Raw genomic sequence first — 71,771 nt, forward strand, 5'->3', positions numbered from 1 at the left:
GCTCCCGCACCAAAGCGTGCACTTGATGCTGACACAAGGAAGAGTGCGAAGAATATATTTAAATTAATACAGACAGTACACCATAAAAGTGTGATTGAGGAAGCACGCGACACGGGCTTATACCCCAGGGGTATGATAAAACAGGTGTCCAGGCTCTCTAGTTTTATAAAACCGGCTGCGCCCACAGAACAAGTTAGGAGGCAACTTGATCAAAACACAGACTCTTGGATGTCCAAAAATCTAGATATTCTTCATGATCATTATGCCACTGTTATTGAATCTTTAAAAGGAACTAGAAAGACTGAGGTGTCATTTCAGGTGGCAAAGACGTGGGCTTTTAAAAGATACGGGGCTCGCTTACGAGTTTCTACAATGTCAACAGTTGAAACTCTGCTTAAATCGTCAGGGGAAGAGGGTGGAGGGAGGGCCCGCTCGGAGGCCGGCCACACACGGGAACAGAACACAGTACAGAGGGGGGGAAGATCGGGGATAATGCCGATTGATTTGAGAGATGATAATGAATTTCCGCCCTTACCTACAGTGGTGAAAAACCAGACTGCTAGTAGCAGTAATACACAAAATGTTTCCCATCAGAAAAACCTATCGTTGGGGAAAAGGAAAACTATTGTAGAGGAGCTGAATGAGCTTCAGACTGTTAATGCCCGTGCGCCGGCCACCTCGGGAGCCCTCCCGAGGGTAATTGTAGAGAAGGGGAGAAATGTAGATGGGGGGAAGACGGGAGAGGGTGGGAGTAGGGTGGAGGCAACAGCCAGAATCAGATCAAACGTGGTGGTTGATTTAGATGAAACTGATGACATTCTGCCTGCCTCTTTGTGCTCCCCCCCTGTGTGTCCTAGAAATACTGTGCGCTGTGACCTGCCCTTAACGGCCGCGAACAGGTTGCCATCTGAGCCTGCCACCCTTTCAGTTTCTTGCTCCACGTCTCGCGCAGGAGACCGGATGAATGGTCCGGACCCTATAATGAAACAACAAAAGCGAGTAAAAATCCAAACCTCTGCTGAAACAGGTGACAAGGTAGTGGGTGAAATGACGATTGAGGCCCTGCAACAGCAGGAGCCAGCGGGAAACCTGAGCAGTGACTCATTGGACCGCGCTGATCCCCACTATTTTAATATTGAGAGTAATTTTCACCTGAGCGAGGAGGATAATGAGAGCGATGGCTCGGTGGCAGAGTTTAAAACCGTGCGGCAAATAAAGCAGAGGGAGTCTCACAGTGGACGCGGGATTACGGGAAAGGGAGATCCGGTTGAGGCGGGGGGGGGAGACGAGGGATGCAGAGAGGGGATACCATACGCCTACTTACCATCGGGCGAGGCCCAGTAGGAAACTGCAGGATTGGAGAATTAAAGTTGACAAACCTGTAGTTTTCTTGGGCGACTCCAATTTAAATAGAATACCCCCCTTCGAGAATGATCAGATTCAGGTAGAGAGCTACCCGGGTGCGAATTTTTATCACTTTTTTAACCTGTTGGAAATGACACCGGTGTGTGAAAATACGGCAATGGTGATTTTGTCTGTAGGCCTTAACAATAAGGATCAGGATCCCCAGAAGACCTCAATTAAACAACTACGCAAGGTGGTGAATGGGGCGAAAGCCGTTTTTCCGAATGCGGACATTTTTGTAGCCCACATCCACTTTTCCAAATCACTGTCCAAACTTCAACAGACAAATCTCACTATGATCAATAACTTCATCAGTACACATTATAATTATTTACCGTGCATATCACAACAACACTTCCATACCATAGCTGATGGCATTCATTGGACGAGTGAGACTGCTAAAAAAATCTTTGACAGCTGGTGTGAAGGCCTGCGACTTAACGTGGGTTTAGAGGAGTGACAGAGCCGCGCACGGAGCAGCGGATTGAGGAAAAGACTCCTGTTCCCCTGCTAGATTTAGATTGGTCCTCTCCCTCTAATGTGTTGAACCTTTCTAGGCTTTTTGTTCCATCACCAGCACAATTAGGTTTATTGGAGAAGGGCCTCACTTTCAGCCCAAAACCGTTCAGCTTCTCCCGAGAGCTACTCCGACGTGACTTACATAATTACCATAGACGCTTAAAATTGAGAGACTATTTCAATAATGATGACTTTTGTAGAGAGCCCTTTATTCAGCCGTCTGTTTGGGAACCAGAGTGGGGCGCTTTGAGTGACTCGCTTAGAGATCTGATAAGGAGGGATATTCGGTCATTTCATTCCTTCTGGCCGCAAGTGGGTGGGGTAGGTGGGCTCTCGAGGGAGGAACAACAGGCTCTGAAGGACCTGAAAAAGAATGAGAACATTGTAATAAAACCGGCAGATAAAGGGTCCAAAATAGTCATCATGGATAAACAGCAGTACAGACTGGAGGCCCAAAGACAACTTGACAATACAAAATATTATAAATGTATTCCATATTCGATTCAACCCGAAGTGCAACGGAACATCAGAAAGATCGTTTATTCATTGTATCATAATAAACATATTTCTGCTAAACAACGGGACTATTTATTGGGCCCTGATGATCCTCGCCCGCGCTTATTCTATCTTTTGCCCAAAATCCATAAGAGCCCTGACACCTGGACCGTCAAATTTGAAGTCCCACCTGGGAGGCCGATCGTTTCGGACTGTAGTAGCGCTACATACAATGTGTCGCAGTATATTGATTCATTTCTCGGACCGCTGTCTAATAAACACCCGAGCTACCTTAAGGATACGTACCACTTTTTGGATATTATTCGCTCTATGTCAGTGCCCGCCAATGCATTTTTATTTACCATAGATATTGATAGTTTATATACAAACATCAATACGGAAATGGGTCTGAGGGCAGTCAGCAATATCTTCCGCCGTTATCCAGAGGCTGTGCGTCCGGACGCGGAGATTTTAAAGCTGCTAGAAATATGCCTGGTAAATAATGACTTTCAGTTTGAGGATAAAATCTATTTGCAGATGGAGGGCACGGCGATGGGCCAAAGGTATGCCCCTTCTTATGCGAACATTTACATGAGCGAATGGGAGAGAGAGGCTCTGGCCAAATGCCCGTTACAGCCGGTATTTTATTTGCGGTTTCTAGATGACATTGTGGGCGCGTGGACGCACGGGGAGGATGCTTTCCAGCAGTTTGTACAGATATTAAATACACACCACCCATCAATAAAGTTAAAATATGAATACAGCCATGTTGAGATCAACTTTTTAGACACGACGGTCTTTTTCGGGGAGGTGGGGGAGGAAGGGAGGGGGCTACATACGAGGGTTTACTTCAAGCCCACCGATACGCACGCGCTTTTACATAAATCAAGTTACCATCCACCTCATACGTTCCGAGGAATTGTAAAGTCACAGATATTGAGGTTTTATAGGATATGTAGTAGGAGGGAGGATTTCAATAATGCTACCCGCATTTTGTTTAAGAGTCTGAAAGGGAGGGGCTACTCACGGTCCATGTTGAGAAGAGTATACAAGAATACCCTCTCGAACCTCTGCTCTCAGAGAGCACGCAGGGAGGATGATGAAGGCACTCCCTTCGAGCTAAACACCATCGGGGATGAAGCTGAAGGGGAGAACATCTTGCCTTTTGTCAGCACGTTCCACGTGAGCTCCAAATCCTTTCTTGACGGTATACAACAGAACCTTTATGACATGAAAGCTCGGGGCCGTACGTTCGAGGTCCGTTTTATTAAGGCCTTTAGGAAGAATCCCAGCCTGGGTGACCTTTTGGTTAGGGCCAAACTGGGGGGGAGAGAAAAAGAACCACCTGATACACTCAAAGGCTACTTAACATATAGCCATATGATTAGCAATTCACACAGTGGGGCCACTTGGGCGACCACAGGCAGATTTTCTCTTGAGGTGAAAAATGTGATTTATGTGATACGGTGTAGGCGTTGTGGATTAATGTATGTGGGGGAAACTGGGGCCTGTTTGAGAGCACGCTTGCAGCAACACCTGTATGCCATACGGGCGGACCAACCGCGCTCCACAGTGGCAGTTCACTTCAGGGAACATACAGAGGAGGCCCTGAGCATCATGGGCCTACAGGCCAATCCGGGCTGGTCGGTCGGTCAGCGGAGGAGAATGGAGAGGATATGGATTGGCAGGTTGAAAACTTACAGGCCAACAGGCCTGAATGTGCCTGCCTGAGAAACAACTACACAGACTCTCCGGTTTATGGTCATTTTGAATAATTTGTTTTGGGTGTAGAATTTTTAATTACCTTTGGTATTTCTTTGATGTTGTCAATATTAAGTATATGCAGTATATGGTTTGATATAATCAATTAAGACTCCAATGTCTGAGGGAGGGAGAATCCTTAGAATTATAGGTCAGGCTTTGAAAGTATGGTGAGAAATAAAGAAAGTTCAAAAAGAAAAAATGGTCTGGAAACCTGTTGTTTGTTTTATAACATAGAAGTTCTGTGAACAGATCATATTTGTATTTCTAAGCAAAATGTCACAAAATATATATATATATATATATATATATATATATATATATATATATATACACAAAGACTACTTGTCAATATTGAGTATGTTTCCCTGATTGCCATAAGTCCCCATGACAGAACTGCATGGAGGTTGTTTTGAACAGAGTGTAACACTAACAGTGTGAGGATTCATTATAATTACTAACTGCATGGAGTGTGATTATTGTTGAAAATGAATAAGAAAATCAAAAACGATAAAAATCCTTTCTCTTGGAGGTCATATCCCCTCCAGGGAGTTATGGGAGAAATATGGCTTTGGGACCTTTTTTAGTATTGGTGACAGTGCTGGAACTTTCAATGAGTCTGCCTTATGGCCTGGGGGGAATAAAGACATTGGGGGACGGTTTTATGATTGACAACATATGGAAGAAGGTACAAGACGCACCCAAGAAGAAGAGGAGTATGCTGGGGAGAAGGAGAAGAGCGGAGTAAGTGGAGATGGGATGTTTCAGTAATTCCTAGGACCGTGCACCAAAGTTTGAATTAAAAAACATCTAAGCTATAGTTTCCTAACACCTAACCCTTTGCCCCCCTCCCCCCTCCCCTTCTAGCCCTAACCCTAATGGAGCCCTAAAAACCTAAACTAAGAGAAAAAAAGACAAGAAAGGTCAGAAAAAAAGACAGAGTACATAAAGGAAAGGATTTACAGGAAGGGGGTGCCATAAAAGAAAAATACAGAACATAGGACGGGATGTCTAAAGAGTAGGGGGTGCCATTTAAAGAAATATGTGAAAGAATAAAGAAAAGAACAACAGAAAAACAAAGAGAAAGAATAAAGAACAACAGAAAGAATAAAGAAGAACAGAAAGAATAAAGAACAACAGAAAGAACAAAGAACAACAGAAAAAGATAGAAAAAGGGAGAGCTAAAGCAGAAAAAACTGAGAACAAGAAAAAAACTAAGAAACAGAAAAAGTTAAGAAAAACAGAAATGAAAAAGAAGAGTATAAAAGGCCCAGAGTGGCAAAACTGAACACAAGAGCGGGTGGGCCAGCCTGAAGAAGGCTAAATTGAGCCGAAACGTCGCGATTGGCCCACCACAGTGCACTACACCCGCTTAGGGTAATTTTTTGAACAGGGGGCACCAACACCAGTCCCAGTGATGGCCCGTGCACTCAGGTTCCGGCATAGCCGGGCCTGCTCTTTACCCAAATCCTAAAAGGTAAAAACACTAATTTGGCTTTCTAAAACTAAATTCGAACTGAAAAAAAGTGGGAGGGTATAAATGGAAGGGGAAGGCACTCTGCTCATTCCACTCCAAACCATCGGACAGAGCAGACCTCTGAGAGCAAGCCTGTTTTTCATTTTTTCTGTGTGTGCCTAGGCCTGAAGAAGACCTTCACAGGTCGAAACGTCGCCACATAGGCACACAAATTCGTATTCATTTGGCCTATTATAATTTAATTTGATTTCTTTTTTCTTTAATAACTAAAAGGTTTTTTTCAAAACCAATTCATTTTTTTATTTTATTTCTTTAAAAATGTTGGAGGAGGGGCCCAAACACTCATCCTAATCAGCCCGATCGAACACTCCTATCTGCCACTTTGACCTTTTTATTCCGTCAAATTTTGACCCATTTACACAAAGTCCAGAACCGTTGGTGCTATCGACATGGGGTCTTCACCAGGGTGTCCAGAGGACCCCAACCCCCCCCCTGTAGATACCACTTTCATCCCTCTACGACACTTACTTTCCCAGTTATTCCATTTTATTCCGTCAACTACTGGCTATTACCCCCTAACCCTATACGTTAACCCTCATCATACCTGCAGTGGGCCACTGGAGGGAGACAAATCACCAAGCTCTGAGATTCAAATTTTGCACTACAGACCTCACAGTGTCTGTCTGTGTGATTTGGTGTGTGTGTGTGTGTGTGTGTGTGTGTGTGTGTGTGTGTGTGTGTGTGTGTGACAGAGAGAAAGACAGACAGAGAGAGAGAGAGAGAGAGAGATACAAAGCTCTGAGATTCAAATTTTGCACTACAGACCTCACAGTGTCTGTCTGTGTGCTTTGGTGTGTGTGTGTGTGTGTGTGTGTGTAAGGTCAGAACTGCTTGTTCAACTTCTTACTATCGCTGTGGAAAGATTCAGATACAAATATCAGAACACGTTTCATAAAGAACAATCAGTTCTGAGCAATGAAAAGAACAATCAGTTCTAAACAAGGAAAAGGTCATCATGCAGTATTCTATCATCAATAAACTTATATCACTAAAAGCTTATACTGACTACTCAGTACAGTTTTCCATTGACACTCTCCTAGCACCTTGAGGAGCTGTTGTTGTGATTTGTATAAATGAAACTGAATTGAACTGGTCAGTTCAAACACTGACAGAGTAGGTGTGATGCAGCTAAGTGGGAAACATGCTGCTAAATAAAATAAATGAGCTTGTAAAAATATGAAGTAATAATAGTAATATTTACAGCAGTACTATCAGTAAAAAAAAACAAACGCAAATCAATACATGTGTAAGTGCTGAACATAATATTTACAGCAGTGTGTGGTTTGCTGCATCCTGCAGTTCAGAGTTCAGTTTATCTTCTATAAAAAAGCAAACAGACTCTTTGGACCAGCTGTGCTCAGTCTGCAGTCTTCATGAGACGCCTCTCTCCGAGTTTACCTCAGAGCTTCTTCCCTCCAGATCTCACAAACACAGCAGGCCCTCCTGATCCAGGATGCAGCTTTTGTTCAGAGTTTTTCTGCTGGCTCTGATTCTGCAGAGCTGCAGTGCTGAAGCTGCCGCAAAGGAATGTGACCTCCCACCGAAGTTGCGACAGGAGGTACTGCACAAGGTGGGAACTCACAGAAACATCTGCCAAGTCACTACTTGTTGACTGATACCTCTTTACAGTGAAAGGAGGCTACAAAAATATATTTGGTAATTTTTCGGTCTGCTGTGCAAAAATCTGCTCAATTAAGGCTAATTTAAAAATAGAGTTTTAAGTACTATGAACATTCAATGCATTCTGGAAAAAAAGCATACAGTCAAGGCAATTACAGCGTAAGAAGGTTAAATGTTTTTCCTTTCTTTAAAATGTCTTCAAGGTATTCATTACATTAAAAAGTATTTGCAGTATTATTTGTATCTCCTATGCAGTTTAAGGGCAGATGCTACCACACGGTTCTACTTTACCTACATTTCAAGTAATATTAGGAAACTGTAATAAATCCAGAAAACAAATGCTTGTGGGTTTACCCTAGTTCCTCCTCACAGGTGTTTGAGTCACGATGGGTTCTGGTGGAAGCGTTCTCAGATTATCCAGCAGGTCTGAGGTTGGTGAAGCATGCCAACAGCTCCCTGATGGAGATGAAGGAGGCATTCAACAATGAAACCTTTCTGTTCATCGAGAGAAACATAGTGTAAGTTTGTCAAACTGAGGACAAACAGCAGTTCAGTACCTGCTTACTTTCTGCAAAAGTTTTTTTTACTTTATTTATTTTGTTTACAGCTCTGGAAAATGTCTTGTGTTTCAAGTCAACATGTCCATTCCTGATCCCGAGACTTCCAACCACAGCATGGTTCTGGACAGCCCTGGTAAGTCCAAAACAGGCCCAGACTAGACCTTTTATTAAGACATTTGGATGTGAAAGCAGCCAGAGAAATGTAATTAAAAGATTTTTCAAAGTATAAAAACAACTTTCCTAATGTTGTTTGATTTTGGTTGGAAGTGAGAGGTTTGTTCTGATGATTCACAGCAATAAAAAGAAAAAACAAACACTAACACTGCTACCATGATGTCTGACCTACTGAGATAACACCACAGAGCACAGCAATGTTCTCAGTATGGCCACAAGGTAGCTAACATACCAGTGGCCAAGAGAGTTAGACCAGAACCTTGTGAAAAGGATTTTTTTTTTAAACTTCCACTTTTTATTTATCAAGTGTTAGGTAATTAAAGTTGTCAGTTAGGTTTTTAGAGATCAGAATGTTGACATATTGGTAAAACCTCAACCACAGGAAAATTTTCTTTTAAAATTCCCTTTTGTATATTACAAAATTTGTACTTAAAAAAGGCAGAAATTGGAGTTTCTGATCTCCAAACTAAACTACAGAACTTTTTTTTAGGGGGACGCCTGTCTGTCTGTAGCATCTGATAGGTTTGTAGCTTGAACCTATCTGCTGGAACGTTGAAGACAATATAATTACACAGCAAAGCAAGACACAAGTAGGCAAGCTTCTTCATGTTTCTCGTGCACGGGAGAGAAAACCGGACAGGCGCCGTTCCTTCGCTTGACCCCAGTTGCTCTCGTCCGTTCTCCCGTACCACTGTTCTTTTATTGAGGTTACATGAATCTGCATAGGTTCATTAACATATGACGTCTACATACACACAAAGAGTACCTTGCCTGTGTGTGTGTGTGTGTGTGTGTGTGTGTGTGTGTGTGTGTGTGTGTGTAGGGTCAAGATGTGACCCTGTGAAGACTCTGGTGCTAGCTGGTGCCAGGCGTCTAGCAGATCTATCTGAACAAAGAGCTCTTATACTTAAAGAGATATACGTGTGTTTGGTAACCCATATATCAGCAAGCTAGGAGGTGTGATCTATGCCAGAACACTCTTTAGAGGAGTGAACGCACTCCCCTCATGAGACATTCTTTCAATCTACAAATGATTATATACTTCTAAGCATATATGAGTAAATGTTTCTAAGCATAAATGACAATCAACAATACAAAACCTAACAGCATCAGTCATGGGGAACTGTCATGGTCCTGGGTCGTGCGACCCGGTGTTTTGTGTTTAGTCTATTTTGATGTTTATTGATTGTTTAGGTTCATTAAGGCAGTCCAGCCATTTGTATATATCACCCTTGCATTACGTCTCCCTTGCCCTTCGTGTGTTTATGTCTGTGCGTCTTGTACTGTCAAGTTCATGCTGTCAGTATTGTCACCTCCCCCTGTACTACGTCTCCCCGGTTCATGTCTCATGTTTCCTGTTTTACTTTGAAGGCCTGCATTCACTGTCAGTGTATTCAGTTTCACTCCTCCTGTCCTGTCGTTAAGTTCATGTGTGTCAGCTGCGTTCCCATGTGTGGCCACTTTCCCTGATCATCCCTCATGTGTATTTAGTCTCTGTGTTTCTTACAGTCTGCGTTGCGTCGTCTGTGTTCCCACCCTCCGTATTTCCATGCCTGGTCTGTTGTCTTCCAAGCCATAGCCTCACCATCGTTTGTTCCCAGTTTAGGTTTCTGTTTAGCCACGTTATCCCTGCTGTATTTGTACACCTTGTTTTCAGCCATATTAAAGGCTCGCCTTCTGTTAAAGCTCACTCCCGTCTGCTCACTCGTGTACGCACCTGGGTCCATTACACGCATTCTCCACTCGGTCCGTCACAGCGGACCGTGACAGGGAACTACTTAAAGAGGAAAACAAAATCTTCCAACGAGGTCTCAACTGTTAGTCATTATTGTGGTGAGATGTTAATGATTTTTTTAAATGTGTTCCCATTAGGAGTTATGGAGTTTGGCGGGTTGGTGTCTCCATACAATGATCAGGGCCGAGCAGATGTTTACCAGGGCTGTGCAGACTGTCTGACCGTTGTCTACAGCGGCGTCTTTCAGGGAATTCCAGGAAGGCTGTTGCTCATCTACAGTAAGAATGAAACACCCTAACTTTACAGAGTCATCAGTGAGAAACTGAACAGAAAACTCATGCAAACAGGAGGCAGAAGTGTCCACTGTGCACTCAGCATCACATCATACCAAGTGAAACACAGACAGTGCCCTGAAAGAAATTCTCACTGAAAAAAGGAACATCTGAAAGAATTTGACTGTTTTTAAATGAGCAAATCCTAATAATAATGAAAGTTTCAGAAACTTTAGAGCTGAGAGTTCAACAGGATCATATCGACCAAGGGGACAATCTTCTGAAATGGAAAACACAAAGCAGAACTCAACACACTGAATTTAGCAGGTGCCCCACAGAGTGTTCTCATGAAGCTACAGTATTGTGAAAAGCCTTGAATGTTTCTGAAAAAGCCATGAAAAGGAACTAGACCACAAAACTAACTCCAAATGCAAGAGCACCGTGAATAACAAACCTTCCCCTTTGCTCTTGTTGCTATCTTTCTGTCACAAGTCACTCCTGACGCTCAACTCCACCCAGCCCACCCTGACTGCACTCTCCGTGGATGGTGGACCCCAAGTTTTTTGTTTTTTTTTTTCAGTGCTTTGAATTGTTTTTCTCTGCCTTTCAGGAAAAGAAGGGAAGCATACGGACACTGATGAGCTGAAGGCGGGTGAGAGCATCCACAGGAAGCTGGCAGAGTGCCTCAAGTTCAATGTTGAGACAACCTTCATATATGATGGCAAGGCAGGTGAGAGAGAAAATCTGGAAATTAGCTAGCATTTACACTACCTGTTGAAAGGGTTAGTGGTGTTAGTGTGAATAATGCCATTTTCTGCAGTTTCTTTGAAACTGCCTTGCACGGGGTTTGAGTTACATTTTCTCATTTTGTGGGTGTGATCCAGTCAGCCGGCACACGCACATAAACACCACTCCAAAAGTTTCCTGAACAGAAGACAAAACAAAATGATTAACTTCTTACTTTTCAGAGTTGTACGAGCCGGGGTTCACTGACTGATGCTACACAACAATCCAGCATCAAATAAGGTTCAGCCACCCTGTTAAATAGGGCACAGATAATGGGCTCATCAGCAGCAGGTGATTGTTGGCAGGTGTAGCTGGCGAGAACAAGAGTTCTCTCACACACACACACACACACACACACACACACACACACACACACACACACACAAAGAGAAACGGTCAAAGGAAAAAGAGAGAGATAGGGAGGCAACAACAGCAGGACCCTGTCAGAACAGGCAACATTTGGTTTGGGGGTTACCACCACGACAGCCACCAACCACCTTTCAGCCGCAGCTCAGTGCAGCAGCTTCGGCAATGGAGGTGCGGAACATGGTCCATTCGGACTCAATGTCCGCAGTCTCCCTCAGAATGCTGCTGAAGCTCTGCCGGAGGTGTACGATAAAGATCTCGGAGACCGGGGCACACCCTCACTATACGTTTAGGCGCACCATCTCTGTCCATCGTCCTCCCCCTCCACCTGATTCAACTCACCACCAGGTGGTGATCTGTTGACAGCTCAGCCCCTCTCTTTACATATCCAGAATATGACTAGACACTCGAGTCTGGTGATACGATTACAAAATCGATCATTGACCTGCGGCCCAGAGCGTCCTGGTGCCATGTGCACTTATGGACACTCTTATGTTCGAACATGGTGTTCATTATGGCCAAACCAATTTGTCACATAAAATGACCTCTTCATCTTCTTTCTGCTGCAGCAATGACCGTACTGTTGATGAACTGCCTCTGTGTGAGTACATTGTAACTAGAGATGGCACGATACCACTTTTTTATGTCCGATACCGATATCATAAATTTGGATATCTGCCGATACCGATATGAATCCGATATAGTGTGTTTTTTTTAATCAATAAAACGTTTTTTTAATATCTTGCTGCATTTTGTATATGTTTATACTCAAGTTTAAATAAATAACAACACTAAAGCTATTCTGTTATACCTGTATGTAAAAAATACACTGCGCCCAAAATATTTCATAGTTCAGCAATACTGATCAATCTAATAAACTTAAACCTACTCCATCCTCCCTATTCTGGTATTTTAAAGAGTACTTAGCAGAAATATTAAGCAACCTAACTAATAGGGTTGCAAGTTCCCAGCAAAAAAAAATAGGGAACCACCCCCCACCCTCCACCTCATGATGCTTAATCGATGTAATCAAATTTAATTTGATGCAGGGGGAAAAAAAATGCACAGAAATAAATTATTTTTTCAAGAATAATTAAATAGATTCAACGTCTTTCTTCAACAGAATTGCAAAATTCACAGATGGTACTTTCCCAAAGGAAAAAGTACTATAGCTTACTAGGGTATATTAGACTTAACAGTTACTATATACAGTAATGGACTTCTATATATTTTACATCAGATTAAAACTTTGGGTGTAAGAGTCAGATAATTATTTATTAAAAGCTAGAAATTTTAAATGAGAATAAGAAAGAAAATTATGTCTTTGTGCCCCCTTTTCCCTGTTCATGCCCTATCGCCCACCTGGCTAAACTTTGCTAGATCTGCCCCTGCATAGTTACCAGCCGTCAGCTGTAGAAAAAGATCCTGGTGTAGAAAGTAATATTAAATAAATTCTAACAACAGCTTATCAAGCTTAAAAGTGCTGCTGTTGTTCAGCCGCTGGTTTCCTCTTTCTGGTGAGAAGTGGGCCAAAAACAAAGAAGACAGACGGAGTCGCGACACAAAAGCCGATCAGCTGATCATTAAGCAGTTTCACGATTGAAGTAGCATCAGGAGAGAGAGAGGCAGTCGCTCCATATATCTGTTAAGCTTAACACTGGAATGCTTTACAAACTGCAGGGGAATCACACTCCTCAGCCTCCCTGGGAAAGTCTATGCCAGGGTGCTGGAAAGGAGAGTCTGTCCGTTAGTTGAACCTCGGATACAGGAGGAACAAAGCGGTTTTCGTCCTGGTCGTGGAACACAGGATCAGCTCTTTACCCTCTCAAGGATAAAGTGTGCATGGGAGTTTGATGTCCTTTGATGTAGTCTCTCTCTTCACTTGCATACCCACCACGGAGGCCGTGGAGACTGTCAGAAAACGACTACAAGAAGACAGCTCCTTGGAGGACAGGACCAACTTCACACCCGATCAGATCTGCACACTGTTAGACCTCTGCCTCACCACTACATATTTCAAGTACAACGAAGGCTTTTACAGACAAAAACATGGCTGTGCCATGGGCTCCCCCGTGTAACCTATTGTAGCCAACCTTTACATGGAGGAAGTGGAAAGGAAGGCTCTTGGCTCTTTCAAAGGAAGAGTACCCAGCCACTGGTACAGATATGTGGACGACACCTGGGTCAAAATCAAGACACAAGAAGTGGAATCCTTCACTGCGCACATTAACGCTGTGGATAAAAATATCAAGTTCACCAGGGAAGACACAAAGGACAACTGTTTGCCTTTCCTGGACTGCGCTGTGCACATTGAAGAGAACGGCAAACTCAACATCGAAGTTTACCGGAAGCCCACACACACGGACCAGTACCTCCTTTTTGACTCCCATCACCCTCTGGAGCACAAACTTGGAGTAATTAGGACCCTACACCACCGGGCAGAACATGTTCCCTCTAAGCCCGAAGGAAAAAAGAAGGAACACACACATGTAAAGGAAGCACTCAAAACGTGTGGCTATCCTAAATGGGCGTTCTTAAAGTCAGCAAAGAGGCACAGAAAAGAAGACCAGACACCAGCGAGGGAGGATAAGAAGGACAAACGCAACAACATTGTCATCCCCTATGTAGCCGGTGTATCAGAAAAACTCAGGAGAGTTTTCTCCAAGCATGACATCCCAGTGTATTTCAGACCCAGCAACACGCTCAGACAGAAACTGGTTCACCCAAAAGAAAAAACGCCAAAACACAAACTTAACAATGTGGTGTATGCTGTACAGTGCAGCGAGGAATGCTCAGACCTCTACATTGGAGAGACCAAACAGCCACTTCACAAGCGCATGGCACAACACAGAAGAGCCACCTCCACAGGACAAGACTCAGCAGTCCATCTGCATCTTAAGGATAAAGGACACTCTTTCGAGGATGCCAATGTTCACATTTTGGACAGAGAGGACAGATGGTTTGAAAGAGGAGTGAAAGAAGCCATCTATGTCCACTGTGAGCGACCATCTTTGAACAGAGGCGGGGTTTACGACACCAAGTCTCTGCCATCTATAATCCAGTTTTGAGATCCTTCCCAGACGCCTTAACGCCCACTCACATCCTGGGCCATCTGACCTCAGGAATTCGCATGATAGGGTGGGGCCAGGTTTCACAATGAGCTCACCCGAAACTCTGGCTGATTGGGTCCCACACCCAATTTCACACCTTGGCTCAGGCGATTAGAGGATCATCAGGGGGTCCTTTTGTCCCTCTGTGGGGGGAAACTCCCACTAGGTTTATATCTGGGACTCTCCACCATTTGACCTTAGAACTGAAGAAGCTTCTCGGATGAGAGGTGAAACGTCTTCAAGCAACTTAAAGAAGTCCAGACGCTTTTCTTTGCAAGCTCCTTTGACTACGATGACCTGGATGACTGAGAACCTTCACAGACATGGGAGTTTGCCCAACCAGTCTACATGTGTTTTGTGTACTTGGAGAAGGCATTCGACCGTGTCCCTCTGGGTGTCCTGTGGTAGGTGCTGCGGGAGTATGGGGTGTCTGGCCCATTGCTACGGGCCATTAGATCCCATACAACCCTCACTACCCTCACCTATGGTCACAAGCTGTGGGTAGTGACCGAAAGAACGAGATCACAAATACAAGCGGTGGAAATGAGCTTCCTCCAAAGGGTGGCTGGCCTCTCACCTTAGAGATAGGGTGAGAAGTTCAGCCATCAGGGAGGAGCTCAGAGAAGAGCTGCTGCTCCTTCACATCGAAAGGAGCCAGTTGAGGTGGTTTGGGCATCTGACCAGAATGCCTCCTGGGTGAGGTGTTCCGGGCATATCCCACTGGGAGGAGGCCCCAGGGCAGACCCAGGACAACCTGGAGAGTTTATATCTCTCAGCTGGACTGAGAACGCCTGGGTGTTCCCCCGGACAAGCTGGAGGAGGTGGCTGGGGAGAGGAAGGCCTGGGCTTCTCTGCTTAGGCTGCTGCACCCGCGACCCGGCCACCATGAATCATCATGAATCGTGAATGATGTGATATGGCATACCCCTAATTAGTAATACTAAGATAGTTATTTTTACAGGTGCTCTGATGAAATTTGCAAAAATGGTTGAAAATCAGCTGAACCATTTCCTCAGAATATTTTTCAGTGTGATAGATTTTCTATGTACAACTTGTTCCTGAAAGCAGTGAATGAAGCCCAGCTGTAAAGCTCTAGCAGCTCAGACTGAATATGCATATCTTCGTGTGCTGATGCAGAAAATGTCTAAATGTTCTTCTGCTTGATTCTGATCTGCTGCTGAGTCTCTCATTAATCAACATTAAACATTCATCTCTGTGCTACATGAACTTCACTGTGATTTTATTTCATAGCTCACCATTTTATTATCAAAATCTGATGACGTCTCTGAGTGAAGGAAGTGGCACTGGCAGGGATCGTTTTGTTTTGAACAGTAACATGACATGTGTAATGCACGTTTTTATCTGAGTGTGTTTAAGAACCTGAAGTTGAGAGTCTGGTTTAGAGAGAGTTGACTGTCAGTATTGAGACTAACAATAAAGCCATGACCCAAAAACACAGAATCAGAGCAGAAGCCTTCCTATGAAAATCATAAAAGCAAAAATCAATGACTCAGTAGTGTTGCAATGAATCAATTTCATTAGACTGAGCTTCTTTATTGTTCTAACAAATACGAATCAAATAAAATCGAAACAAAAACTTCAGAAACACCATCCTGTCAGATGATGTGGTTTGGTCCCTCATCTGTGGAGACCAGGGCTGTGTAGAGATGTTTAAAGGAGCGGGTGCTCAAAGTTAAAAAAGGGGGCACATAGAACCAGGCTGAATAACAACAACACACATTCCATCTAGAATCTAATATGGAATCTTATCATACTATATCACTGTCATCAGGTGGGGACAAAGCAAACGTAGGCCATGTTTTACCTGATGGGTACAATGTTGCTCCTGCTGATGATAGTGCTGGAGGGCAGGGCTCCACTGATCTGAGACTGTAGACGTTAAAGAGTCCACAGGAGAGATGGGAGCTGATCAAGTGTTATGAGATAATAATATAATTCAAAGATTGGTGACAGTGCTTGGAACTATAAGGCAACAAACTGTGAGAAAAAACTAGACTCTGCCTGTGACTCACTCTTTGCCTCTCTTCCTTCATCTCATCATCTCATCTATTACTCTCCACTTGCTGTCCATCTGAGAACAAGGCACAATTTGCTGTTGTATTAATCTGTTCTTTAATTATCCACACTCAAAAACTCCTGCACCCAATCCATAATAAAGTAATAATAGAAACCGTTATAGAACCAAAACATTGTGTTTATTATTGTTTTTATACTTGAATATCTCTGCAATGCAACAACTGGTACAGGTGTTATTGTTACCTGTGCTCTTTGTAATCCAGCTGCTGAGGGATCCACAGCCTCACACAGCTCCTTATGTAGTTGTTGCTGTTCTGAGAGTCTATGGTGCATGTGGTGTGATATGCCCATGTAGAAAGGACGGCACTGAGACGCTGGACTTCCGGTATGATGGCGCCTGTGTTTGGCTTTGCCGCTGCCGGCCGTGGTTTCTCTGTGCTGTTTTTTTCGGCCTTTTTGCTTTCGCTTTTTGTCACTAATGTGTTGGCTGCCCTTGTCTATGATCGCCTGACGCTATTATCCATCCGATCCTCTATGATAAGTCAAGATGCCTTATCCTCCTGCGGTATTTTCCATCCTCCGCTGCCGACACCGGTGTCTGGATCTTCGTTAGGTGTCATCAGTGGCGCCTTTCTGTGTCCGCGCAAGTCACGGAGAAGGAGAGGGAAAAGAGCAGGTGTCCAGGTAAAACTCAGACTGTTCTGGAAGCGGGGACTAACTGTGCCTGGATCTATGAGACGGCGCTACCTCAGGAGTGTTCATCCAGACTCTCCTGTTGTTTGGCCTTCCATCCCCGCGGTGAGTGGAATTTATGAACGTCGCGGATCAAACTCTCTGTTTCTTCGTCCCCTAAATCGGGCCGCTTCTGTTAATAATATGTCTTCTACTTCGCTGAGAGTGGCGCTTTTCAACGCTCGATCAATGACTAATAAAACGTTCCTGCTGAACGATTTTATTCTTTCCAAGAAACTGGACTTCTTATTTCTAACCGAAACCTGGCAGCGCGATGGTGACTTTTCATCCTTCATTGAACTCTGTCCGAGTGGGTACTCATTCATCAGCCAGCCTCGGACGTCGGGTCGAGGAGGAGGTGTCGCTGCGGTGTTTGGAAGCCGGTTTTACTGTCGCGCAGTGTTGGTCGGACATTTTTCATCCTTTGAACTACAGCTGGTTAGAATTGGAAATAAAGATCCATTTTACTGCGCTGTAGTGTATCGTCCACCTGGCCTAAACACTATGTTTTTAAAGGAGTTCAGTGACTTTTTATCCTCGACTTTGAAGCTGTCCAGACTGGTTATAGTCGGGGATTTTAATATACACGTTGATGATGACTCTGACCTCTTTGCCAGAGGTTTCCTTAGCGTCATGGATTCTTTTCATTTTACTCAGCATGTGTCTGGTCCCACACACACCAAAGGACACACACTGGACCTTGTTTTTACTTTAGGTTTAAACATTGATTTTATTTGTACTGAGGACATTTTTATTTCGGATCATCATTGTATTCTTTTTAATCTGTCTTTTCATTTGTCCTTCTCTCCTATTCGACACGTGGTTAGCTCTCGCATCTTAACTTCCTCTAGTGCTGTTAAATTTTCCGATGCTTTTAATTTAGTTTTATCTCCCTATAATGATGTTCATTTTTTAACAAATCCTTTTAATAATCATTGTCTTTGTATTTTAGACAATGTTTGTCCTGTCAAAGTTAGACTAGCTCCGGTTTCAAAGTCGTCTCCCAGGATAAATGACAGCATTCGCTTCTTAAAGCGTTGCTGCCGTAAGGTTGAGCGTTTATGGAGGAAAACGCGTTTGCATGTCCATCTCCTTTATCTAAAGGACCTTTTAGTCTCTTTTAACACTTCAGTTCGAGATGCGAGGGCGGCCTATTTCTCAGACTTAGTGTCTAAGAGCAGAGGTAACCCTAAGGTACTATTCGACACCATTAGTGATATTGTTGCTCCTGCTCCACCTGCTGTCCCAATTTCATCAAATGAAGATTGTGAAAAATTTCTTTCTTTCTTTGTTGAAAAAGTCAGTAACGTGAGGAACAGTATCTCTCCTTCTGTGTCTCTCTTGTCTGCTCCAACTCAAGCTAGGCCTGTAATTTTAGAAAGATTTTTACCTGTGTCCTTACCTGAGCTGGTCAAGTTGGTTAATTCAATGAAAGCATCCTTCTGCTCTCTTGATATTTTACCTGGATCTTTGTTTAAAAATGTCTTTCAGTCTATTGGTCCCTGTGTGCTCACAATTATTAATACCTCACTGGTTTCTGGTCAGGTCCCTGTTTATTGTAAGAATGCTGTTATTCACCCACTGTTAAAAAAACCTAAGCTTGATGCTTCTCTTCTCAGTAGCTACAGACCGATTTCAAAATTATCATTCATTTCTAAGATTTTAGAAAAGGTTGTGGCTAAGCAGCTTATAGCTGTTCTAGATGAATACAGCATTCTGGATAAATTCCAATCTGGCTTTCGTAGAGCTCACTCTACTGAAACTACACTTCTTAGAGTCTCCAACGACATTTTAATGAGATGTGATGCAGGAGAATGCTCCGTTCTGTTGATGTTGGACCTGACCTCCGCCTTTGATACTGTGGACCATCATATTCTGCTAGATAGGCTGAGAGACTGGGTGGGTATATCAGGGGCTGCTTTGGACTGGTTTGAATCCTATTTGCATGAACGATCCTTTTCTGTGGCTACCTCTAAGTACAGTTCCTCTTCTACTTTTCTTGCCTATGGTGTGCCACAAGGTTCAGTTTTGGGGCCTTTATTGTTCTTACTGTATTTACTTCCTCTTCAACACTTATTGAGCACTTTTAAGGACATTTCGTATCACTGCTATGCAGATGATATTCAGGTATATATCTCCTTTAAGCCCCATGATGTTTCCAAGCTACAAATTTTGCACAAGTGCATAGACTCCATTAGATGTTGGATGGCTGGAAACTTTCTTCAACTAAATGAGGAGAAGACTGAAGTTCTTGTTTGTGCTCCTAAAACTTTTGTACCTAGTGTTATGGAAAACTTGGGTCCACTTGCTACATTTGCAAAACCGTCTATCAGGAGCCTTGGTGTTAGTATTGACTCAGCTCTGACTTTGGATGCCCATGTAAAATCTTTGGTTCGCTCCTGTTTTTATCATTTGAGAAACATTGCTAAGCTGAGTCCCATTGTATCGCGCTCCGAATTAGAAATTGTCATTCATGCATTTGTTTCATCTCGTCTGGATTATTGTAATTCTTTGTTTACTTGTTTATGTAAAGCCTCTTTGGATCGTCTGCAAGTTGTTCAGAATGCTGCTGCAAAGCTTCTGACCAAGTCCTCCAAGTTTTCCCATGTCACACCCCTGCTGATTCAGCTGCACTGGCTCCCCGTTAAATTCAGGATCCAGTTTAAGGTTTTGACCTTGACTTTCAGGGCCCTGCATGGACAAGCACCAACATATATAAGTGAACTTTTGCATCCATACATTCCCAGCAGGTCCCTGAGGTCATGTGACCAGGGATTGCTTGCTGTCCAGCACACGAGGCTGAAAACAAAAGGCGACAAAGCTTTTGGAACTGTGGCCCCCAGATTGTGGAACTCTCTCCCATGAGCCTGAGATCTGTGGACTCAGTGGTCACTTTTAAAAAACAGCTAAAAACCCATCTTTTTAAACTTGCTTTTAGTTGATTTTTATTTTTAGGTTTTAGCTTCTGTGAAGCACTTTGTGATTTTTATCTTGAAAGGTGCTATATAAATAAAGTTTTACTTACTTACTTACTTACTTGCCTTTACGCTGGGCTCCTTTTTTATTCTATTATTTTCCTTTTTTTTCTCAAAACATAACACTTAACAAAAGACTAATATATATTTCTACAATACAACATCATCAAAGTCTTTCTTTAAAAGTTCTAGCTGAAACCAAATCTGTTATCATGTAGTGGCAATATTGAGATCCCGTTTCTCTTTATTCTTTCGTCTACCTTGTGTTCCTGTTTCTCTTTATTATGTGAATGCCTTACTACATTCACACAATAAAGAGATCCTACACCCGTTTTAAGCACAAAGTTCAGCTTCTTCACCTCTTTTCAGCAGAAAATGAAGCTTCTACATCTGTTTTAAGCTGAAAGTCCAGCTTCTTCACCTCTTTTCAGCAAAAAGTTCAGCTCCTTCAGCTCTTTTTAGCAGAAACTTCAGCTTCTTTACCTCTTTTCAGCAGATAGTTCTGCTTCTTCAGCTGTTTTCAGCAGATTCCACTACACGGCATTCACACTACATTTTTGCAGGAAATGCAACTTTTTCTAGTTCTAGTTGCTCCGTTTCTTTGGTGGTTAACTACTCCCTCAGTTTTCATCCAATTTCTACCATTAAAACTTTAAACTGTTCCGCTCCTTCTGCTAATTCCTGCTATATCTTTGGGTTCTTATAACTTTTGTACTTTTTGAATTATTAAGCTTTTTATGCCATTTTTTGGCCCATTTCGATGAATAGGACCACATTACGAGTGTGCTCACTGATGTTGCTCGCCGGGGTGAGCTGTGTTTTAGCTCAGTGAGATGAGCAGCTGTTTTGAGACTGGGAGGTCTGGGTTTGAATCTCGGCCATGGCAACTTTTTCATGTCTTTTCAACACAAATTTCAGTTTCTTCAACCCTTTTCAGCAGAATTTTCAGGTTCTTCACCTCTTTTCAGCAGAAAGTTTAACTTCATCTTTTTTAAGCACAAATTTTAGTTTCTTCACCTCTATTCAGCAGAAAGTTCTGCTTTTTCAGCTGTTTTCAGCAGATTGTACTACATGGCTTTCACACTGGATTTTCGCAGGAAATGCAACTTATTCTAGTTTATTTATTTTTCTCCTTATGGTAACTGAGAGATGAGAGCCATTATATCTCCCTTTTCCCTAACCAAGAACAACAATAACATATAAAAACAGCTTTTTATACAACAGTATCAACTAAAGCTTGTACTTAACAGAGCCTACCTAATACAAAGAAAACAGCACACAGTTGTCATCAACAGCGTGAATAGCAACTGCAACATTCAGTGCTGTTAGCAAGGATTAGAACAATTACAATCTCATAGAGAAACAATAGAATAGAATAGAATAGAATAGAATAGAATTCAACTTTATTGTCATTGCACATGCACAGGTACAGGGCAACGAAATGCAGTTTGCATCCATCCAGAAGTGCTTTAGTGATATAGATATATTACAATATATATTAGCAATAATATAGATATGTGAGTATATTACAGAAATGGGTCTATTATGGTATGTTATAATGTACACGGTATGAGGTATGTTGTGAATATTCTATAACTATAAGTATGTACAGGCTGTAGTGAGTACAAGCTATGTACAGGATATGAACAGGATATAAATATGAAAAACTATACAGAATATCAAATAATTAACTTTACAGAATCTGAGATATACAGCTATACAGAAATGTGAACTATGCAAGTTGTAAACAGTTGTAGGATTAAAACTTATCAAATGTACAGAATGATTATTTACACAGAGCTATACAGTAGTGCAGTTAAGATAAGTGAGGGTGTAGATAGTTTCTACAGAGGCTATATAAAGTGCTAGTGGTTGTGAGTGGTGGTTCAGTCCATGTTATTATTGTGTGTTTGAGGGTACAGTTGTCCATTGTGGGTGTGTGTATGTTCAGTCCATGTGTTAACATGGGTCAGATGTCAGGAGGCAGAGTTCAGGAGTCTGACAGCTGTGGGGAAGAAGCTGTTCCGGTACCTGGTGGTCTTAGTCCGGAGGCTCCTGTAGCGCCTCCCAGAGGGCAGGAGGGTGAAAAGTCCATGTGATGGGTGACTGGGGTCTTTGATGATTTTCCCAGCCCTTTTCAGACACCGCTTCCTGTAGATGTCTTTTATGGCAGGAAGTGGTGCTCCGGCGATGCGCTGGGCAGTTTTCACGACCCTCTGCAACGCCTTCCGGTCCGAGGCAGAGCAGTTCCCGTACCAGACTGTTATACAGTTGGTCAGGATGCTCTCGATGGTGCAACGATAGAAGTTCACCAGGATGTCTGAGGACAGGTGGTTCTTCCTCAGAGTCCTCAAGAAGAAGAGGCGCTGGTGAGCCTTCTTGACCAGCTTGGAGCAGTTGGTTGTCTAGATGAGATCCTCGGAGATGTGGACTCCCAGGAACTTGAAGCTGCTCACACGCTCCACAGCCGTCCCCTTAATGTGGATGGGTGGATGTGGGTCAGCATTCCTCCTGTAGTCCACGATGAGCTCCTTGGTCTTCTCGGTGTTAAGCAGCAGGTTGTTTCTGTCGCACCACTCAGCCAGACGATCCACCTCCTCCCTGTAGGCGGCCTCATCGTTGTCACTGATGAGGCCAATCACCGCGGTGTCATCTGCAAACTTAATGATGGTGTTGGAACCATCAGCAGGTCTGCAGTCGTGGGTGAAGCGGGAGTAGAGGAAAGGGCTCATCACACAGCCTTGTGGTACACTGGTGTTCATCGTGATTGTAGATGAACAGTGGTTATCCAGCCGGACATGTTGGGGGCGGTTGGTCAGGAAGTTCAGTAACCATTTGCAGATGAGGGAACTGATGCCCAGGTCTGTCAGTTTCCTGATGAGTTGTGAGGGGTGGATTGTATTGAATGCTGAACTGAAGTCTATAAACAGCATTCTGGCGTAGGTGTTGAACTAAGTGCAAGTCAAAAAGCACCCAACTAACTAACGAGTATTAGCTTAGCATGTTAACTAAAAATTCTACTCGGGAAGAAAGTTAGTACTGATGCATCAAAATGCTTGTAACTTTGAGGGTACAGGTATGTGCTAGTACTGCTTACAATCAAAACAGATGTTGACAATTACCAGTATGAGAATGTTTTCACTAATACACATACAAAATTGACAACACCATCGCTCACAAGCACCTACCACCAGCTTGGGAGTATTTTTCGTTTGCTGAGGCATGCGCTGTGCAGCAATTTGGAACCTTAACCGTTGCAGTTCGGTATTTGTCCACCAGGTGGCTCCAACTATTCACAAAGCACATCAATTTTGAGGAACTTCATTAAGGTGTTTTCTAACTCTGTTACACTTATGTCACTGTTTCCTCCTCATGTCCTTACTGTGCATATCTGGAAAATGATATTTCATGAGTAATAATTTAAAAAAAATCTATACATATAAAACACACACACACACACACATACAGTGACATTTTAAATTATCTCCAGAATACTGTATATACTATGGCCACAACTTTGCATCATAGTGTTGATCCAGAATCCTTCCCTTATTATTTATTCCTAGTGCTATAATAATAATAAAGTAAGAATAAAACATAAAGTAATAAATATAAAATAATGTATTTATGATGATTCAGTTTGTTTGACTATCCTCTCTGTGCAGGCAGAAACTTTATTAAATGTTTAAACTGTAGAGATACAATAATGTTGCTGCTGTAAAATTAGCATTTTGTCCTATTTGAAATATAAATCTAATATAATCTGTTTCTCAATGTATTTTTAAAACAGTGATTTTTCCTAATATCATAATTATAATCATTCATAATTATGTGGATATGCATATTAGATAGTGTTCAGTCAAATATAAGTCCTCCACAAAGGCAGGAAAAGACCTGTAACTTACTTTAAAACTAAACATGTTCCCTAAAACGGTGACAGAGCTACAGACCCCTGACAGCCTTACCCAGCTAGCAGCTGTGACCAGCACTACTTGTGCAGTTAATAACAGGACAGGTAATGTTTGTCACGCTGTTGCACACACAGCACGCTCATTAGTTTCAAATTGTCAGTTGCCACAAAACAACTTACCAATGTGTCCATAATAAGCTAATACTGCTGTGTGCTATAGACTACAGTGTACGCAGTACAGTTACTTACTGGTTTTTGATGCATCAGTCTGCATCTCCCAGTTATTTTGTCTGTTTCTCCTACAGTTTCACACCTCTCAGGCGGAAAAAATGCGCGTGCACTTTGCGAGCTCGTTTCTGGTTCGTAACCAGTGCGCTCTGCTGTCAAGGGTGATCATTGGGTAATGGTAGTCATGTGACTGATGCAAGCCAGATCCTTTAATCTAGCAAAACTATGATTAATAGCTAAATGTTATTATTGACCAATGTTCCCTCTAATTTTTCATGTGTCTGAGCAAACACACAAACTCCCTGAGCGTCCCTTGGACCGCTGTGAGCGACAGCAGATGTGTGCACTGTGGTCACGCCAGCATCTAATCCATCCAAGTTACATGGTTTATTAAAATAATCAAATTACAGCATTTACATTTATGTTAGACTACTTTTAATTAACTGCTTTAGCCCACTTACAATGAAAATGTAAAAAGTCTTGTTCATGATCTGTGTAGTATGTTAACACTATTGGAAGTAAAAATAACTTGAACTCCAATTTTAAAAACACAACTTTCTTTCTTTTTCTTTTTTTCATAAAGCTCTGACTTGTATTATGAGTCTGTGGTCTGGGAGAGAGTCTGTAACTCTCTGTCTGCAAAATATAGTATATAATGACCAATATTGGGCAATTAATTATATAGTTACTTCTTCAAAAAAGTAACTCAGTTTTTTGCAGCTTTTTTTTTTAATGCAGCCAAGGTGTTTTTAAATAAACATTTCAAACTATTTACAGAACAATCAGCTGTTCTGCATCAAATCTGATGCCACACAAATTATTTGTGCCACTCCAAAAAGAAATTTCTGTCCACTATGAGATGAAGGAGAACAACAGCCTGATACCTGCAGGCTTGACAACAGCAGATGTATCACTGCTGTAACACTTGTAACACTCAGCAGTCGCCTCATTGTTCTGACATACACAACAAAACTATTGACTACACTACACACTAACTACACGCAATTTGCGCTAAACGTTGCAAATCTCTCACATCTCAAAACACCGCCGTCACTCCTAAAACTTCCCCCCGTGTCTTAACAGCTAGATGCCACGTTGCCATATCATTTTTTGATTGGTCAACATGGTACTTTTTTCGACCAATAGGAAAGCGTGGGGGGTTGGTTTTGTTTTTGCTCACAGGCTTTCGAGCGTTATAAAACGCCGTTTTTACCGTTTCTTCCTGCAGTAAATATAAACAACGACAGTATTCAGGAAGAAAAACAAACATTGCAGATATTTTATCATAACTCTGGTTTTACGTGGCCGATCAACACAATTTAAAAACTGCTATAAAGTCCACACTTTGTCCGTCAGTTGTTCCGTCTGTCCTGCTCACATCTCCAGTGGTTGTCCACGTTGTCATTAACGTGGCTTCACTCCACATCAGCCACGCTGCTTTGCTAGTTAAAACACCGGTGTCGGCACATAAGGACGCTGTCATCAACGACGTTGATTAGCTGCGTATATACGAATGTGAATCGCATCATTGGCTGGACTATGGGATAAGGTGGTATCGTTCTAAACACATACAGGAGCAGCCAGTGACTTACTGACTAACACTACAAAACAGAATTGTTGAAATTTTAATTTTAATTTCAATTCAGGTTAGATTATTTTTGTGCACAACGCAGATTTTCTGTGCGCAGAGACCGTGCCAGCAGTGCGCAATTGCGCACGTGTGCAGCTTAGAGGGAACATTGTTATTAAGGGGTACAGGCAGGACTCCACATACACACACACACACACACACACACACACATGAAAAAAATACTAATAATTTTTTAAAAAAAATTATAAAAATTTGCCTCAAAAAAAGGGCACTTGGGCCACCCATCAGGGAAGGGGCAGGTGCTCAAGCCCCTTCTGCCCCCACGTCTGCACATGCCTGGTGGGGACAGCTGTTGGTCCAGGCCTGCGTGGAAGAAGGTGGAGTAAAGCCAGTGGTGTCGTTAGGCCCATTTTAGGGGTGCTGAAGCCTCCCTAAAGCTGTGTGGCAGGTCAAATTGCTGACTCAAGTCTTGTCTGTGTTTCTGCAGATTTTTGTCTTGAAAAGAAGGAAGAAGAGAGAGACGCCTGAAGACGACGAGACGAGTTTTAGTTCAGAATCTTGAATTTGATCTGATGACTTTATTTCACTCTGAAGAGTAAAGACTGAACTGTAACCACAAACTTTCAGTTGTGTTTGATTTCAGAGGATACTGTTGAAGTAGTGTGTGTGTGTGTGTGTGTGTGTATTGGGATATTTTTGTCTTAAAATATTTAAGCCTGATCTTTTTAGGGCAAAGTCAGAGTCAGGATTCAGATTTATCAGGTTAAAATTACAAGAAAGGAAAGGAGGAAAAAATAAAAGGCAGAAAAGGAGATAGGAAATGAATGAAACGGATGAGTAAAAGGTGTGAAAAGAAAGCAGAGACCATGTAAAAGAGAAGGAAGGACAGAGAAATCATGAACACGAAGAAAGAAAAAGAAAACCCTCGCCTCAGTTTAGTTTTATCAATATGTGACCAAATTACAGTCAGAGTGCTTCATACTGTAAAGAAAAGAATGATACTGAGAAAGGCTTGAAGAAACAGAAGAAGAAAACGAGGGTCAATGTTTGAGGAGGAAGAAGAGTGAGAGATGAAGCTCTGAAGTTGAAGTCCAGACTGATCAGGTCACGTTTTATTCTTTGTTCTTAATTATTTGTATTTGAAATAATTAATGATAATCATATTGTATATGATTAGGTTAAAGCATGTCTGACATTTTATTCTTCATCAAAGCGCTGCTGTAGCGCTCCTCTGTCGCCAGGTGGTGCCCTCGGGCTCCTTATACCTCGAGTAGGCTCCGGTGCGCGTCCGCGTGGGACAGCGGGTGCACAGAACGAGCGAGAAAGAGCATCTGACTCCAAACGCGCGCGCGCGCAAGGGAGGATGCACTCTCGGTTCAGACAACAGACGCGGAGCTAAAAAAGACGAAGAAGAACCGGGAGAACCGAGCCAACCCGCCGACACCGGAACCATCGGGACCAGCAGCGGGCTGGGCAGCAGCCGCCGGGCCAAACCTCCTCCCTGTCGGTGTGACTGTGCTGCAAGCCCCGGAGAGGAGGAGGAAGATGAAGAAAAGCAACCAAAGCAGGCGGGTCAGTGAGAGAGAGAGAGCTCAGGATCGATCAGTGTGATCGCTGATCGTTGACTCCGATCGCTGGTGTTTTCTGTCCGTTTGTTTGCGTCACGTGACGCTGCTTTGTGCTTTATTGAAGCTTCATTTTTGTTTAACCTTTATTTAAACACATCTCTGACACAAACTGAGCTGAGACAGGTGATGTGAGGTGAGGGTGGTGCAGTGATGCCTCCACCCTGCTCGGAGCTGCAGCTTCGTTCAGGAAGTTTCTCCTTTTTTTGTTCACAAAGAAAATCTGCGGTTTCAACACCATCGATGACGTCACGATGCCGCCATAGCCATGGCTCTTTCTTTTATTTATGTAGTTATTTTTCTTCTCGTTATTTTGTTTTCATTTCATTTCTATTTATGAAGACAATCATTACATGTTTACATCTTTGCCTTGTTTTTATCGTAATTCCTACCTGTGTGCATTTCTCTTATTTGCCAGTATTAGGAATCTGTCAGTATAATTTTATGTGATTGTTTCACACACGTGTTTGAGATTCTTCCCAGTTTAAACGTCTGATGAAAACTGTGTGTAGATCAGGTTCATTCTGCCTCTAATGACCTGTTTGGTATACAGTTTTAGAAAGCTGCAGTGCTCTCATTTTTTCTTTACCTCAGATTTCTTTTTTGTCTCTCGGCCGTTTCGCGTCACCTCTACATTGTTTACTGTTTTTGTTTCCCACCGAGGTCATTTCCTGTTTTTCTGACATAATTTTGTGTCTTCAAATATTACTTGTTTTATATGTCATGTTTATATCTCTCTGGGTAGTTTAATGCCTGGTTTAGTCTCTCTCAGGCCGTTTGCCTGTTTGTGTCTTTGAGCTCGATCCTCTCTGTTGTCTTTATTCTTTGTGGGTCAAATGTTTTCTGTCCTACTCTCATTTGCTTATTGCCTTGCCTCTGTGGGTCTTCCCATCTTTCTTAGATTCTTTTGTTCCTCTTGCATTGTATCTTCATCGGTCTCCGTTGGTCTTTGTGTTTCTCTGAATCCTCCTGTTATCGTTGTGTTGTAGGGTGTTCAGGACTCCGGTCCGCTGCCCGTCCAGCAGCCGGAGAAGGTGGGCTGGATCCGGAAGTTCTGCGGTCGAGGGATTTTCAGGGAGCTGTGGAGGAGTCGGTACATGGTGCTGAGAGGAGACCATCTCTACATCTCAGACAAGGAGGTGAGAACACCAATCAGAGAAACTGGACAGACCCCCTATGGGCTGCTGGTTCCAGTCTGCTGGACAGGCCAGGGAGGACTGTGGGTAGGCTGTGCCAGACGACAGGTTTACCGGGTGCAGCTAATCCGTAGCTCACATCTCTGATCTAGTTTGATATTTTCTCTGTGGTGTGTTGTTCAGATAAAAAGAGCTCAACAGTTAAACAGAGATTGTAGATGCATCATTTACAGATGTTTGCAAGGAGAAACAGGCAGAAGCTGTGAGATGGTCCTAAAGCAGAGTGTTTCTTATTTAAAAGTCATTTTCAGAATTGTAAAACCTTATTGTGGATGTAAGAGCCAAATTATGTGGACAATTTGCATCCAACTCATTGTGTAACATTTTATTTGGTGGTATTTGATGGTTTGGGCCCCAGGAAGACTAGCAACCACTGTTGTGGAAGCTAATGGGGTTCCTTATTAATAAACAAATAAACAATGCAGTAAAAAGACAAAGAAATGTCATGTGAAACAGAGGAAATGGGGATTAATCCAAAGGAAGATGTAAATGTTTGTGGGTTAACGCGTTTGAGGCCGGACCTTGGATTTTCATCAAGTGAGAGGATCTCGGCAGTCCCGCTCTGTTTATTTTCAGCTCTGATGACGCTGAGTCATTTCTAAACAACGGCAAGTCACACAGAGTGATCATGTGACCTCTGATGTCATGTTCTGATTTCAGAAATATGTCCTGAGTGAAGAAGAGACAGACATGATGTTTGTGAACAAACAAGACCTCATCCCACAGAGTGGTTTCATGGCAGCGAGTGCTGTTTTTAATCCTGCCGGCTACACACAGCTGGCAAGGGTCATTTCCAGCTGGGAGGGGTTTCAGGGGCTTCCTGAGGGTATCATCATCTCTGATGTTTCGCCAGAACTCCCTCAAAAGCTGTTTAGGGTTCAAGCAGTAGAAGTGAGCCGCTTTCTCTGAGAGTAGCTCGGCTCTCCTGTAGAGATCAGGTGAAGAGCTCAGTCATTTAAGACTGACTCACTGTACCACTGCTGCTCCTCCACATAGAAAGGAGCCAGTGGAGGACACCTCCCAGGTCAGGTGTTATGGGGCAGATCACAGACACGCTGCAGATATTTCTGTATGGCCCTCAGCTGTCCTGGGAATGCCTCAAGGAGACTGGGAGAGGAAGGTCTGGAAGTCTCTGTCTAAAGTGCTGCCCCCAACAACCAAATAACAGGTAAAAGATGGACATCCCTTATTTTCTCTGTGGTATATGTCCGTATATTCCCTGAACGCAGTGTGGAGGCAGGTGTAAATGTGGCTGCAGCAGGTGTGTTTGGACTAAGAAGTGTTCGCACTGGCCTTATGTAAGCGTCTATTACGCAAGAGCACAGCAAAGATCGTGGACGCTGAGTCAGACTTTGTTCTTGCCAAAACTCTGAGTTTAACTCTCAGGAAGAGGAGGAGGACGATGTCTGTCAGCTCGTGGACACATCAGGACACAGGAAATGCCTCGCAGCTGGCTTTGAGCTTCTCTATTTCACAGATAGAAACAAAAAGAAATACAGTAAAGGGAAAAGATGCCTGAGGTCATCAGGATCACACACAAACCTGCCACTCAAAATCCATTCACTCAGTAAAACCAGAGCTCCACCTTCTTATGTACAGTAACCTTGCAGCAGTCATATTATTGGTCATGTAATGTCATCAAAACGCTCCAAAAGGCTCCAACAACACAAACACGATCCAGGGTCCAGTTCAGGTGAAGGCTAGCAGACAGCTAACAGCTACAGCCTTCTGTGTCACCATCCACCTGTCAGTCACAGAGGTCACGCCCCCAATAATGCAAACTTTGATGCACGTGAGCCACAGAAGAATGCAAAGAATGCAACACGGTGAGTTATAAACAGGTGTTATGAAGGAATGAGGAAACGTCAAAGGTGCACTCACGTTTCTTAAAAGTACAAAAAATCAGCTGATTCATGGATTTGTGATGTTTTCATCAGGCTGTCGCCTTTATCCCCATCAAAGTCTCTCAGAAAACATTTTTTATATTTTTGCTTGTATTATTAACTGCATCTATCAAACAAGTCAGTTTTTAAAGAACGCAGCTACACCAAGACTACAGTTAACATTTCATTTCACAGTATTACATGAATCCGAAAAGAAGTCAGAGATGACATTCGCTCCCTTTCTTAGTAAAAATTCTGGAAAAGATGGTGGCTGCACAGGTTTATAGACATCTCAGTGGAAATAACTTGTACGAACAGTTTCAGTCTGGCTTCTGTTCATGTCACAGTACAGAAACAGCCCTAGTAAAAATCACCAATGATCTTCTGCTTGCAGCTGACTCTGGACTCATTCTCCTTGACCTTACAGCAGCTTTTGACACTATCTCCCACTGCATCTTTCTTCACAGATTAGTATCTATTGGCATCAATGGTACAGTACTCTCCTGGTTTACCTCGTATCTCTCTGGCCGCTCACAGTTTATTCAATTACTCACTCAAAGATCAGGATCTACTCCAGTTAATTCTGGTGTATCCCAAGGCTCTGTCCTGGGTCCTTTACTTTTTATCATCTATCTCCTACCCCTAGGTAATATTTTCAGGAAGCATAACAATCAAGGTCTGGTTTACTCACAACTTTCTTAAACTTAATGGCAATAAAACAGAATTCATTTTAATAGGCACCAGATCAAAACTGACTAAAGTCCCAACCTTTCATTATCCATTGATAACTCTGATGTCACACCCTGCCCTCAGGTTAAGAGTCCATATTTATCCGATCTTCTCCATACATACTCACCCCCTCGTACACTCCGCTCTTCTTCCTGCTTCCCTTCTGTCTGTTCCACCTGCTCGCCTGACTACTATGGGACTCAGAGCCTTTAGTTCGGATGCACTTCCACCAGATCTCCGTACCACAAACTCTCTCACCACTTTTAAATCACGTCTCAAAACCATCTATTCAGAATTGCATACACCTGATCTGTCTTAGTCCATTTTTACCTTGGTCAGCCTTAATACTTTTGTGCTTGTGGGGTTTTTTTTAACCTTAGGAGCTTGGAAAGAAAAGCGTCTGGACTTCTTTAAGTTGATTGAAGAAGTTTCAGCTCTCATCCAAAGAGTGTCGTCTACATACCTGTACCAGTGGCTGGGTACTCTCCCTTTAAAAGAGCCAAGAGCCTTCCTTTCCACTTCCTCCATGTAAAGGTTGGCTACAATAGGTGACACGGGGGAGCCCATGGCACAGCCATGTTTTTGTCCGTAGAAACCCTCATTATATTTGAAATATGTAGTGGTAAGGCAGAGGTCGAACAGTGTGCAAATCTGATCGGGGGGTGAAGTTGGTCCTGTCTTCCAAGGAGCTGTGATATATAAGGCGGTCAATGATTTTGTCCTTTTCAAGGTTTTGAAGCCAAGCTATAACTTTCTTTTTGTAGCTGCTTGTGGGTCTTGCTTTAAGGCTTCGTTGGTATTGTTGTCACTGAGGAGAGTAGTGATCTTTGTGTGGTAATCTGTAGTGTTTAGGATCACGGTGCATCTTCCCTTATCAGCTGGTAATATAGTGATGTTGTGGTCTTTGCTCAGGGAAGCGACGGCCTTCTTTTCTTGTATTGTGAGGTTAGACGGAGGGACTTTGGCACTGGAGAGGGTGGCTAAGACTTTCATCCTGATTTGCCTGCTTCTGTTGGCAACCTCAACACTGAAGTTTACCGGAAGCCCACACACACGGACCAGTACCTCCTCTTTGACTCCCATCACCCTCTGGAGCACAAACTTGGAGTAATTAGGACCCTACACCACCGGGCAGAACATGTTCCCTCTAAGCCTGAAGGGAAAAAGAAGGAACACACACATGTAAAGGAAGCACTCAAAACGTGCGGCTATCCTAAATGGGCGTTCTTAAAGTCAGCAAAGAGGCACAGAAAAGAAGACCAGACACCAGCGAGGGAGGATAAGAAGGACAGACGCAACAACATTGTCATCCCCTATGTAGCCGGTGTATCAGAAAAACTCAGGAGAGTTTTCTCCAAGCATGACATCCCAGTGTATTTCAGACCCAGCAACACACTCAGACACAAACTGGTTCACCCGAAAGACAAAACGCCAAAACACAAACTTAACAATGTGGTGTATGCTGTACAGTGCAGCGAGGAATGCTCAGACCTCTACATTGGAGAGACCAAACAGCCACTTCACAAGCGCATGGCACAACACAGAAGAGCCACCTCCACAGGACAAGACTCAGCTGTTCATCTGCATCTAAAGGTCAAAGGTCACTCTTTCGAGGATGTTCACATGTTGGACAGAGAGGACAGATGGTTTGAAAGAGGAGTGAAAGAAGCATCTATGTCCACTGTGAGCGACCATCTTTGAACAGAGGCGGGGGTTTACGACACCAACTCTCTGCCATCTATAATCCAGTTTTGAGATCCTTCCCAGACGCCTTAACGCCCACTCACATCCTGGACCATCTGACCTCAGGAAATCACATGATAGGGTGGGGCCAGGTTTCACAATGAGCTCACCCGAAACCCTGGCTGATTGTAACCCACACCCGTTTTCACACCTCGGCTCATGTGATTAGGTAGAGGATCATCAGGGGTCCTTTTGTCCTTCTGTGGGGGGTCACTCCCACTGGGTTTAAATGTGGGACTCTCCACCATGTGACCTTAGAACTGAAGAAGCTTCTCGGATGAGAGGTGAAACGTCTTCAAGCAACTTAAAGAAGTCCAGACGCTTTTCTTTCCAAGCTCCTTAGACTACGATGACCTGGATGACTGAGAACCTTCACAGACATTTTTTTAACCGTATGTCTAAATTTTATTTTGCCATGTTTATTATATTTTATTGCTGCTATTGTTCTTGGGTTATTGTAAGGTGACCTTGAGGGTCTGAAAGGCGCCTATAAATAAAATGTATTATTATTATTAACGTCAATTTTACTTTAACACAAGCATGAAAAGATTATGTCTATTGATCAAATCTCAAAACCTTTTTTAATGCAAGTTTTATATGGATTGTTTTGAATTCAGTGATAAGATAAGAAGAACTTTGTTTATCCCGTTGGAAATTATTTTGTCAGAGCCATGCTCAGTGCAGCAAGAGAAAGAGAGGAACAGAGGAATAAAGATGTACAATAAGAATTGTAGGATACAGTAGGATAGTGCAAATATAATATCAAAATAACTCAAAGTAACAATATGAATATATCAGGTAAAATAAAATAACATAACTATCAGTGCAGGTGATAAAAAACGTGGCGTAGTATTGTGTAATGAATAAAAAGAGAGTAGCAGTGTGTGATGGGGGATGAAACAAACATTCAGTAACATACAGATAAGTACGAGATTTATTCTGCTGTGAGCAGCAGAGTAATGACTCACGTTAACCCAGAGAGAGAGTGTGTGTGCTTGTGACTTGTTCCATCATTACTCGTCATATTTCATCTTGTTCCTGTTCTTCAGCAGTACGCTAACCCAGAACTTTTTAACGTACATGCCTGAGGGAGGACTCGCTGTGTGTGTGTTTCTGCTCTGTGACAACCATTTTTACTGTTTAACTGTCATTGTTGGGAGTGTTTTGGTTTGTGAGGACATTTCTGTTTTTGGACACACATTATTTTGTTTACACTGATTCTTGTGGACCGTTCAGAAACGGTGTTGGAATTAATCTTTCAATCTATGCTTTTAGTCTGATAGTGATTTCAGCATGAGTTCCTGCCCCAAGTGGTGGAGTTTAAGTATGACGGGGTCTTGTTCACGAGTGACGGGAGAAGGGAGCGGGAGATCAACAGACGGATTGGTGCAGCGGCTGCAGTGATGCGGACGCTGTACCGGTCTGTTGTGGTGAAGAGAGAGCTGAGTGTAAGACCAAAGCTCTCGATTTACCGGTCGATCTACGTCCCTGTCCTCACCTATGGCCACGAGCTGTGGGTAGTGACCAAAAGAACAAGATCGCGGATACAAGCGGTGGAAATGAGCTTCCTCCGAAGGGTGGCTGGCCTCTCCCTTAGAGATCGGGTGAGAAGTTCGGCCATTCGGGAGAGGCTCAGAGTAGAGCCGCTGCTCCTCCACATCGAAAAGAGCCAGCTGAGGTAGTTCGGGCATCTGACCAGGATGCCTCCTGGGCGAGGTTTTCCGGGCATGTCCCACCAGGAGGCCCCGGGGCAGACCCAGGACACGCTGGAGAGATTGTATCTCTCGGCTGGCCGGGGAACCCCTTGGTGTTCCCCCGGATAAACTGGAGGAGGTAAAACGGTCAGATGGCCCTTTAATCTCAGGTGTGTTCACAGATCTCAGACAGCAGCTGCTCAGTGTGTTCAGCCAGCTGTTAACAAGCAGTGTGACACACACACACACTCCTTTGTCACTGCATCTGTGCTAGCGTGTATGCAGAGCGTTATTAGAGACACACAGAATTCATTCATCTCTAATCTCAGATTATTTTAACTTGCATGCTTCCTCTAAACCAGGGGTGTCCAACTCCAGGCCTCGAGGGCCGGTGTCCTGCAGGTTTTACATGTGTCCTTGATCCAACACAGCTGATTTAAATGGCTAAATGACCTCAACATGTCTTGAAGTTCTCCAGAGGCCTGGCAATGAACTTATCATGTGGTTCAGGTGTGCTGACCCAGGGGAAACGGCCCTCGAGGCCTGGAGTTGGACACCCCTGCTGTAAGCTGTCCTGTACACTTATGTTCTTCCATCATGAACCTGCAGAACTGATCGCTGTTATTTGTAAACCATGCTGATGCAGGTGTGTTTTTGTGTTTCAGGTGAAAGATGAACGTAAGGCTCAGGAAGTGTTCGACCTGGCTGATTACGAGCGCTCCGAGGAGCTGAGGAAGGCCAAGAGCCGCAGCAAGAAGAACCACAGCCGCTTCACGGTGCTGCGCTGCAAGCAGCCGGGAAACACCGTGAGTCCACCTGTCCGGCTGTTTACCTGTCGTCTTGAGTGTAACTAACAGAATTACAGAATATGTGTGTCAGTGTTTTTGTCTCGCGCCTCAAGTTTCTGGTTTCATGGAGCATCTGATCCAAAAGTGAAACCTCTGTCCGCGCCCGTCTTTTCGTGTCTTGGTGTTCGGAGATTACGCTGTCCTGCTTGACCTCGATGGTGGAGTTCCTCCTACATGTGCCTCAGGATTGGTGGATAAGATTTGAGATGTCCTGCCCCATCTGTGTTCTGCGATTGGCTGAGCTGCATGCTTTTTGTTCCTATTCTGAACAGGTTTAATCTGCAGAATCCAATTAGACTGCCAGAGGATGAGTCAGAGCGGAATAATCCCAGAAACTACTGCAGTTTGTCACGCTCTGCTCTTTCTACTTCTACGATTTGACCTTCAGCTTTAATTTAATAAAACAAGAATCTACATTCTGATTGTATAGTGTTAGATTTGTATTGTTGATTGTCATTTATGCTTAGAAATATTTACTCATATATGCTTAGAAGTGTATATAATCATTGGTGGATTGAAAGGATGTTTCATCCTAAAGTAACAGCTCTGTGTAGCATGAAGGGGGAGTGCGTTCACTCCCTCTACAGAGTGTTCCGGCATAGATTACACACCTCCTAGGAAAGGCCGTATCTTCTCTTGCTGATATATGGTATAGCAAACACACGTATATCTGTTTAAGTATAAGAGCCTTTTGTTCAGATGGACCGCTAGACTCCTGGCACCCACCAGCTTTGGGGAGTCTTCACAGGGTCACATCTGGACCACACACACACACACACACACACACACACACACACAGTATTCTTTGTTCACATGTATACCTATGTAAGATGTCATATGTTAATGACCCTATGCATATTCATGTAACCACAATAAAAGGAGTGCTATGGGGAGCCTGGCTGAGAGTCTGATGGAGGCTAGGTGGTGGGACGACACTTGGCTCCAGCCAGATTTCCCTCATGCATGAGTAAACCAGCCTGCTTGTGTCTTGCTTTGCAGTGTAATTATATTGTCTTCAACGTTCCAGCGGATAGGTACAAGCTACAAACCTATCATTAAAGTCAGGATCAGGGTCATTACCTCAGAGGGTTAAATAAACTTTGTGTGTAAATTTGTGTTGGGCCGCAACAAACACTCTATAAAATTTCTAGATGTGAAAAAATTGATGTTTGAGTTCATTTAGAGATCCTACAACTGGAGGTAGAGTAGATGTATTTGGCTAAGGATGATGAAGACGAAGCTGCCAGGCAGGAGCAAAAGAGCAAGGCCTTAAAGAAGATTCATGGATGTAGTGAAGGAGGACATGCAGAGGATGGTGTGACAGAGGAGGATGCTGGGATAGGAGGAGACTAATGCTGGGCTTACACTGTGCAATTTTTGGCCCATTTTGAGCCGATTTTTGAGTCGTGCGACCGTTTTGGCGATCGGCCCGATTTTGGCCTTCATTGTGCGTCGTGCATTGTGTAGTATACGTGGGGTAACGAGAAGCGATTAACACCTCACAACCAGCTCCCGATCATCAATCGCTTGGTCGCAAGGATTTCAAACAGGTTTGAAATCCTTGCGACCGTCGTGAGGGTGTCACCGCAGTTTCTCACACTGCGCACATGCAAACACAAATGGCAGTGAAAAAGACGGCGCAGCACGGCTGTGCAGCGTGTGATCTGGACACAAGCGATGGAGGTACAACTTGTAGAACTGTGGCAAGCTCATCCGAGCCTTTTCCATGTAGCCTCACAAAATTATCACGACCACAACAACCGTGAAAATAGTTGGATTTACATTGCTGCTCAATCACAGCTGCCTGATCAATGTTTTTCATTAGCAATTTAGCAAAGTTGATGGTGGTGGTGTGTCTGTGTGAGTGAAAGACAGAGAGGAAGAGCGAGCGACCGAATTTCTGTTATAACCTTCATTTTATGGACGCACAGTGTGAGCACTCGGGTCGCATCAGAGCATCGGGCCGTATAGTGTGAGACCTGCATCGTGACCTATGAACTTCTAACCCCTGCGAGTCAATCGTACAGTTTGAGCAGGAGCTGAATCGCGCGACTGAAAAAAATCGCACAGTGTCTGCCCAGCATAAGGTAGATCATCCATCGTGGCGCCCACTAAAGCATGGGGTGTCCAGCTCCAGGCCTTGAGTGCCGGTGTCCAGCAGGTTTTAGATCTCACCCCTGAATCAAATGATTACCGGGTAGTTTATTACCAGGCTTGTGGAGAACTTCAAGACATGTTGAGAAGGTCATTTAGCTATTTTAATCAGCTGTGATGGATCAAGGACACATCTAAAACCTGCAGGACACCGGCTCTCGAGGCCTGGAGTTGGACACCTGTGCCCTAAAGGGAGCAGCTGAAACTCATAGAACAACACATAACCTTAAAACTTAAAAGAATGTAAGTACTTCTCAGAGTATGTGTGCTTCTCTAATGGCTTTCTGTAAATGTATCATTTACTTGCTACAACATGGCAAGTTCCAACGTATGGTGGGAGCTATCTGGTGAAGCTAATGTGCCTTAAAGAAAACTCAAATAAAAAGTAAAAAACCCAATAAAATATGGATGTTTCATCAGCTGCAAGACTCAAAAACTGACATTTAAGTTCTTGCACCATTTCAGGGGTAAACTATGTATTTCATATGACATCAGATTGGTAAGAATATTCTTTTTGCAGGCTCCAAACCTCGTGTTTCTGGCTGTGAGCCCTGAGGAGAAAGAATCATGGGTAAACGCCCTCAGCATCGCCATCATCAAAGCGAAGAACAGAGTTTTGGATGAGGTGCGGGCTGCTTTTTTCATGGATTCAAATGTTTTAATAACACCTCGGCCACCTTTTTTAACAGGGTGTTAACTCAGTTTGTCTGCGTACAGGTGACCATTGAGGAGGACAGCACGCTGGTTCATCCCACCAGAGATCGAGCAAAGATCCCTTATGGTCGCCGGCTGCCGACCAAAGGACATCTCATGGCCGTGGTACTGGGAGCCTTTTTTCCATCTGTCTTGTGGTCTGAATGTTAAGATAATGTTATTGCTATTAAAGTCATGTTCTCACTGCAGGCATCCACCTCTTCCCATGGCATGCTGACACTCGACCTGGTGGCCGAAGAGGATGTTTTTTCACACGACTACGATGGCGACTGGAATAACAGCTTTCGGGTCGACCTGCAGGGGGGCGGGTCTTGTGGACAGATTGGAGTAGGTCGTCAGCGAGCTGGAACAGACGTATCAAAGCTGCGGATGACATCCAAGGAGCCCAAAGTGAAGACTAGCAGTCTGCCCAGGGGCAGTGAGCGGTCCTGGGGAAAGCATCTGGAGGCCTCCAAGGTCCACAAGTCTCCACAAATAGAGGTGGGCCCTTCAGATCCACATTAACCTTTTTTTACTTCTGGAAGCATGTGGCTCCAAGTTTTTATTGAATATCTTTGCTAAAATGAGCACTAAATCGCGACACCTACCTGAATAGAATGTTACCTTTCAGGTTCTCCAGGCTCAGTATCGAACGCCACAGCCAGGGAAGAGGTTCAGTATGCAGGGCCGGAGTCGCTGTGCCTCCATGGATGAAGTCCTCTCATCCAGGTATGACCTGGTAATAAACAAAGTTAGGGAGTAAACAGACGCAGAGTTCAGGCTTTCTTCTGCAGAGTATCAGGCTGTCAGGTATTCAGGATACTCAGGAGAAGTAGAGTCCATGGTTAAAGTCAGTGTCTGGCCTGCTGGACTCACTACTGCTCAAGTCTGACTGAACCAGTGAAACCCATTTCAGTGTCTTTGACCTTTATGTCTTGAAATTTTGAAACATCACCTTCTCCACTCTTCTGTCACCCTAACCCTCTTCCTTTTCTCTAGACCAGTAATGATTCGCTCAGAGTTCTGCTCTGCTGTTAGGCGATGTCCAGCTGAAGTGGAAGCGGGAGTCGAGGCCTCGGCCCAGCCTTTGGGTCAGATCCAGAGCCTTATTGCCCAGAGGATGCAGCGAGCTCAGGAATTGCTGGAGGAGATGAGACTGCAGGTTTGACTGCTTCATTCATAAATGTATAGATTCGTTTACTGATCATTTTCATGATGTCAACTGGCTTAGGTGGCAATTATTTTTTATAAGATAAATGACAATACTTGTGCTTTGGATTGACACTTTTAGGTCCACCAGGTGGAAGTTCTATTAATCAGACCACAACAAAACCTGAACTATAGCACTGACATTAGTTCACTTTGTCACAGCTGATTGGATTTGCTGCCGGTAGTGGACGTTTGTGGATGTGCAGGATAAGCCATGTAAACAATAAACTTCGCTACCCTTGCAATCAGGCACCACAAATGCCTGACATACCTGTCATCACAAGACTGCTCCAGTTGAGTGAATAACTGGAGCTGGCGGGGCCGTCAGCGTTGGACGACCCCGTGTCACCGCTGAATGCATCGCAGATGCTACATTCTGCTAAAGGTCATGAACACATCCCAACACACTGCCCCAATAGGTTATTAAAGCCTGGCCAATCTGTCCCCAGAATTAAGGGGTGCACAGGATAACTGCAGCCTTTATTGTACAATCAAAACTGCTCCCAACGATCATAGATGTTTACATCTGCGCTGTAACTGCAATCATTTAATCAACCAATTCGCACTACAACCTGGTTTGCCTCTTATCTGTAGTTAATTTAATTTAATAACTGTACAGCACACTGTTTATAGTAACCATTGTCCTTGATGTAAATATGTAAGAAGACATTGTGTGTTTCTGTGTCCTGTGTACTGTTTGTATGTGTGTCTTTCTGGTTGCTGTTACAACCAAATTTCCCCTTGTGGGACAATTAAAGGATTAAAGGATTATTCTATTCACTGACCTTGCATTTAATTTGCAGTGGCACTATGGGATATTATGTATGTCCTCATACATACACACTTAACCTCCACACACTCAGCCTCCAGCAATGCCCCGGATCGAACCACGGTCTGCAGCCTGTGTCCACTAAGGCTGGCCTTGGTACCTTATCCGTACACTGTATGTCCCTCTCAGACCAAGGGAGGGTGTTGGAGGGCCTGGACACATAACACCCTGCCCACCAACACCACATATCTCTCTGACCTGGTTCAGATCACCATCCCATCTCGGTGTCTCAGATCTTCTTCTTCTCTTTCTCTCTCTGTCCCCTCCCCGTCTTGCCACCATGGGGAGCAGGGCTTTCAGCTGCTCCACGACTCTGGATTCCCTTCCTCCTGATTTAAGAAATATCTCTTCCTTTTCTCTCTTTAAGTCCCAACTCAAAACTCGTTCAAAATAGCTTATCCCATTATTATTATTATTACATACCGCTCTGTCATCCAGCCCCAGGATTGTCCTTAAAAGGGGAGGCATGATTACATGATGAGGTCAGGTGTGTGCGTCAGCCTCCCTGACACCACCCTTCCTCTGTGGCTGAGCTACAAACCACGCTACGCCACAAACAGAATGAACTCTTTGGGATTTCCTTACCTGGATGATTGAGCATACATCAAGTTAGCTTATGGTTATTTTGCAAGGACTAGCAGGACAAATTCTCTTCCTCCGCCCTGTACCCTGTTTCATCTCCATCAAAGATGAGCCCAACCACGGTGGTGTCGTCTGCTGCCAACAGGCTCTGCTGGTCTTTGTAGTTGGTGAGAGCTTGGTTACCTCTTCACACCTGGCAGGGGTTGTTATCAGTGAGGAAGCCCTCTACGCTTCTCCTGTAGGCCTCCTTGTCCTGTTTGATGTCTGTCCTCTGGTAGCGCTGTAAAGAGAACTGTCCCTCAGCCTGAAGGCTGAGTTCTGATCAGAGCCGGGCCTTCAGATTTCGTGCCTTATTAAAGTCCCCAGCAACAATATGGATGCCCTCCGGGTGCTCTCTTTGCTGTTTAGGTGTTGTTGGAGGTGGTTGAGTGGCGAGCTAACGTCAGCATTGCGGGGGGCAGCTGTAAACAATGGTAACTATGACTACCATTAGCTTGCAAGGTAGAAGGGCCTGAACTGATTGGACATGAGCTCCAAGTCCCGTGAGCACTGACTGTATATAACTCTACTGTTACAGCACCAGTAGTCTCTCCGCCCTTTCCCTTACAGGAGTCTTTGTTGTGGTCCCGATGGTGTAGGCTCTGGCCCGATAACTCCACTGAGGCATTAAGGATTTTTGGATGGTGTCAGCACTCAGTTACAATCTGTAGACGACACGGTTGTAGTAAATCTCTGATTGTAGCTGTTTCGTTTGCAAGGGATCTGGCGTTGGTGTTGAAGATGGACAGAAGCGGGGTTTGTAGTGTTGTTTTCACAGCTGGACCTGATAGCCAGCTCTGCTTCTCCACTTTTGTTTCCTCTCCTTGCGCTGTCTGCAACGCTTGGCGCTCCCAACAATAACCCACGGAGCCCTGATGGTCTTGAAACTCAGGTGGAATAATGTCAGTCCAATCCAATGTAAAGGTTCAGGCTGACGCCGATGTCGATTAGTTCCCGACAGCTGAAAGTAATCAGTGCATTGCAGGAAGAAAAAGAGAAATAAACAACACAAAAAGGGTACACAGTAGCTGGGAGCACTGTGCCCCTATACATCAGCACGTGCTGCCATCTTATATGGGTAATGTTGTTTCTGACAGGAGCTGCAGAAGACCAAAGCAGAGCGAGAACGAGAGGGCAGTTCACCTTATCTGAAGGGCATCAACTCTCCTCGACTCCATCACCTCAGGGGCTCAGAGTCACCTCACTCCAGGTCAGTTTTAGCACCTTAATTAATAATTGACATTATTGATTAGTTCACATCAATATTTGTGCTTTGATTTGCAAAGCAGATATATAAAATGTAGATTGCATATCCCAAAATCAAATTCCAAAAAGACTTTTCCCATGATCTGTCTGTTACAGTATGTTTGATGCAGTACCAAACATATTTGTGTTTGTGGTACTGCAGTTTGTAAAGAAGAAAACACAAAGTTCTCAAATGGTTGGAAAGATTAATTTAATACTGATTGTTGAACTTAAAATCAGATTTTTGTCGCCATCTTTAGCAGGTCATCGGGATCTCCGAGGAGCCGGAGCAGCGACTCTCCTCGCCTCAGAGGAAGAGAATCTCCTCGGTCCAAAGCCAAGAAGAATCGGTCCAAAGGAACTGACTCACCTCACTCCAGAGGATCCCATGCAGCCGCTGCTAAAGTCAGCGACTCTCCCAGGCTGAGTGGCTCTCCTCGGTCAAAGAGCACCGATGCAGCTCGATCTCCAAAACTCAAAGGACCATCCGCTGCCTCTCCCAACAAGCAAGGCAGCTCTCCAATACAGAAGCCATCCGACTCGCCTCTGAGCGTCGGACGATCTGACTTCTCTCAGGTTAAAGGATATGGTTCGCCACGAGGCAGTGAGACCGACTCTCCTCATCTAGGGAGCAATGAGGAGTCTCCTCTTCAGAGCCAGAACTCCCCGACCCTGTCCAGATCCTTCGAGTCCTCACAACCAAGAACCCTTGACAGCCACCACCCCTCCCCACTTCCACCAGCCACCCAGCTGTCTGATGATAACTCGGAGGTGGAGCAGAGGCGTCCCGAGGCTGAGCGGCTCCTGGAAGAGGCTGTGTCCTCGTGGAAGGAGGCGCAGGAGGTCCTGCAGGAGGTGAAGGAGCTCCAGAGCCAGACGCTGCGGCGGCAGCGTAGGAGGACCTATGAGAAGATGGCATCGGCAGCAGCGGCCGCTGGTATACCTGCACCGAGCGGCGCGGCAGAAGAAATGGACACGCTCATCTCGCCGACATCACCAGAGGACAAGGAAGATTCAGAGACACCTGAACGAGGAGTTTGAGTGTTCAGCAGTGACTTCTCGATGGAAGTAGCAGCGTTTCTTCAGCACGCAAACAGAAGCCTGCTTCAAATTCTGTCTCCATGTTTTAATCTGCGGACGGTGCACGTGACCACACAGAGCAGGATTGTTTCTGGGAGGGTTAATGGCTTAATCCTCCACAGTGCACTAAACAGGAAGTGTGTGTGTGTGGCAGATGTTTGACGCACACGTTTGACGGGGACCCTTTCCCCTTCTCTTCCTCCAATGGTGCTGCATGTTTATCTTCTTTCTCCGTCCTCCTGAAGGCAAAAAGATTTTCTGTTTATCTGTTGAACATTTTTGTTTTGTTTTTTTGAAGAAAACCTTTTCAAGATAAGATGTCAGCGTTTGTACATCAAGAAACTTTTTGAATTAGTCACTGAAGCACACTACGAGCACAGAGGGGAGTCTGCTGGAAGTTTCCCCAGACTTTCACTCCGATAAAACATTCATGTATTTACTAATGTCATTGCTAATCTTCAAAGTTGTTGCTCTCTGCTTTCACTGTAGCAGAGATTCCTGTAAACGTCCTTCCAGCTCTTTTTAACCTCACAGGATTTTTGTAATCTGTGGATTTTTCTCAAAAATCAGGGAGTTTAATGTTAAACAAAGACACGAGAAGCAATAATGACACAAAGTCTTTACCTGTTCATGTGTTGCAGTTTACAAAAAAGAACTCAAACTCTGCATTCTGCAAAAAAAGCGGAAATTTAATTTGCACACTTGAAGCCCAGCAGATGCTGGATAGCATCAACCAATAAACAGCTGACATATTTGTTGTACACAGTGAGACATTTGCTTTAATGAAACATACATGTGACATAGAAAAAGGCTCAATAAAGTCTAATAAACAAACAAACAAAAAGTGTGCCAGCACATCCACCAAATATAAGAAATACGAGCCTTTAATCATCTACACAATAAAGTTACTACTTCAGTATATTTACGTTCCTGTTTATCTCTTTAAATATTAGTGTAGATAATTTACTATTAAAGCTCATAAAGAATTTAGGAATATAATGGAGACTTAAAGATACAAAAATTACATGGAAATTATATAAATCAGCAAAACTAGTTAATTGGAAAACAAGTAGGTAAACAAACCAATGAGAAGGATGAATGAATTTGTTGGTAACAAATGAATAAACAGTGGAACAGACACGTTAATCAAAGGTTAAAAGAAAATACAATTAGTAATGTCAGTTTGTGTTGCCTACATAAAAGATTTATTACATTTAGTGTTTTCAAGGCAATTGATTTGTTACCGTTTATTCATCAGGTTAAGTCCTTTGTAGTTTCTGTCCTCCAAATAAACCCATTTGGGTTTGTTGTTAATCATGTTCTGAATACGTATGTGCTGGCAGCTCAGGCATAAACATGCCCAACATGTGATGCATCTGTTAAATGTGTTTCACTGGCAGAAATACCTTTCTGAGATTGTTTTTGTTCAGCTGCACGATAATAATCGCCCGTTTTTACCAGTTTATCAGTGTAGCGCCAGATCATCAAATATTTACAGGAACTTTAATATACAAAGAAATATTCATAATCTGTACTGTAAACTTTGTTGTGTCACTATGTGCTGAATACTCAGAGACTAATTTCACTTCTACAAAGCTCCACATTTATGCATTTATAAACTTTGAAGCAATGAAAACTGTAACGTTAGCTGCAGCCAAACAGTTCAGTCTCCAGTTAAAGTTTAACGTGTCCTGCTCATCTGCAGCATGACTCCTCACACTGCAGATACACACAACAGCCATTTTATTGGTCAGATGGTGTCATTAAAAATGGCATCAACGGCACAAACGCAGTCGGGAGGTCCAGTTCAGGGACTCAAGTTAGTCTCAAATCACGAGACGCTACAGCATTGGAGATTTTTATACCAGACTTTCACTTTAAGGTCCTGTCTCTTTGAACAGCCCCCAAAACCCCTGCAGAGGTGCAGCTCCCAGGGCACAGAGCTTTACCTCATAGTCAAAGGTTTACGTGAAATTCAAACTTGTACTTCCTCTGTAGGTTCTGGTACTGAAAGCTTGACAGCTTGATTTGTGGTTCCTGTTGAACAGATTTTATTTCTCTTGATCTTTTTGCACATTTGAGCACTGAAAGACTACATCACGCCAGAAATCTTTGGACTATGAGAAAAGATTCTGATGTAGTTTGAATGACTGCACCTTGTTCCTTCACGTTTGTTAAATTATGGAATACATTATTTAAATGTTCTTTTTCTGATGTAAATCTGTATGGTAATGTTTTTGAATCATTGTAAACAGCATTGCTTTCGAGGTAAATGGCACCAAACGAACACTGATGATTTTCTTGTGGGGAGCATCCAGGGCTCGTCTTCACATGCAAACTACAAATAAGCTAAACTGGTGGAGGGATGAGAGTGTTCACCAGACTCTGTTCATCTCTTTTATTTGTGTTTACAGACAGCAGGAAGTATCCTGTCAACATGTCAGCTCTTTATGATTTAGGGCTTTTGGACCATTAAAGCTTCCATACTTTTAGGCTGACATCATCATACTGTCCACATTTATTCATAGACATCGCGCTCAGCTCCAGGTGTGTGCGCTTTATGGTCATGAATTTCATAGACAGCTGTGGATTTCATATTTTTAGGTCTTTTTGTATCGAGGGTAGAAACAGCCAAATTCAGAAATATACATATATATTAGGGGTGCAACGATACACAAAATTCACGGTTTGGTTCGATACTTTGGTGTCACAGTTCGATATTCTTTCGATACAAAAAAAAATGTTCATGCCTTTTTAATTTGTCATTTATTAAAATTATAAATATATATTTTAACTCAAAAGTACAGTTTTTAAATTTAATGTTGCTGAAACAAAAAAGTAATAAAAATAAATAAATATATCTCAGGGCTCGCAAAATTTCAAAATCCCTGGTAGCCCTTCGGGCAGGAACTCCTCAGTTTTTGGTAGCCTAAAATAAATTTAAGTAACCTGAATAAAAAAAGAGAGCAATTTTTTGATTGATGTTTTGTTTCCTGTTTTGTTTCCTTTACAATATTATACATTAAAGTATAATATTGTAAAGGAAACAAAACATTAATCAAAAAATTGTTGAAAAACAAATTACAACATTGTATAAAAATTACAATCATCAACTCAAATACTTGGTTCTAATTGAACAGAAATTTCTATGAACTTGTAAGAACTGTGTAGGACATGAATCAGTCTGTGTCAGATCCTGAATCTGAAATTTCCACTGAAGTCACGGGTAAGAGGCAAGTGGAACCAAGATCGAGGACATTTGCTTTTTGAAGTTTGCAAAGACTGCTAAATTTTGCCAGTGGTAGTTCACTCTTTGCAACATAGTACGCTGTTCTAAACAGATTTTCAGGTTTATTTTTAGTATGTTATTTGCAATTGGTGTTTGTTCTGGGAAAGATATTGCAGACTGAGCAATAATGCATTTCTTGCATTTCTCATGGGTTCTAAAGGGGGCCTTTCTTAAAATGACTGGTCCCAGTAACAAAGGCGCTTGTCGACTCAGAAATCGAGGGAAAACCAACAACACACCCGGCAGAACATTGTTATTTACACAGGTGCACATAAGTCAAATCAAATCAAATCAAATCACTTTTTATTGTCACATCACATGTGCAGGCACACTGGCACAGCACATGCGAGTGAAATTCTTGTGTGCGAGCCCCACAAGCAACAGAGATGTGCAAACACAACAACACAAACGAGCAAAATACAAGAATGGCCAACCTGAAACTAATAAATATATGTACAATATATAATAGTGTATGCATTTCTGGATGTGTATACTAAATATTTTCCTACGTGTGTGTGTGTGTGTGTGTGTGTGTGTGTGTGTGTGTGTGTGTATACACATTTTTACAAATTAAATAGTAAAAAAATAAAATAAAATAATAATAATAATAATAATAATAAAATATATAAAATATACAGAGTTGAATATGTGCAAAACAAGTGGCATTTATATACAGTGTGGAGTGCATAATGTTGAAGTTCCAGTAGTGAAGCTGAGGTGTCTATGACGTGTTCAGCAGTCTGATGGCCTGATGGAAGAAGCTGTCTCTCAGTCTGCTGGTACGGGACCGGATGCTGCAGAACCTCCTTCCTGATGGAAGTAGTCTGAACAGTTTATGGCTGGGGTGACTGGAGTCCTTGATGATCCTCCCCGCTTTCCTCAGGCACCGCTTCCTGTAGATGTCTTGGAGGGAGGGAAGCTCACCTCCAATTATCCGTTCAGAGCACCGCACTACTCGCTGGAGAGCTTTGCAGTTGTAGGCGGTGCTGTTGCCATACCAGGTGGTGATGCATCCAGTGAGGATGCTCTCAATGGCACAGCGATAGAAGGTCCTGAGGATGCGGGGGCTCATGCCGAATCTTTTCAGTCTCCTGAGAAAGAAGAGGCGCTGCTGCGCCTTCTTCACTGTTTTGTTTGTGTGTACTGACCACGTAAGATCCTCAGCCAGATGTACGCCAAGGAACCGGAAGCTGCTCACTCTCTCCACAGCAGCGCCGTTGATGGTGATGGGGGTGTGTACTTCTCTGCACCTCCGGAAGTCCACTATCAACTCCTTTGTCTTTGCGACGTTGAGGGTGAGATGGTTGTCTTGACACCAGTGGGTCAGGGCGCTGACCTCCTCCCTGTAAGCCGTCTCATCACCGTTGGTGATAAGACCCACCACTGTAGTGTCGTCCGCAAACTTCACAATGATGTTGGAGTTGTTAGTGGCCGTGCAGTCGTAGGTGTAGAGTGAGTACAGGAGAGGGCTCAGTACACACCCCTGTGGAGCACCAGTGTTCAGTGTGATGGGGGATGAGGTGATGCTGCCCAGTCTGACCACCTGGCGTCTGTCAGACAGGAAGCTAAGGATCCAGCTGCAGAGGGAGCTGCTCAGTCCTAGATCCTGCAGTTTCCTGTCCAGCTTCGAGGGAACGATGGTATTGAATGCTGAGCTGTAATCTACAAACAGCATTCTCACATACGTGTCTCTCTTCTCCAGGTGTGACAGGGCAGTGTGTAGTGTCAGGGCTATGGCATCATCAGTGGACCTGTTGTGGCGGTATGCAAACTGTAGAGGGTCCAGTGAGTCGGGTAGTGCAGAGCAGATGAAGTCCCTGACCAGCTTCTCGAAGCATTTGCTTACGATGGGGGTCAGGGCTACAGGTCGCCAGTCGTTCAATGAGGAGATGGTGGAGGATTTGGGTACAGGGACGATGGTGGCCATTTTGAAGCAGGCTGGGACTACAGACAGAGAGAGGGAAAGGTTGAAGATGTGCGTGAACACTCCAGCCAGCTGAGCCGCGCATGACCTGAGGACGCGGCCGGGAATCCCGTCCGGACCAGTAGCTTTGCGTGCGTTCACCTTCCTGAAGCACTTCCGCACATCCTCCTCAGACACAGTGTGCGCACTGACGTCATCCGCGGTGCGCACACTGTCCGGTCTCATGGTGTTCGCTGCGTCGAATCTAGCGTAGAATACGTTTAGATCCTCACACAGAGAGGCCGTGGTCTGCGGTGTGCTGGTTTTCCCTCTAAAGTCTGTGATCGTGTTTAGTCCCTGCCACATACTCCGAGGGTTGTCAAACTGTTGTTCCACCCTGTCCCTGTACTCACGTTTGGCTGCTTTGATCGTCTTCCGGAGTTGGTAATGTGCGTGTTCGCTGTCAAAATAAAAGACGCGCACCAGATAAGAAGGTGCAACACGCGTTTGCGTCCATATAAAAGGCAGTGTTTTTGTCCGCTAGAGTGGGATTTTCACGGCACATTCTGCACCACATCTCTGTGCGTTCATCATTTGTTTGAAGCCAGCTCACCTCCTGCAAACACTTTTCCGAGAATACGTGCTTCTTTTGTGGTTCGGACTCCTGACATTTCTTTGGAGGTGGAGGAACATCACAGTAATTGCTTAAAGGAGCTTCTTCGGCATCTTTAAGAGTTCTAAACAAATGTCTGTCCTCCTCCAGAAAATCTTATGTACGCAAACACGCGTTGCAACTTCTTATCTGGTGCACGTTTTTTATTTTGACAGCGAATGCGCACCTGCGCACCACTTATGTGCAGCCCTGGTTATTTAGCTCGTCATATTGCAGCCACAGAAATTATTTTGTCCATGAAACCATAAAGCTGCACTTTCTTTTTGCCTTATAGTCTGATTTGTCATAACTTTTCCGTTTTAGCTTACTATGCAAACTTGTCATGTTTGCATAGTAAGCTAACGATTAATAAGACGATGTCAGAGGAATTGGTGCTCAAATTATCATCACTCACCAATCAGTGCTGTCGCTCTCTATACACAGTTCACACAATTGCAAAGTGAAAGCAAAAAACAAGCGCAAATTCAAACGCGACTTCAATATGTCACATATTGACAGTGGCTCACCGATGCCAATGACATAATTACCCAGCTACATTTCCGAAAGAATGCAAAAGCATTGACATACCTGTATATTTTTCCTTCCTACAATAGGCCGACGGGCAGGGCAGAGATAGATTTTGGTAGCTGGACTGGAAAAATCGCTAGCCCCGGGACGTCGGGCTAGCGATTTTGCGAGCCCTGTATCTGATTGAGGAATCGCTCATCTTTGGAGAAGAGAGTTTATTACAGAGAAATGGCTCTTTCCAAAATAAAAGCTATACTATACGCTTCTTCTGGGCTATATTCTCAGCAGCATATTAAACATATCAGGTCCCCATAAGGAGAATCCTGTGCTAACGGCTGTCTAAATGACTCGGGTAAAGTTAGTAGCATGCGTGCTTGTTGTTTTTGTCTGCTTCCACTTGTCTTTGCACGAGGATGATGTCGGTGTAAATGTGCAGTGATACTCGTTGTGTTCCCACTAGTGCTGTCAGCGTTAATCTGAAATGACGTTAACGGCACAACACGGCAAATCTCCGTTAAAGAGCTACCGCGGATCGCCCCGTTCGTGGGGCTGGACGGCCAACACGTTAACGAGCTAACTGCGCTAACGCACTAGTTCCCACCAATGTAATTGAGCATTGGTGGCACATCCGACATACTGTTTTACTTTAGTCCATGACGCGCTTACCTTCAGGGTCATACGTCACATGAAAACCAAAATACTTCCAAAGGCCAGATCTGAATGAGGGTGGGGGAGGTTCAGTTTGCCATGTTACAAGGATTAAAAATTTTGTATTGTTCGATACATATGCGTACCGAACTGAAAGCACTGTATCGAACGGTTCAATATCGATACGAATATCGTTGCACCCCTAGTAGCTACACACCACATCGGTGAGTTCATCCAAATCACAAGTGTTCTCTTGAAACCAGGACCAGTCAGTGCAATCAAAACACCCCTGAAGGGCAACACAACTGTCTTTTGTCCAGACATTAGTCCGCTTCACACAGGCCTTCTCCCTCCTAATCACAGATCTGTAGGCAGGGAGGAGGTGAATAACATTGTGATCCGAGGAACATAGTGCAGGTCCGGCCACAGACTTATATGCCCCCTTAATTGGTCCATAACACAAATACAGCGTTTTATTATGCCTTGTAGGACAAGTGACATGTTGAAATAAATTGTTCAGTGATTTCTTGAGATTACAACTGTTAGAATCACTAAGAATAAAAATTAGGAGCATCCAGAGAGAGAGTCTGCAGGTTGTGTACCACTTTAAAAATGGTGTTGGCAGTAACTTTAACGTCAGCTTTAGGATGAATGTAAACCACAGCGCCCAAGAGTCTTTTGTTCTTTTTCAATCAAACAGACAGACAAACAGCAATTCAGTCTCTTTGTTTCCACCCATTGTTTAAAGATGGCTGAAAATTGCACAAAGTGAAACTCATCAGGTTTAACCTCAAGCTTAAGAATGACAACCTCAGATTCAGGTCATATGACACAAATCCAGCTGCACTATTGGCCTAGTGCCCAGTGTGACACACACACACACACACACACACACACACACACACACACACACACACACAGAGAGAGAGAGAGAGTGGGTCAGTGAGCTGTGATAAAGAGCTGAGCAGATGTAGGCCAGGACATCACGCATGCATACATGATCACGTGTGTGTGTGATCATGTATGCATGCGTGAGCATTTCCTGATGACTAATCTGCTGCCATCATGTGTGCACTGAAATCCAGATTTACCTTAAAGGGACAGGCTGTTTCTCTGTACGTGAACATTCACGTTTAAACTCTGAGGGCAGCAGGCAGAGAAGCATTTTTAATGATCTCATTAAAGATTAAAATAGACTTAGTCTGGGTGAAAATTGTTTTTGTTGATGCAGTGATCCTTCTTTATGCCAAAATTATTTTAAAAGTCCTTTAAAGGCATATATCTTTTAATTTGGGTTGTATAGGCTGCAACGTACTGCAAACTTTCCTGTGATATCAGTTTGCACCACAAGATAAGAACATGTTCTTAGTTAAAGTGGACATGAAACGTCACATGTATAAAGGCTCATGTACAGCCTGCTCTCAGACACTCACTCTGTAACTCTGTGTGTGAAGCTGGATTTAAGAAATCAGTCTTTACAGGTAAAGTTTTTAGAGAATCCTTAGTCTAACAGCGTTCATTTTGTTTCACCTGTGAAAGGTACCTGCAGAGGTTACTGAAACAGGGGAGCGGCCCATCAAACTCACCTTGATGTGTGGGAACATTTAATCTCTGGTGGCTGTCAGAGGGACTGCAGTTTTTAGAGCTTAAAAGAATAGAATAGAATAATCCTTTAATTGTCCCACAAGGGGAAAATTGGTTGTAACAGCAGCAGAATAAAAGCACATCTACAAACAGAAGAGAGAAACAAACAATTTTTACAGAAAAAAATATTTATGGACAATAATTACAAAAACAGACAGTTTATTAAAGTACAGTTATTAAAGTATAGGGTTTTTTTATATAAACTGAGATAGGTAATATGCAGCTATAACAGTAGTAGTTGTTTGGTTGATGAGTGCAGTTACAGCGCTGATGTAAACATCTGTGTTTGTTGGGAGCAGTTCTGATTGTGCAGTCTGACAGTTGCAGGGAGGAAGGACCTGCAGAAACGCTCCTTCATGCATCGAGGATGCAGTAGTCGGTCACAGAAGCAGCTCTGCAGCAACACTTACATGCATGGGGTGGGAGGCTCTGTCCATCAGAGATGTTATTTTTCCACAGTCCTTCTGTCTCCCACCACCTGCACTGGGTCCAGGGTGCATCCCAGAACAGAGCTGGCCTTCCTGATGAGTTTACCCAACCTCTTCCTCTCAGCTGCCGATAAACTGCTGCTCCAACATACCTCACTGTAAAAAATGACAGATGTCACCACAGAGTCATAGAAGGTCTTTAAAAGCGCTCCCTGGACTCCAAATGACCTCAGCCGCCTCAGCAGGTGGAGTCTGCTCTGACCCTTCCTGTAAAGAGTATCAGTGTTGTGGCTCCAGTCCAGCTTCCTAGGTTTGTTAATATTTCAGGTGGATGCGCAACCACCAATCGCACAACAACTTCAAACAATGACAGAAACGCAGCTGTTTGTGACGGTAACACCAGTAACAACAACCGTTTAATAAACGACAGCAGATCTGCTGTTCGGCGTCCTATGGAGACAGAGGAGGTCAGGTGACACCAAATTTCATCAGGTACAGGCACGAAGCTGAACAAACAGGGAATGAGTATCAGGAGGAGGTGAAGAAACAAAGTGAGGTGGGGTAGTACGAGAGGAGAGGAGAGGAGGAGTAAAGGAGGTCGAGGCTTTGAACAGACGCCGCGGGCTCTGAGTCCCGGCGAGCACGTTTCCCCTCCCCCATATCCTCACTAATCCCTCCAGTGAGAACAGGCTGTAACGCCGAACGAGCACACTGGCCTCTTATGTGTGTGCGTGTTAATAAAACATGGAATAACCCCGCCCCCACCTCGTCGCGGCTGTATTCGGTGGGCGAGCGAGCATTATAACTCAATGAGAGAGAGAGCATTAATAATTTACTGAACATGAATCAGAAGTCGCGGCCGCTGCAGTCTGAGTGAATAACCCAGTTTAAGCACGCACACACGGTCACACCGACAAACAGCAACAAAGCGTTTCCTGTTTCACCTTCTCAGGTGGGAACAAACAAAGCAGCCCATCTTATCTTAATGACCTTTTTCCTACTATGGCGGTGCATGTAGACGCAGCGACCTCACGCTCTCCTGAAAATGCGGTGTTTTGTTCGTCAAGTAAGTGTCTTTCTGCAAGTGTTTCTCGGCAGTCCACGTCGGAATATGTGTACAGTCGTCAGGCTCTCTTACACATTCGGAGAAGCAAGATTTGCCAAGTTTTGAACACTAACGTTGAGATGCTAAGGGAGATAGGACTTCTGCGACAGCCTGCTAGCTGGCCTAGCAACTCACCGGACTCGCCTGCTACCCCTTCCTGGGCAAGGAGGTGTCGAAAGCGGTGCGCTAGGACAAGGAAGCGGGGCAAGTGCGGAGGTGTCCGAGTCAGGCTTGAGGCTAAGCCAACTCGCCCAGCCATACCATCGATCCTCTTGGCCAACGTACGATCTCTGGACAATAAAATGGACAACATACGACTTCTGAGATCAGCGAATCGCAAAGTAAGTGACTGTTGTGTGCTAGTTTTCACTGAGACATGGCTTAATGACAACATTCCGGACTCGGCCATACAACTGGAGCAGCTAGCATGCTACAGAGCCGACAGGGCTCTCGTAGACGGAGGCAAGACCCGAGGTGGTGGGGTCTGTGTTTACATCTGTGACGAGTGGTGTCGTGATGCCACTGTAGTACGCAAACACTGCTCATCACTGGCGGAGTTCATGATCGTGAAGTGTCGCCCTTTCTATTTGCCCAGGGAGGTAAGTTCGATCTTGTTGGTTGCTACTTATATACCTCCATCTAGTAACAACAGCGATAGAAATGCGGCGCTGAACGAACTGTATCAGGCCATCAGTGAGCAACAAACAGCACACCCAGACGGTTTCATCATCCTCGCAGGAGACTTTAATCATGCTGATCTTAAAACTGCTCTCCCAAAGTTTCATCAGCATGTACATTTTCCAACAAGGGGGGACAACATATTGGACTTGGTCTACACACAGGAAAATGGAGCATACAAAGCCACCCCCCTCCCCCATATCGGCACCTCTGATCACCTCACTGTTATTCTAATGCCAGAGACAAGGCCTTCAGAGCTGGGGATGAAATAGGCCTGAGAACAGCGAGAGCCAACCTGTCACGTGGCATCAGGAAAGCGAAACAGGACTACACACACAAGATAACCTCCCACTTCAATGATAGCAAGGACGCAAGAAGCCTATGGCAAGGCATCCAGGCTATTACAGACTACAAGCCTGTAGCGCATAGCTGTGAGAGCGACACCACTCTGCTCAACAACCTGAACAGCTTCTTTGCATGATTTGAAGCACAGAACAACACACGCCCACAGAAAACACCACCACCTCCACACGACCAGCCTCTGTGCCTGTCTGCTGCCAGCGTGAAGAGGACACTCATCACCATCAACGCCCGGAAAGCAGCGGGTCCAGATAACATCCCTGGTAGTGTGCTGAAAGACTGCACAGAGGAGCTGAAGAATGTCTTCACAGACATCTTTAACACCTCCCTGAGGCAAGCCACTGTCCCATCATGCTTCAAGACTGCCACCATCATACCTGTGCCAAAGAAACCATCCCCAGCCTGTTTCAATGACTACCGCCCCGTGGCACTGACACCCATTATTATGAAGTGCTTTGAACGACTAGTCATGTCACACATCAAATCCATCCTACCTCCCACCCTGGACCCATACCAGTTCCCATACAGAGCGAAACGATCCACAGAGGATGCAATCTGCTCTGCCCTCCACCCAGCCCTAACTCATCTGGACAAGAAAGACTCATATGTGAGAATGCTGTTCATAGACTTTAGCTCAGGATTCAACACCATAATACCACAACAACTCATTTGTAAACTGGACAGACTGGGCCTCAGCACCTCCCTCTGCAACTGGCTGCTGGATTTCCTCAGCCAGAGGCCTCAAGCGGTGCGAGTGGGCAACAAGGTCTCAAACAGCATCACCCTGAGCATGGGGGCTCCACAAGGCTGTGTGCTCAGTCCTCTGCAGAGGTGTGGACTCGAGTCACATGACTTGGACTCGAGTCAGACTCGAGTCATTAATTTTATGACTTTAGACTTGACTTGAAAAAATGTTGTAAGACTTGTGACTTGACTTGGACTTTTACACCAATGACTTGGGACTTGAATTGGACTTGAACCGGTTTACTTGAAAAGACTTGATATTTTACCCCAAATATAAAATTTAACATGCATATTATATAGAGATTGAAAATGTGACGTCATTCACGGGTAGAACCGCAAAGGATTCTGGGAACTCGTGGCAAGCGGTACTAGCGTACGCAGGCTTTCAATTGAAATCAGTTACACAGCGATAAAAAGAAACACAAAAATGTCAAGAAGCTGTTGTATTATTAACTGCAATAGCCGGTCGCATGACAGCCACGGGAAGCCGACGGGTAAAGAGATCGGTTGTTATCGGATTACGTCGTTGAAGAGAAATTGTTCGAGCCATGTTTCCGAAGTAACAAAGACGCGACGGGTGGCCTGGATTGCAGCTATTCAAAGACCAATTATAACGTCCCAGAACACTCCAGCTCACAGGTTAGTCTGCTCCAAGCATTTACACAAAGGTCAGTCTGCTGTTGTAGTTAATGCGTCATTTTCATAACATAATTGGTGATATAGGTTACAAGCAAGTCTGGCGCTGAACAGAAATTGTGGCGCTATGCTCCTTTATTTATTGTGCATAAACAGTGAATTGTCCTGACACAATATTGCGTTTCGCTTCTGTTATTATGGTACATTGACAAAAACATATACTTTTATTCACAGGATAAAACAGGTTTTTTGTATCACTAATTGCCCAGTACGATTACAGCATACAGTATTATTGTCACTGCTACATTTCTGTGATGCTACCAGAAATTATTTCCACTACTAATTAATTACCGTTGAGCTCAAAGGTCCTATTAATAAACTGTTAACGAATGTGTATTTATGACGACGATTTGTGAGACTGGTAAACTTATGATACGTATGATGGTCTTTACTTTCTACACGGTGCATTTCAAGGTCCTGCACCCATCCGTCGGTAAACTGTACCTGGGCTTGTTGCAGTGACCGGAAGTTACTAAACTTCACGAGTGTATGCACTCACTCCAAGAACCGTATGATTATAAATATGCATATAAATATGCTACGATGAGATAGCTGACTTCATCTAACTAGCAAATGTTGTCCAGGCTACGTTGGTGATACAGTTTTTTTAATGTGTATGATATTTTTGTCATGCGATTTTAAAGCCGGTCCTACAACCGCATCCAAGAATAACATGCAGCTTATCTCAGAACTGTCGGTGAAAATTATTCTTGGAGCTAGGTTTAATTGAGCTGCATTTTAAAGAGGTGCAATTTCACAATTTGTGTATATTTTCTAAGTTCACTATTTTGTCATGTGTTGAGAAAAACACAGATTTTAAAATTACATGGTCTAATATTTACATTTAGCATAACTGCAACATTATTTTTTCGTTTTTTTTTTAAAGACTCGAAAGGACTTGAAATTCAAAATTTCAGACTTGTGACTTTACTTGGACTTTTACACCAGTGACTTGAGACTCGACTCTGACTGGCCTGACATTACTTGAGACTTGACTTGAGACTTGAGGATAAAGACTTGAGACTTACTTGAGACTTGCAAAACAATGACTTGGTCCCACCTCTGGTCCTCTGCTCTTCACCCTGTTGACACATGACTGCACACCAACCTACAGCTCCAACCACCTTGTGAAGTTTGCGGACGACACAACGCTAGTGGGGCTCATCACTGAGGGCGATGAGATCCACTACAGGAAAGGGGTTGAGCTCCTGACCACGTGGTGCAGAGACAACAACCCCCTGCTAAATGTTAGTAAGACCAAGGAGATTATTGTCAACTTCCAGAGAGGCCACACCTGTCACCCCCCCTTGACCATCGACGGCGCTGCGGTGGAGAGGGTGAGCAGCACCAAGTTCCTGGGGGTGCACATCAGTGAGGACCTCTCTTGGACCACCAACACAGCATCACTGGCCAAAAAAGCACAACAGCGCCTCTACTTCCTGCGCAAACTCAAGCGGGCAAGTGCTCCACCACCCATCCTGACCACATTCTACAGAGGAACTATTGAAAGTATCCTCTCCAGCTGCATCACTGTGTGGGGCGGTAGCTGCACTGACTATAACAGGAAAGCTCTACAACGCATTGTGAGAACAGCTGAGAGGATAGTTGGTGTACCACTCCCCTCCCTGCAAGACATTTACACCACTCGCCTCACCCGCAAAGCCATCACAATTGTCAACGATGCAACCCACCCCACGCACTGTCTGTTCAGCCTCCTGCCCTCTGGAAAGAGATACAGAAGTCTCCACTCCCGCACTACCAGGCTCACCAACAGCTTCATCCACCAGGCTGTGAGACTGCTGAACTCTCTTCCCTCCCGGCTCCCAGCCAGCAGAATCACCAGATTGGCAGAAGTATAGGAAGACAGACTGGACTCTACCCCTCCCACCCCCCATCCACGCACACTCTCCAACAAGGAAACACTCTCTGAATCAAGAACTGGAAAACATTTCTGACTGGAAAACATTTCTGACTGGAAACAACTACCTCTGCATTGCAATTGCACACACCTGCTGCTATATATTTTTAGTATTTCTTTTAGCACTATTTATATTATTATATTACTATTACTGCTGCTATAGTCTTATGCTGCATTAAAACAAAATACCCCTACCAACCACAACCTGGGACTACCTCAAGTAGACTAGTATACTATTTTCCAGGGAACACTGTTGGAACACTTTATTTTATTTATTTTTTGTCTACCCTGTTACCTATTTAATATTACCTCATTGTTAGGGCTGTTTTTGTTGTGCATCTGCACTTTATTGTTGTCAATGTCTACGCATGGGACAGTGTGAAACGTAATTTCAATTCCTTTGTATGGCAAGTACATTTGAAGAAATTGACAAATAAAGTTTTCTATTCTATACTATTCTATTCTAGTACCATATCACCCTATTAGAGCACTTCGCTCTCGCTCTGCAGGCCTACTTGTTGTTCCTAGAGTATTTAAAAGTAGAATGGGAGGCAGAGCCTTCAGTTTTCAGGCCCCTCTTCTGTGGAACCAGCTTCCAGTTTGCATTCAGGAGACAGACACTATCTCTACTTTCAAGATTAGGCTTCAAACTTTCCTTTTTGCTAAAGCATATAGTTGCCTACACAAAAATATGGGCACACGTTGGATCTTGTTTTAACTCATAATTTACCTGTCTCTAACTTAGAGGTTTGCGATGTTGTATGTTCAGACCATAGGCCCGTCCTGTTTGAGGTTTTCCTTCCTTGTACCAAAGTTAATCTTCCTCCTGTTGCTGCTAGGAGCTGTCGTATTTTTAACCCTTCCTCTGCTGGACAGTTCTCTATTGTTTTTAATCAGAATGGCGGCCTTCCTGATTTCATATGCAATGATACAGAAGAGCTGAGTACGTGGTTTTACTCTGTCTGTCAAACTGCTTTAGATTCAGTGGCCCCCTTTAAGCTTAGGCAAGCAAAAGCCAAATCTGAACCCTGGCTGAATGAAGACACCCGGGCTGCCAGAAGAAAGTGTAGGAGAGCTGAACGTAAATGGATGAAGGATCAACTGCAGGTGTCATACCAAATGTTACAAGATTACTGGAATTCTTACCAGAAAACTGTAAAAGATGCTAAGAGGAAACATTTTGCTGCTATTATTCAGGCAAATTGTCGTAAGCCTCATGTCTTATTTAAGACTATTGACATGGTCCTTCACGCTCCACAGACTGCTGGTGTCGAGTCTTCTCAGGAAATTTGTGAAAACTTCCTACACTTTTTTATTGATAAAGTGCCATCTGTCAAAGCGCAGACTTCCCAGTCCGTTCTCGACCCTTCTACCCCTGTCCCTAGTTCTGCTGTCTTTGACAGGTTCGAGCCAGTTTCCTTGCTCTGCCTGCAGGAGTTGGTTGCTCACATGAAGCTCTCAGGTTCCCGTTATGATGCTCTCCCTCCTCGATTTTTCAAAGAGGTTTTTCTCACTATAGAGATTGAAAATGTGACGTCATTCAGGGGTAAAACCGCAAAGAATTCTGGGAACTCGTGGCAAGAGGTACTAGCGCACGCAGGCTTTCAATTGAAATCAGCTATACAGCGATAAAAAGAAACACAAAAATGTCAAGAAGCTGTTGTATTATTAACTGCAATAGCCGGTCGCATGACAGCCACGGGAAGCCGACGGGTAAAGAGATCGTTTTTATCGGATTACGTCGTTGAAGAGAAATTGTTCGAGCCATGTTTCCGAAGTAACAAAGAGGCGACTGGATTGCAGCCATTCAAAGACAAAATATAACGTCCCAGAACACTCCAGCTCACAGGTTAGTCTGCTCCAAGCATTTCCACAAAGGTCAGTCTGCTGTTGTAGTTAATGCGTCATTTTTCTTAACATAATTGGTGATATAGGTTACAAGCAAGTCTGGCGCTGAACAGAAATTGTGGCGCTATGCTCCTTTATTTATTGTGCATAATAATAATAATGGATTGGATTTATATAGCGCTTTTCAAGGCACCCAAAGCGCTTTACAATACCACTATTCATTCACTCTCACATTCACACACTGGTGGAGGCAGCTACAGGTGTAGCCACAGCTGCCCTGGGGCAGACTGACAGAAGCGAGGCTGCCATATCGCGCCATCGGCCCCTCTGGCTAACACCAGTAGGCAAGTAGGGTAAAGTGTCTTGCCCAAGGACACAACGACCAGGACAGAGAGCCCAGGGATCGAACCGGCGACCTTCCGGTTACAGATGCGATTCCCAACCCCCTGAGCCACGGTCGCCACGGTCGACAATAGTGAATTGTCCTCACACAATATTGCATTACGCTTCTGTTATTACCATGGTACACTGACAAAAACATATACTTTTATTCACAGGATAAAACAGTTGTTTTGTATCACCAGTTGCCCAGTACGATTACAGCATACAGTATTATTGTCACTGCTACATTTCTGTAATGCTACCAGAAATTATTTCCACTACTAATTAATTACCATTGAGCTCAAAGGTCCTATTAATAAACGGTTAACGAATGTGTATTTATGAAGAAGATTTGTGAGACTGGTAAACTTATGATACGTACGATGGTCTTTCGTTCTACACGGTGCATTTCAAGGTCCTGTACCCATCCGTCGGTAAACTGTACCTGGGCTTGTTGCAGTGACCTGAAGTTACTAAACTTCATGAGTGTATGCACTCACTCCAAGAAGCGTATAATTATAAATATGAGCGTGGTGACGTTGGGCAGCACGCTAACGTCTTTTGTCCACTCTGTGTGCTCGTAAGGGTCTAACACTTTCACTGGTTTGATTTTTTTCCTCGTATCTTTTCTTTGACTTTTCATTAAGTCTGTCTTTGTACGGACCGGCATTGTTCTCCTTCGTTTTGTACATACCTTTTTGGGGGGCAAAGAAAAAGCAAGAATTTATTGGAACCGAAGAATGAACGTTTTGCGGTGCTGCAAATGCTTGCATTTGATGCGGTACTTGGATTGTTTTGCCACGAGTTACCGGCATGCAATGCACGAAAGTCACGTGGTCTGTCAATCTCTATAGCATCAACTGTACAATCCATTGTAAATAGTAGTCTGTCCTCTGGTGTTGTACCAGTCAATCTCAAACATGCAGTGATTCAGCCTCTACTCAAGAAACCTGCTCTTGATCATGATATTATTGCGAATTACAGACCTATTTCCAAACTGCCTTTTATCTCAAAGATTCTTGAAAAGGTAGTTTACAAGCAATTAATGTCCTTCCTAGAAGAACACGGTATTTTAGAAGTTTTCCAATCTGGTTTTAAAGCTTTACATAGTACCGAATCTGCCCTTTTAAGAGTTTTTAATGATGTGTTTTTGGCAAATGACTCAGGTGACTGTGTTATTATTGTGCTGTTAGATTTAACTGCTGCTTTTGATACAGTGGATCACAATATTTTCATTTCCCGTTTAGAGCAGTTGGTGGGTATGCGGAGTACCGCACTGCAGTGGCTCAGATCCTATTTGGCAGAGTGAACTTTCTCTGTGAAACTGGGGGAGTTTGTATCCTCTGTTGCTTCTCTTCAATGTGGGGTCCCACAGGGTTCAGTTTTAGGCCCGCTTCTTTTCTCTCTATATCTCCGACCCCTTGGGTCTATTTTCAGGAAACATGGGATTTCTTTCCACTGCTACGCCGATGACTCCCAGATTTATTTCCCACTTAAAAAGATAAATGGCTTCTCAGTAGACCCGCTGCTCAGATGCCTTGATGAAATAAGGGCCTGGATGGCTTTGAACGTTTTACATTTTAATGAACAGAAAACAGAAGTGATGGTTTTTGGTGGCGCTTCTGAGGCCACTATTATAGATCTTGGTCAAAGGAGCTTGCAAAGAAAAGCGTCTGGACTTCTTTAGGTTGCTTGAAGACGTTTCACCTCTCATCCGAGAAGCTTCTTCAGTTCTAAGGTCAAATGGTGGAGAGTCCCAGATATAAACCTTGTGGGAGTTTCCCCCCCACAGAGGGACAAAAGGACCCCCTGATGATCCTCTAATCGCCTGAGCCAAGGTGTGAAACTGGGTGTGGGTCCCAATCAGCCAGAGTTTCGGGTGTGTTCATTGTGAAACCTGGCCCCACCTTATCATGCGAATTCCTGAGGTCAGATGGCCCAGGATGTGAGTGGGCGTTAAGGCGTCTGGGAAGGATCTCAAAACTGGATTATAGATGGCAGAGACTTGGTGTCATAAGCCCCGCCTCTGTTCAAAGATGGTCGCTCACAGTGGACATAGATGGCTTCTTTCACTCCTCTTTCAAACCATCTGTCCTCTCTGTCCAAAATGTGAACATTGGCATCCTCGAAAGAGTGACCTTTATCCTCGAAGTTTACCGGAAGCCCACACACACGGACCAGTACCTCCTCTTTGACTCCCATCACCCTCTGGAACACAAACTTGGAGTAATCAGGACCCTACACCACCGGGCAGAACATGTTCCCTCTAAGCCTGAAGGAAAAAAGAACGAACACACACATGTAAAGGAAGCACTCAAAACGTGCGGCTATCCTAAATGGGCGTTCTTAAAGTCAGCAAAGAGGCACAGAAAAGAAGACCAGACACCAGCGAGGGAGGATAAGAAGGACAGACGCAACAACATTGTCATCCCCTGTGTAGCCGGTGTATCAGAGAAACTCAGGAGAGTTTTCTCCAAGCATGACATCCCAGTGTATTTCAGACCCAGCAACACACTCAGACACAAACTGGTTCACCCGAAAGACAAAACGCCAAAACACAAACTTAACAATGTGGTGTATGCTGTACAGTGCAGCGAGGAATGCTCAGACCTCTACATTGGAGAGACCAAACAGCCACTTCACAAGCGCATGGCACAACACAGAAGAGCCACCTCCACAGGACAAGACTCAGCAGTCCATCTGCATCTTAAGGATAAAGGTCACTCTTTCGAGGATGCCAATGTTCACATTTTGGACAGAGAGGACAGATGGTTTGAAAGAGGAGTGAAAGAAGCCATCTATGTCCACTGTGAGCGACCATCTTTGAACAGAGGCGGGGCTTATGACACCAACTCTCTGCCATCTATAATCCAGTTTTGAGTTCCCTCCCCAGACGCCTTAACGCCCACTCACATCCTGGGCCATCTGACCTCAGGAATTCGCATGATAAGGTGGGGCCAGGTTTCACAATGAACACACCCGAAACCCTGGCTGATTGGGACCCACACCCAGTTTCACACCTTGGCTCAGGCGATTAGAGGATCATCAGGGGGTCCTTTGTCCCTCTGTGGGGGGAAACTCCCACTAGGTTTATATCTGGGACTCTCCACCATTTGACCTTAGAACTGAAGAAGCTTCTCGGATGAGAGGTGAAACGTCTTCAAGCAACTTAAAGAAGTCCAGACGCTTTTCTTTGCAAGCTCCTTTGACTACAATGACCTGGATGACTGAGAACCTTCACAGACATTATAGATCTTGGTTCACTGGCACAGTATGTTAAACCAGTCATCACTAATCTGGGAGTTAAAATAGAGGCAAATCTTAAACTTGAAAGCCAGGTCAGAGCTGTTGTAAGATCTAGCTTTTTTCATTTGAGGGAATTAGCCAAAATAAAGCCTATCTTATCGAAACAGCATTTTGAGACAGTAATCCATGCCTTTGTTACTTCTAGGCTGGATTATTGTAACGCACTTTATTTTGGGCTTAGTGATGCGTCCATTAGGCGGCTGCAGGTTGTGCATAATGCTGCAGCACGTCTTTTAACTGGAACAAAAAAGTTTGAGCACATTACCCCAATTTTAATTTCACTCCACTGGCTACCTGTACATTTTAGGATTGTTTTTAAAATTCTCTTATTTGCTTTTAAATCTCTTAATGGCCTGGCCCCCCCCTACCTCTCGGAGCTACTACAACCATATAAACCTGCCCGTTCCCTTAGGCCCGCCAATCAGCAGCTCCTTAAGGTACCGAAAACTAAGTATAAAACTAAAGGTGATCGTGCTTTTGCTGTAGTTGCTCCAAAGTTGTGGAATGATCTACCCTTGCATGTTAGGCAGGCCTCTTCTCTCTCTGAATTTAAAAGTCTTCTTAAAACATATTTATTCGCTGAAGCCTTTGGCATTGATTAGAGGGGTTGACTCAATTTGTTTTAACATGTTTCAATTTATTTTAGTTTTTTAGTTATTTATCTTATCTCATTTTAATTTTCTTTACTTATGCTATTAGCATGTACAGCACTTTGTGAACTCTGGTTTTATGTTAAAGTGCTTTATAAATAAAGGTGGTATGGTATGGTATAGTTAGGGCTGGACCAGGTGACCCTGGATCCTCCCTTAGTTATGCTGCAATAGACGTAGGCTGCCGGGGATTCCCATGATGCACTGGGTGTTTCTTCTTCATGTTCAACAAACATGTTTACAGCCTGATCAGACCTGAACTATGACTCACCTGGATTGAAGTGTGCATTATCAAGGGCATGGCCTCTGAAGCTGCTGGTCATACTCGTCATACTCTGCTTTGCAGCTGACGATTGGTTGCTGGTGGACACTCCACGCTCTGGTTGCCTTGGGAACCCTCTAATGTATTTAGTACCAGGTCGTATGCCACTTCTGGGTTTTCTTCAGTCTCATTGGATCATCTGGATGTTGTGTTTATTTCGGGTCCAACACTTCCTGTTGCTGACGGTCACTTCCTGTGAGGAGAAAGAGCTCTGGTCACTACTTCGATGTAAATCAATGTGGACAAAGACTGGCATTCAGGTTAGCTGCTGGCCTGCCAGCCCAGTGGAAGCTGCACGGAGTAGAAGTGGCTAACTTAACTCCTGGGTTCCTCAGATTCATCAATCAATGAAGCAATCACACAAATATAAACAAGCAGAGTGAGGGGGTGTGGCTTAAAACCAAAGTCACAGCAAGCAACCTGGGGGCGATCAAGAAGCTTCCTACTTGACCTCCATCTTTGTCTACAGTCTGTGTAAAGGTGATTCCAACAGTCTGCAGCAGGTCAGAAACAAACCTGAGACTCCGCCTTCTCCCCAGGTCATCACCTGTCCCACACAGCGACTGTCAGGCTGACTTCCTCACGCGGAGGAGGAGGCACCCCTCTTAGCAACAGAACTAAAAATACTGCCTGTTTACTGTTTGTGTGTGTGTTTGTGCGCATCTTTAAAATATCATGACAACCAAAAGCTTTTAGTTCAGAGAGTTTAAAGATTTCAAAGAAGCAGAAACACGAGAAGACCACACACACACACACACACACACACACACACAGCTGAATGACACTCTTGCTGCGAGTCAGACTGATGGTGCGTTCCAGATTAACAACCCCACCTCAGCTTTCCCCTCCAACCCCGGCTTAACATTCCAAGATGGCGGCAGTGACGGTAAACAGCTGTTTCTAACGTTTTTCCTTATTTGAGCTGATGGAGTAACAAAGAAGCTGATGGTATACAAATGTAGCACAGTTAACAGACAGCTGTACTGCGTATTACTGCTGTGCTGAGAAAAGTTACATGTTCAGAATTTACCTGAAAATAACACTCTGTAGATCTGTTTACCTCACACCGCTACATCTGTATATATGTAGCACATCTGTATATTTGTTCATAGTACACCTGTATATCTGCCCGTCTGTATAGCAATATAGAACATCTGTATGGTGCACAGATCATCTGTATATCTGTACATTTGTTTGTAGTTCAGCTGTATATTTGCTCTTTCTGTACATCATCTGTTCATAACTATTCCACCATTTAAACTACCCTTATCTGTCTATATCAGTACATCTCTATATTTGCTCTCTACTTAACTTATCTGTATGTATTCTGCTCTTATTGCACTTGCTACTCTTGCACTTCTGATTAGATGCAAACTGTATTTCGTTACCCTGTATTTATACATGTGTAATGACAATAGAGTTGAATCCTAATCCTAATCCCTGCCACACAATCATTCCATCGATCAGTCAAGTCTAAGCAGTCTGTAAGCGCCGTGATAGCCAATGAGCAAGCATGGCGGTGGATAAAATTCTCATCATAAGGCTTCAAAAGCCAGCATGTGAAATCCCACCCACCCATCTTTATACATCTGAATCGCCCCAATCCATTTTTAATAAGTCATCAATAATCAGTCATGTGATGAATCACTTATCGTTAAAATATCAATAACATATAAAACATCTATGTGTGCTCAGGGCACGACCCTGTCTTCCTGGCTTTTTCAGGCCACCATGATGTGGCAAACAGTTTACTGAGTGACAACTCAGTGGCAGCAGGTATATTAAGCCACACCCACTCCAGAGTACTGTTGTTACCTGTGATTATCGTCCTCACTGAATAAAAGGATCAATAAGTGTTAGTGTTTAAAGTTGCTGATTTGCTGTCAGCTGACTAATAAAGAGGAGGAAAGCTGGTGGTTGAACGGCTCAGCAGCAGGACACTGGCACCCTCCACAGGACAAAAAAAGAAAAGAAAAAGCTCAATCTGATCGGTGAACACTGGAAAAACACAATTCCTGTTATTAATCATTGATAGTAGGGGTGCAACGATACTCAAAATTCACGGTTCGGTTCGATACTTTGGTGTCACGGTTCGATATTTTTTCGATACAAAAAAAATTTTCATGCCTTTTTAATTTGTCATTTATTAAAATTATAAATATATATTTTAACTCAAAAGTACAGTTTTTAAATTTAACCCTAACCCTTTTTGCATGTTTTTTATTTTGACAGCGAATGCACACCTGCGGACCACTTATGTGCAGCCCTGGTTATTTAGCTCGTCACATTGCAGCCACAGAAATTCTTTTGTCCATGAAACCATAAAGCTGCACTTTCTTTTTGCCTTATAGTCTGATTTGTCATAACTTCTCCGTTTTGTGGTAAGCTTTTCTTTGGCTGTCACTTCTTCACCCTGACCTGTCTTATTTGGCTCAGCAGAACTGAAATATATATCCTGCTGCTTTTACACACGGACTCACATAAGCTCAGCGATTCTCTGCGCGATCAACCTCTCACATGTTTAAGCTGCGGGAGATTTCACTTGTCATGTTTGCATAGTAAGCTAACGATTAATAAGACGATGTCAGAGGAATTGGTGCACAAATTATCATCACTCACAGATCAGTGCTGTCGCTCTCTATACACAGTTCGCACGATTGCAAAGTGAAAGCAAAAAAACAAGCGCAAATTCAAACGCGATTTCAATGTCACATATTGACAGTGGCTCACCGATGCCAATGACATAATTACCCAGCTACATTTCTGAAAGAATGCAAAAGCATTGACATATATTTTTCCTACAATAGCCTGACGGGCAGGGCAGAGATAGATTTTGGTAGCCCGACTGAAAAAATCGCTAGCACCGGGATGTCGGGCTAGCGATTTTGCGAGCCCTGTATCTGATGGAGGAATCACTCATCTTTGGAAAAGAGAGTTTATTACAGAGAAATGTCTCTTTCCAAAATAAAAGCTATACTATCCGCTTCTTCTGGGCTATATTCTCAGCAGCATAAGGAGAATCCTGTGCTAACAGCTGTCTAAATGACTCGGCTAAAGTTAGTAGCATGCTTGTTGTTTTTGTCTTTGCACTAGGATGATGTCGGTGTAAATGTGCAGTCATATTCGTTGTGTTCCCACTAGTGCTTTCAGGTTAATCTCGTTGAAATGACCTTAACGCCACAACACGGCAAATCTCCGTTAACGAGCTACCGCCATCGCCCGTGCATGGGGCTAGACGGCCAACACGTTAACGAGCTAACTGCGCTAACACACTAGTTCCCACCCATGTAATTGAGCATTGCATGACACATCCAACATACTGTTTTACTTTAGTGCATGACTCGCTTACCTTCAGGGTCATATGCCACATGAAAACCAAAATAATTCCAAACGCCAGATCTGAATGAGGGTGGGGGAGGTCCATGTTGCAAGGAGAGCTTAACTTCTGTCTCGCTAGCTTGCCCTGCGCTCTTCCTTCTGACTATGCTGTCTGTGTTGAGCGCTCAGTGGATCTGCGCTGGACAGTGCAGCCTAGGCAGAGTAGTCGAACGCAGATTCACTGAGCGCTCAACACAGACAGCATCGTCAAAAGGAAAGTTGATAAAATAAATTACAAATGTTGTATTGTTCGATACATATGCATACCGAACCGAAAGCACTGTATCGAACGGTTCAATATCTATACGAATATCGTTGCACCCCTAATTGATAGGTCTACTTTTTTAGCTTCGCACTCCTGTAAAAACTTTAAACATGTGATCAGCGATCAATAACATTGAGTTTGTTTTCAGTTAAAAAAATGTAAATGACATTTTTTATTTACAGCTGATTGATATTCACTTCATTCACACGCTCTCAGGATGCTCTGACCAAGCGATAAAGCACAAACAATGATCTGAAACCAGACACTCACCGAGGCTGCTGAAGCCAACCAGCCCTGCGACCTTTGACCCTTCAGGTAACGATGCGATTCCTGTCAAACGATGCAGAGGGCAGTGTCATCGAACAGGTGATAACCAACCGGACGGCCGCTGCGATTGGTTCTTTGTATTCTTGGAAATAAGCACCTGAGCCCAGGTTTTGCAGATACTTCCTGTTGTGATGAGGAGCGCCGGCGTGCAGGTCGGAGGGTTTCATCCTGACTTCCTGTCCTCCTGGAAAGTACTTTTACTCGGGTACTGAGCTCCGTCTCTGCTTTTTCCCCATTGTCCTGAGCACATCACCACACTCTGCTTTTACTTGTTTAAAATCTTTTATTTAAAACTCAAACACCACAAAGAGTAAAACATCTTGACCCTACAGACAGGGTGAGGGTTCAAAGGTCAGAGATGGGGTTACCTCGCTGCAGATACATCAAAATAAAAAACTTCAAAAACCCCAAACTGAGTCTATTTACAGTATTGCCTTAGAAGTGGTGAGTTCACCCTGACCTCAGCAGGTCACACACTTTGACCTGTTGAATGACAACACACCAGTTCAAAGGCAGCAGGGGGCGCTAACACAGCAACAGTAACGACCACTTCAAAGCGACTGTGGTGAGGAAAAACTAACATAAATAAATAAAGTGTATTTTTCATTTTAGATGGAAGGAGTTTAGTGTAACTTTCTTCAAGCCGTTTAGCCTCTGAAATGCATTAAAAACGATCATAAAACATCCAAATCACACAATTTCAGTTTATTTCACATCAGCTGATATTTTCGGAAGCACCGCCCCGTTTTTCCTGACTGGCTCCTGAATGTTCCAGCTTTTACTCTGATGGAGGAGCTGATATCGTGAAAACTCAAACGCTCCCCTCACGTTCTCAGCTTTATTATTAAACTAATCACTTCCTGTTTCACTGTCATGTTTCTCAGAGCTACTGGCTGTAATTGGGCGCTGAGCTGATCACATTTAGTTATAGATTCAGGGCAGAGAAAGTCAAAGGTCAAACAGTAAAACAATAAAAGGAAGGTCATGAGGAGATTTGGAGAGCGCGCCCTGCTGCTGGGAAGGTGAAAGTGCGTTTATCGGATGGCTGCAGTTCCTGCTCGCAGTAAACCACCAACGAAAACCCGAGCAGATAGCGAGGTGGGGCCGGGCTGATCAGACGAAGCGGGCTTGGACTCATTGGTCTAATTTTCGTCTGTCTGTAGCTCTAACACGCTAACGCTGGAAGCTAGTGGCTTTCTGCTGTGTTGGAAGTGTAGGACAAACCATCGGGAGGTCGTTCAGTCCCCTCGGAGGAAACGCCGCCCCTGAAATAATAAAGAAAACGGCGACCAGAGGAGCTGAAACCCACTGAGGACGCGGGAAGCTCAGCAAACTAGCGAGGCGTTCAAACGCGGCTCAAAGTTCGGGGTGGGGAAAAGAGGGAAACGTGGCGTCTTCAGCAGGAAGCGTGGGGTTCGGACAAAATCTCTCAGAAATTCTCTAAAATTAAACACTTGACTCACAAACGCAAACTATCTCAGGGGACGCCGCCGCCAAGGAGAACAGGACGCCACACAGACGGCGGCCAGCTACAAGATTAGACATCATCATCATCGTCATCCTCCTCGCCTTCATCGTTCGCCTGTCTCTTCCTCTTCTGTCCCTGAACGCCCGCCGCATCATCTGCAGAAACAGAACGGACCAATCAGGGCACGCCCCGCCCACCTGGAGCCTAGATACAGCTGCAACACTGAAACACATGCTCACCATCCTCCTCCTCTTCGTCTTCCTCATCGTCATCCTGAGATGAAGCACAGAAAGAAGAGAAGCAGATTTACGTTTCTGACTGGACGCCTCTGACAGGAAGTGAACGAACACATTATCAGAGGAAACAAATTTAACTCGTCGTCAGGTTCAGAGGACCAAAAGTTCCAAAAACAGATGTAATAGAACATAATGAAAAACAATAATGTAGGAAATAAAAACAAAATGAAATACGTCATAAAAGAAGGATAAACAAATACAAAGAAATGATTACATTACAAATGGAGAAATACAAAAGTGTCGCTTTTGATGAAAATTTTTTGTTAATGACAAATAGTTGTTTTGGTGCTTTTAATCCTCAAAACTGTCAGTGACGGGGGGCGTGGCTGACAACAGAAGGTTTGGCTGTCGGACACACACACACACACCACACACACACACACACTGCGGGGAAACTCGGGGTTCAGGGTCTTGGCCAAGGACACTTTGTCATGCAGACTGGAGGACCTGGGATTGTCTGCTGACCCCAGGATCATCTGCGGCTCCACCTGCAGGATGAAGCTGGATTTGCTCACCTGGTTGGCGCGGTTCACCTGGAAACCCAGCCCCGCCTCTGCACTCTCCGAGCCGTCCTCGTCCTCGTCTTCCTCCTCATCGTACGCGCCAGTTGGCCCCGCCCCGTCCTCGCCATCCTCATCTGCAAACACGCACACGGGCATGACGAAACAGAGACGAGGAGGAGGACGGCGCTCCGTCTGAGCGGGTCTCACCTTCGTCCTCCGCCTCGGAGTCGGGTGCCTCGTTGTCCTCCTGGTCGAAGCCGTCCAGGTAGGTCACCTGGGGCAGCAGCTCAAACACGCTCTCCCGGTACTCCTCCAGAGACGTGATCTCGCAGTTAAACAGGTCAAGGCTCTGCAGGCTCTTCAGGTGTTGCTACAGGAGGAAACGACACGTTAGAACCTCAGAACGTTTCCTCTGTGAGCATGGCTGGAGCAGCGCAAGAACCTCACCAGCGCCTCCACGGTGCTCAGCTCCTTGATCTTGTTCCCACTCAGGTTCAGGTAGGTCAGGTTTGGACATTTCTCCGACAGCATCTCAAGAGAACCCGACAAATTGTTATCGCTCAGTTCCAACTGAGGGGGAGCAAAGACAAGAATGTCAGGAAAACCATCCGCCAGGAGAACCACAGTCCATGTGTGAAACAAAAAATTAGGATTTCTTCCTTTTCACTTTGTGGGTCCACTACACCTTCATTTACACATTAATTTAGCAGATTTTGATTTTGGTGGCATTGGTTCTTCATACTGCCAGTTACACCTGTCAAAGCACAAAGGCCCCCTGCTCGTTAGATCTCTCCCACCCGCAGAGGGTGCTCTCTGACCTCAAACCCAATCTCCTTCTTCCCCCTGAAAATGTTTGAATGCACCGTTGATGAGGTCAGACAGGTGAGCTCACCTTGCGTAGTTTGGGCAGCGAGGGCAGCTTGGCGAACGAGGTCAGACCAACGTTGACCATGCTGAGGAACTCGAGCTCCGTGAACTCATCGGTCAGACCGTCGACCTCGCCGTCTGCCGAGCGGCTGTTGTCCAGCACCAGCTCTGCGATCTGAGGACAGAGCAGAGCATGATGGGACATA

At 44.0% G+C, this 71,771-nt stretch overlaps 3 protein-coding genes across 4 annotated transcripts in view; 2 read left to right on the top strand and 1 right to left on the bottom strand.

Moving 5' to 3' along the window:
- The first annotated feature begins 7,072 nt into the window (after nucleotides 1-7,072).
- On the top strand, nucleotides 7,073-26,426 carry LOC146609055 (saxitoxin and tetrodotoxin-binding protein 2-like). Of its 2 annotated transcripts, none has more exons than XM_085346535.1 (6): nucleotides 7,073-7,286; nucleotides 7,709-7,854; nucleotides 7,944-8,029; nucleotides 9,943-10,083; nucleotides 10,688-10,803; nucleotides 26,300-26,426. In XM_085346535.1, the coding sequence occupies exons 1-6, from the start codon at nucleotides 7,170-7,172 to the stop codon at nucleotides 26,372-26,374; spliced, it is 681 nt and encodes a 226-aa protein (XP_085202661.1). In that variant the 5' UTR covers nucleotides 7,073-7,169; the 3' UTR covers nucleotides 26,375-26,426. The 2 variants fall into 2 exon arrangements, with proteins under 2 accessions (XP_085202661.1, XP_085202660.1); XM_085346534.1 differs by having other exon boundaries at nucleotides 10,688-10,807; nucleotides 26,300-26,396.
- A 565-nt stretch (nucleotides 26,427-26,991) lies between these two features.
- LOC146609056 (pleckstrin homology domain-containing family O member 1-like) lies at nucleotides 26,992-43,440 on the top strand. The gene is made up of 10 exons (XM_085346533.1): nucleotides 26,992-27,384; nucleotides 28,427-28,576; nucleotides 35,348-35,488; nucleotides 38,205-38,309; nucleotides 38,402-38,503; nucleotides 38,588-38,878; nucleotides 39,009-39,106; nucleotides 39,377-39,539; nucleotides 42,134-42,246; nucleotides 42,542-43,440. The coding sequence occupies exons 1-10, from the start codon at nucleotides 27,358-27,360 to the stop codon at nucleotides 43,320-43,322; spliced, it is 1,971 nt and encodes a 656-aa protein (XP_085202659.1). The 5' UTR covers nucleotides 26,992-27,357; the 3' UTR covers nucleotides 43,323-43,440.
- Nucleotides 43,441-68,707: 25,267 nt separating this feature from the next.
- Nucleotides 68,708-71,771, bottom strand: part of LOC146609057 (acidic leucine-rich nuclear phosphoprotein 32 family member E-like) — a 4,404-nt gene continuing 1,340 nt past the window's right edge. The window contains exons 2-7 of the mRNA XM_085347048.1: nucleotides 71,591-71,740; nucleotides 71,146-71,268; nucleotides 70,906-71,068; nucleotides 70,711-70,832; nucleotides 70,139-70,172; nucleotides 68,708-70,054 (exon numbers count right to left, since the gene is read on the bottom strand). Coding sequence (XP_085203174.1) covers nucleotides 69,969-70,054; nucleotides 70,139-70,172; nucleotides 70,711-70,832; nucleotides 70,906-71,068; nucleotides 71,146-71,268; nucleotides 71,591-71,740 — 678 coding nt within the window. The 3' untranslated portion in view covers nucleotides 68,708-69,968. The remainder of the gene's footprint in view (nucleotides 70,055-70,138; nucleotides 70,173-70,710; nucleotides 70,833-70,905; nucleotides 71,069-71,145; nucleotides 71,269-71,590; nucleotides 71,741-71,771) is intronic.

This window comes from Diplotaxodon limnothrissa, linkage group LG22 (assembly GCF_057381915.1).
Source record: "Diplotaxodon limnothrissa isolate DT_005_m linkage group LG22, D_limnothrissa_male_GT1.1, whole genome shotgun sequence".
Classification (NCBI taxonomy): Eukaryota; Metazoa; Chordata; class Actinopteri; order Cichliformes; family Cichlidae; genus Diplotaxodon; species Diplotaxodon limnothrissa.

Bases quoted from the DNA above. Each gene is read 5' to 3' on its own strand.
- LOC146609055 (XM_085346535.1), top strand. From the start codon at position 7,170: ATGCAGCTTTTGTTCAGAGTTTTTCTGCTGGCTCTGATTCTGCAGAGC. The intron at 7,287-7,708 runs GTGGGAACTCAC...TCCTCCTCACAG, and splicing joins GACAGGAGGTACTGCACAAG to GTGTTTGAGTCACGATGGGT. The intron at 10,084-10,687 runs GTAAGAATGAAA...TCTGCCTTTCAG, and splicing joins AAGGCTGTTGCTCATCTACA to GAAAAGAAGGGAAGCATACG.
- LOC146609056 (XM_085346533.1), top strand. From the start codon at position 27,358: ATGAAGAAAAGCAACCAAAGCAGGCGG. The intron at 28,577-35,347 runs GTGAGAACACCA...TTTGTGTTTCAG, and splicing joins TCTACATCTCAGACAAGGAG to GTGAAAGATGAACGTAAGGC. The intron at 38,310-38,401 runs GTGCGGGCTGCT...GTCTGCGTACAG, and splicing joins AGAACAGAGTTTTGGATGAG to GTGACCATTGAGGAGGACAG.